General features: G+C 42.7%; 2 protein-coding genes across 2 annotated transcripts; both read right to left on the bottom strand.

Annotated features, from left to right (window-relative positions):
* Nucleotides 1-33,911: 33,911 nt before the first annotated feature.
* Nucleotides 33,912-39,556, bottom strand: LOC131184306 (phospholipase A2 group XV-like). Its single transcript, XM_058155441.1, has 3 exons — nt 39,551-39,556; nt 37,035-38,971; nt 33,912-36,900 (listed from the first exon to the last, which is right to left on the bottom strand). Exons 1-2 carry the CDS (start codon nt 39,554-39,556, stop codon nt 38,393-38,395), a joined length of 585 nt encoding a protein of 194 aa, XP_058011424.1. The 3' UTR covers nt 33,912-36,900; nt 37,035-38,392.
* On the bottom strand, nt 39,226-67,446 carry PLA2G15 (phospholipase A2 group XV). Its single transcript, XM_058155026.1, has 6 exons — nt 67,217-67,446; nt 53,987-54,143; nt 51,871-51,989; nt 50,061-50,159; nt 43,348-43,572; nt 39,226-40,310 (listed from the first exon to the last, which is right to left on the bottom strand). Exons 1-6 carry the CDS (start codon nt 67,362-67,364, stop codon nt 39,799-39,801), a joined length of 1,260 nt encoding a protein of 419 aa, XP_058011009.1. The 5' UTR covers nt 67,365-67,446; the 3' UTR covers nt 39,226-39,798.
* Between the last annotated feature and the right edge of the window lie 4,643 nt (nt 67,447-72,089).

Raw genomic sequence — 72,089 nt, 5'->3', positions numbered from 1 at the left:
TAACGAGGCAGGAGACCAGGGTAGTGACAACAGCTCTTTACTATATGGTGAACCCAGCAACCGGGCTGGGGAAAAACCTCTCCTTATATACAGTCTAACCGGCGGCTTCAACCAATCAGCAACATGCTTGTTTCCAGCCAAAATATTTAAAGATACATTACAGATGCTATTCAGCAGGTTCTGACAGATTCTGGAGAACTGGTAGTGTAAATTTTGAGTAGTTCAGAAAAGCGGTAAATACCACCTCTGGCTGGCCCCAGAGTGGGATAGGAATGGAGATTTTTCAATAGCCTTCCCTCAAGTGTGGGGAGGGAATGGGGATTTTGCAGTATCCTTCCCCCAGGAGTGGGATAGGAATGGGGATTTTGCAATATCCTTCCCCCAGGAGTGGGAAAGGAATGGGGATTTTGCAATATCCTTCCCCCAGGAGTGGGAAAGGAATGGAGATTTTGCAGTATCCTTCCCCTGCCATGCCCACCAAGCCACACCTACCAAGCCATGCCCACAGAACCGGTAGTAAAAAAGATGAAATTCCACCACTGCTCCAGCCCTCTAATCCTTCTTGCTGCTCTTCTCTGCATTCTTTACAGAGTCTCAACATCTCAAAGGTATGATACACCTCAAAATATGATCTATAATAAATACAATTTATAGTAAACGTTAAAAGTTTAGGGATGAACTCACACTAATCATGCCACAAATGATCAGCACATGTTCAAAAAATTGGCCAATAATGATGTTTTTTAACAGACAATTTGGTGGGAGAAAGATGGCGGCCACATCCATGCCATCAAAGCCCCACCCTTTTTTGCATCTGCATTTAAAAGGGGAGGGACTTCGATCTCATGTTGTGGCAGTCATAATAACTACTTTTAAGCTTTCCCCTCCCATTCCCCTCCTCCCAGGGGACACCCTATTCAAATCTGTGAGCAACCTAAAATTTCAGGGGCTCAGATCCCATTTAAAAATAGGAGATTTACCTGATCTTTAAAAAAAAACCACTTAATTTTAATGAAGTAAAATCACTGAATTAATTAACTGGGTGGGATAGAGAATTTATAGAGAGGTGAAGCAGAGATGGGTTTCAGCCAGTTCTGACCCGTTCTTGTGAACCAGTATTGGAAATTTTGAGTAGTTCGGAGAACCGGTAAATACTACCTCTGCCTGGCCCAATCTATTCACTGCCTCTCGACTCCCAGCTGATTGGCTAGAAGCAAAAAATCAGGGCTCACTTGACAAAGAAGAGAAAAAATAAACAAGACGCTGTCGCTTTAAATTGACAAGCCAAGAAGCAGTTGCTGGAAGAAGGTTTTTACTTGCAGAAGCGAAGTGACATTCAGCAGTTTGTTTCTGGGTCAGCTGAACAACAATCTGGATAAGAGGAGGGATTCTTTTATGGTTCTATGCTTTTGAAGTTTTGGGGTTTGTGCAACATGGGCTTTGTGTTTCTAACACAAAGGTTTGGGTGATTTTCATTGTGAAATATCCTGTCTTGAATGAGTTTTCTGCCTGCTTGTAGATCAGCGGTTCTCAACCTGTGGGTCGCGACCCCGTTGGGGGTCGAATGACGATTTGCCAGGGGTCGCCTAAGACCATCGGAAATATGGGAAGTATACTTGCGAGTCGAAGAATCGCGCTCCAATGGTTGACTCCACAAGCCAGCTGCAGGCTCTTCAAATCGCTAGCCGAATTCGGCTTCAGGCGCGATGAATTAAAAAAGAGAGAAATCTTTGCTCTAATGTCTCCCTCTCAAGCCAGCTGCAATCACTCCCAATCACTAGCCTAATCTGGCTTAATAGGGGAGGAGTCTCCGCTTTAATGCCTCCGTCCTCAAGGCAATCGCAAGCAGTTCAGATCGCTAGCCAATACGGCTTCAGGCGCGATAAATTCAAAAAAACAGTTTGCCACTTTTTTCCCCCTTCTGTGGCTGCTGAGGCTAATTTTACAGTTGGGGTCGCCACATCAACCCCACAGGGCCTCTGGTGGCTCAATAGACTAAAGCAGTCTGTTATTAACACAGCTGCTTGCAATTACTGCAAGTTCAAGTCCTACCAGGCCCAAGGTTGACTCAGCCTTCCATCCTTTATAAGGTAGGTAAAATGAGGACCCAGATTGTTGGGGGCAATAAAAGTTGACTTTGTATATAATATACAAATGGATGAAGACTATTGCTTAACACAATGTAAGCCGCCCTGAGTCTTCGGAGAAGGGCGGGATATAAATGCAAATTTTAAAAAAATCGTGGGGAATTGTATTAAAGGGGTCGCAGCACTGTAAAGGTTGAGAACCACTGTTGTAGATGGAGCTGAACTTCCGGCTTCCACTTTCTATTATCTTTAAGCAGCGGTAGCTGTTTTCTTCTTACAAAGTTTCCTTTATGCAGCTGGCAGGAATGTGGAATGAGTATCAGGCAAGTTCCTTGTTAGCAGTTTGATTTTTTCTTGCTTTTCTGGGAGCCTTTTCTTATGAATAATATTTTATTTGGGGAAATGAAGAAGGAGGAGTTTGATTCCTTCCCAGAGCAGGTTAGTGGGGTGGGGAGGGAATGGGGATTTTGAAGTAACTTTCCCCAGGGGTGGGGAGGGAATGGGGATTTTGCAGTATCCTTCCCCTGTCATGCCCACCAAGCTACACCCACAGAACTGGTAGTAAAAATTTTTGAAACCCACCATTGAGGTGAAGGGATAGTCACCTAGCTCTCCCTTCCCATCCAGTTACAAATCAAATATATTCCTTTTGCAGATTTTCCTTTGAGATTAAATTTAGCAATCGAATACATAAATTAGTATGCAGGTGTCTCCTGTCTTAAACACACTTCAAAGCCAAGCCCCATTGTCATCAGCCTCAGAGACAGCCGTCGTTTCTATAGTGATCTGCCAAAAATCTTTAATTTAAAAAAAAATGGTGTATGCGTTGATTGTCCCCAGAGATCAGAAATTAACATATCTAATCCTGCTTTTGATCCATATTTGCAGATGCTCTGAAATTTTAAAAGAAAATTGTTTCTCTGTTTAGCTGGAATATGCAAGTGGATGACACGTCACAAAATGTTTTTTCGTGTATATTATACATGGGTGTAAGTGTGTGTGTGTGTGTGTGTAGATAGATAGATAGATAGATAGATAGATAGATAGATAGATAGATAGATAGATAGATAGATAGATAGATAGATAGATAGATTAGAATAGATTAGAATAGAATAGAATAGAATAGAATAGAATAGAATAGAATAGAATAGAATAGAATAGAATAGAATAGAATAGAATAGAATAGAATTCTTTATTGGCCAAGTGTGATTGGACACACAAGGAATTTGTCTTTGGTGCAAATGCTCTCAGTGTACATAAAAGAAAAGATACGTTCATCAAGGTACAACACTTACAACACAATTGATGGTCAATATATCAATATAAATAATAAGGATTGCCAGCAACAAAGTTACAGTCATTCAGTCATAAGTGGAAAGAGATTGGTGATGGGAACGATGAGAAGATTAATAGTAGTGCAGTATTATATAGTATTATACTACTAATAATAGTAGTGTAGATAGATAGATAGATAGATAGATAGATAGATAGATAGATAGATAGATAGATAGATAGATAGATAGATAGATAGATAGATAGATAGATAGATAGATGTAGATGTAGACATAGACATAGATATAGATATAGATATAGATATATGTGATGGCTCAGTGGCTAAGATGCTGAGCTTGTCAATCGAAAAGTCGGCAGTTCAGCGGTTCGAATCCCTAGTGCCGCATAACGGGGTGAGCTCCCATTACTTGTCCCAACTTCTGCCAACCTAGCAGTTCGAAAGCATGTAAAAAAGGCAAGTAGAAAAAATAGGGGCCACCTTTGGTGGGAAGGTAATAGCATTCTGTGCACCTTTGGTGCTTAGTCAGGCAGGCCACATGACCATGGAGACGTCTTTGGATAGCGCTGGCTCTTCAGCTTTGAAACGGAGATGAGCACCGGCTGCTAGAGTTGGGAACGACTAGCACGTATGTGCGAGGGAAACCTTTACCTTTACCTTTTATACATGCACCAGAAATAATTGCAGGCACAAAAATCGCCAGCAGTCCTGGCTTAACCAATCTAAACTCAAATCAATTTTAAAGTCTACCAGTTATGGATGTACAGCTGTTCCTTAAAATATACCTGCAACATCCCTCTTGTATATGGTCACTGCAAGAGGGCAGACTGATACAATTCATTGTGCTTTGCTGAACAAAATAACACCTTTTTTTCTGTCTAAGAAGCTGGCCAGAAAACAATCATACCTCCTTCCCGAAGACTTTACTCCCTCCTTACACCATCCCTCACTCTTCTGTATTTTTTCCCCTTGGCTTTCTCTCTCTCTCTCTCTTTTTTTTTTTATTTTGTCACAATAGTATACGTAAACATTGCTATAAAACAACAACACATCATAAAAAGAAAAACATATATATAAGTAAAAGTATGCAACAACTATATTAATTTGATATAATGAAAGGGAACAATAGGACAGGAACGGTAGGCACTTTTGTGCTCTTATGCACGCCCCTTATAATCCTTTTAGGAATGGGGTGAGGTCAATAGTAGACAGTTTTTGGTTGAAGTTTTTGGGATTTTGAGTAGAGACCATAGAGTCAGGTAGTGAGTTCCAAGCGTTAACAACTCTGTTACAGAAGTCATATTTTCTGCAATCAAGGTTGAAGCGGTTGACATTAAGTTTGAATCTATTGTTTGTTCTTGTATTATTGTGATAGAAGCTGAAGTAGTCTTTTATAGGAAGGATATTGCAATAGATGATTCTGTGTGTTAAACACAGGTCTTGTCGGAGTCGGCGGAGTTTTATATATATATATATATATAAAATATATAATAATATATAATGGCATAATATATATATTATATATATCTTCTCTGAATAACTCCTGGTTCCTCTGACCAAGTCACTAATGCATCTTCTTTGATGGAAGGGGCCAAGATAATGACTAAGTAGACTAATGACTCCCACTCAACCAGCTCAATGGCCTAAATGTGCCATCCTGTAATGGCATTGCGAATGGTCTCGGGAGGCAGGTGGAGGAGCTGCAGTCCAGACAAACAGCAGCTGAGCTTGCGGAAGCAATGGCAGGCAAATAACTCAGGAGGGACCCTCCCTAGTTTCTTGGATTGTAAAGGAGAGGGAGAAAGAGATGTACATTCAGACTTACAAGATTGATATCAGCCTTGCAAGACACTAGCCTTGCTAGAACTCAGGAAAAATATCCTGACAGTGAGAACAATTAATCAGTGGAACAGCTCTCCTCCCAGAGTTGTGGGTGCTCCAAGTTTTTACAAGAGACTGGACAGCCATTGCTCAGAATGGTACAGATTCTTACCTTGAGCAGGTGTTGGACTAGAACAAGGGTGTCAAACTCAAGGTCCGGGATCCAGATCCGGCCCGCGGGGTGCGGAAACAGCAAAGGCCTGGCCCATGGTGCCTCTGCCCGTGAAAACGGAGCTCAGGAGGGCTGCTGGCCTCTGTTTTCACTGGCAGAGAGTTGCAGGAGGCCATTGCAGCCAAAAATGGAGCTTGGGAGCCTATTTTTGCTGGCAGAGCACTTGGGCCACCTTAGGCACCCCCAACACAAGTGACGTCAAATTGGTCATGTCCCCTGGTGATGCCAACCTGCCCCCCCCAAGGTCAAACACATCTGTTGTGGCTCCAGCTCCCGAACCTGGCCCCATGCCCGAAAGTGACTCCGAAAGTGAGGGGGAAGGGCCGGTAAGTCTTACCTCAGAAGCACCAATTCCTTTGGCCCGGCTCCAGGAGCCAGAACCAGGCCAGTTGGAGGACGTAATGAGGCTGACATCCCCTGATTCCTCCCTTCCTCAGGCTACGCCTTCAGACACAGCTGATAATAATACTAATCAAGCCTGGATCGACCCGCGCTTCAGAAGATTAGAGAGGCGGCATCATAAAAGGCTCCTGCCCCACCCCACAGGATATATAAGGAGCTTTGGGACTGCTCTCAGTTCGATGGGAAACAAATTAGCTGAACCGTTTCAAAGTGAGCTGAAGTCTTAATCTGTTTGAACTTTTTGGCAGGCAGCTGCGTTTTCTCGGCCAGGACTGATAGGAGCCGTGAATCCACTGGCTGTAGGCCAGCTCGTTACTCCAAAGTGGGGACGGAGACAGAACAACATCCCTCAATGAAATTGAGTTTGACACCCCTGGACTAGAACAGGGGTCTCCAACCTTGGTCCCTTTAAGACTTGTGGACCTCAACTCCCAGAGTTCCTCAGCCTTTGCTCTGGGACTCTGGGAGTTGAAGTCCACAAGTCTTAAAGGGACCAAGGTTGGAGACCCCTGGACCAGAAGGTCCCTTCCAAACCTATGATACCATGGTCTGTGTTCTAGGATAGTCCTAGCTCTATCTTAATTGTAAGCTTACATTAACAGAAACTTGCAAGTCTGAAATTACATCCTTCTCTCTTTGCCGTTACCTTTCAAGAAATTAGGCAGGGTCCCTTCTTAGACATTTGCCAAGCCTCCCAAGCTCCTTCGGTGGACTCAGCAGCCACTTGCCTGACATTTGTCTAATCTGCAGCTCTTCCTCCTGCCTCCCAAGGTCACCCCCACATACCATTAAGCATCCAGAGCCATCTTCTTTTATCTTTTCTGTGGAATGGTTAACATTCAATGACCAGGTTTGCTCCGAGAACAATCAAAATCCAAGAAGATAGGAGCTGTCAGATCTGGGCTGCAAGTACCCCAACTTTCCTTGGTATTTAATTAATCCTTTGAAGAGGTCAGGTCAAGAAACAAGCCCTGGGGAGCTTACAGGAATTTCTTTCCCAGTGAAAGGTAGAATAACAGAATCTTAAAAGCCTGTTTTGAGTTTCTCTCTGCCCCATCTTATACTAAACATAATCAAACTGAGGTTCTTTTGTGTGCCTTTCTCACAATTTTCTCTTTATTTTTAGGACTGGGTAATCTTTTCTCCTTTTAATGGCTCTCTCCTTCCTTTTCCAAGGTCAGCTCTACATATATGTATATATTTTGAGGTAGGGGACAGTAAGACTGGGAAATAAAGAAGCAATGGGAGATGCATGTTTTGACCCACCAGTGGCCAGCAAAGCCAGCAGTAGATTTGGACAGTGAGGAGGTTGGGGAGGAACATGGGCCAGTCCTGGAGTCTGGGGAAGGCTCGGACGAGGGGTCTGAGTCGGAGGCAGACAGGGGGCCAAGGCCATCTGGTAGTTCTTTGCTGCCTCCGGAGCCTCTGCAGTCTGACATCAGCGAGGCAGAAGAACAGCGGGAGCCTGTTCCCAGTGTGCGCATGCACACAACTGTCAGAAGACAAGAACAATTTTTTAAAAAGGGTCAACTTGGAAGTAAGGCTTGAAGACAATTGGCCCCTCCCATAAGACATAAATGAGAAGCAAATGGGACTTGAGCTTTTGCAGGAAACAATTAGTTCATCTGGTCAGTTCAAGATTTGGAAAGTTCTGTTTGACTCTGTGCTAAGTTTGGCCTTGCCCTGCAAGCATTCCCAGGGAGATAAGGTGAGCGTTTACAAACATTCCCCTGAAAGACTGTTTGAGAAGCCTTTCAGACTGTGAATGACAATAATTCACAGCCCTATGAATAAAAGAGGTTTGTCAGGAGTAAGATTGTGCTGTATACTTTCTAAGGAAACCTAGGTCAGAACAATGCATCAGCTCTACTGGAAAGTCCTCTAGAAGGAAATGATGGAAGTTCTGTCTTGCAGAAGAGAAGGTGGAGAAGGGACATGTGTTAGGGCATGAAAGATCAGGTCCGTACATGAAGACCCAGTTAAACTGATTTATTGCAAAGCACCTGCTTGGAGTTAGATAAGAGTCAATGGAATTCAAGGGAAGCTGGAATTAGTTCGCTTGTGGCTACTTAGGGATTCTAGGCTGATCCTTCTTTTAATTCCACCCCCAGCTTCTGCCACTCCTTCTCTTAAAACATTATAGCGCTCTTCAAATACTTGAAGGCCTGTCACCCTCTACAGCAGCATTTCTCAACCTTGCCAAATTGAAAGTGAATGGACTTTAACTCCCAGAATTCTCAGCAATGGCTATGCTGCTGTGGGATTCTGGGAGCTTGAAGTCTATGTACCTGGAAATCGCCATGGTTATGAAACCCTGTTCTAGAGGGTTTGAAAATTTCTTACTTGCTGCAGAGGTAAGTCTAGGACAAATGGGAGGAAACTTCAATGATGTTGATGCAGATGAAACAATTGAGCCGCAGTGGTGCAGTGGTTAGAGTGCAGTCCTGCAGGCTACTTCTGCTGATCACCGGCTGCCAGAAGTTTGGCAGTTCGAATCTCATCAGGCTCAAGGTTGGCTCAGCCTTCCATCCTTCCGAGGTTGGTAAAATGAGGACCCAGATAGTTGGGGAAAATAAAACATTTAGAGTGGGCTATAAAGCACTGTGAAGCAGTATATAAGTTTAAGTGCTATTGCTATACTTCAGAGGATAATTAGGATAATTAGAACTGCAGAAAAAATAATGGCTACTAACCTGCCTTTCATTGAGGACCTGTATACTGCACGAATCAAGAAGAGGGCTGTGAAAATATTTACAGATCCCTCACATCCTGGACATAAACTGTTTCAACTCCTACCCTCAAAACAACGCTATAGAGCACTGCACACCAACAACTAGACACAAGAACAGTTTTTTCCCGAAGGCCATCACTCTGCTAAACAAATAATTCCCTCAATAATGTCAAACTAGTTACTAAATCTACACTACTATTAATCTTTTCATTGTTTTCATCACAAATCTCTTTCCACTTATGACTGTATGACTATAACTTTTTGTTGCTATCACTAAGGGTTAAATTGCAACCTATGACCATCATTTGTGTTGTAAATGTTGTACCTTTGATGAAGTATTTTTTTTCTTTCTTTCTCTTTTTCTCTTCTTTTATGTACACTGAGAGCATATGCACCAAAACAAATTCCTTGTGTGTCCAATCACACTTGGCCAATAAATTCTATTCTATTCTATTCTATTCTATTCTATTCTATTCTATTCTATTCTATTCTATTCTATTCTATTCTATTTTCCTTCCTTCCTTCCTTCCTTCCTTCCTTCCTTCCTTCCTTCCTTCCTTCCCTCCCAATGGTTACAATGCAGCATTGCAGGATAACTCTGCCCACTGCCAAGAGTTTGATCCTGACCAGCTCAGGATTGACTCAGCCTTCCATCCTTCTGAGGTGGGTAAAATGAGGACCCAGATTGTTAGGGGCAACAGGCTGACTCTGTAAACTGCTTGGAGAGAGCTGTAAAGCACTGTGAAGCAGTACATAAGTCAAAGTGCTATTGCTAGTAGGAAAATCCGCTTGAGAGGAAGAGTTCACCAGAGGAACAGATTACCCAATGGAGAGGTTTCTTTTCCTTCCCTGGACATTGGCTTGATAGCCTTCTAGCATGGATGCTGTAGCAAATCTTGCAGCATGCACAGAATTAAACTTAATGACTGCAAAAATCCCTCCCAACGTTAGGATTCTATGAAGCTGCCAAAAAAGCCAGTTATCTGCAATAACAGATGATAGTTTCAGGATCATGAGAAGTGATAGTACCGCTTGATACTGCACTGGTAAGGCCATGCTTAGAATTCTGTGTCCAGTAATTCTGATCACCATAATACAAAGAAGATGTTGAAACTCTAGAACGGGGTAGTCATATCTACCGCCTACTTTTTTTATCTCTGTTAATAGTAAAATTTTCTAACCGCCCACCGGTTCCATAGTAATGTGCCGTGTATCGTCGTCTGTGCATGCCTCTCGCGCATTGTGGATTGGGTTGGGGGGGCACTGCCTACCAGCTCTGCTTGTCTGTTACAGCTGAGTGGTGTGGGGGGAGATGCGCGAGCTATTCTGGGACGAGGCTCTTTTGTTTGCGGTCGCACTATAGCACCATTTAGTTTCACTTACATAACGTAAACTAAACTTATGTGCGGGCAATACAAATAGTATATTTTCAGAAATTTAAATTGTCATGGGGAATTTTATGAAAACCTAATGAAAATGTTTTTAAATAATGCTATGAAATTTTTTTTTAAAGTCAATTAAATTTTAAAAAAAGGAAAGTGCTTCAGTATCAGGCAAAACCCCTACCGCCCAACATGAAAGCTGGAACGCCCATTAGTGGGCAGTAGGGACCAGGTTGACTACCATTGCTCTAGAAAAAGTGCGGAGAAGAGCAATAAAGTTGATTCGGGATCTGGAAAGGCTAAAGCACATGATGGATGGCCAAGGAAGCTAGTTGTCTAGCCTAATGAAGAGAAGGACTAGGGATCCTAGCAATGGATGGAAGCTTATCAAAGAACTTAGAACTTAGTCCAACTTAGAAGGAAGGAGAAATTTCCTGACAATGAGAACAATTAATCCGCAGAATGGCTTGCCTCCAGAAACTGGGTGCTCCATCACTGGAGATTTTCAAGAGATTGGAGCAGAAATGAGTAAAATTGACATTTGAAATTAGAGAAAGGAAGATAAACAATACTCTAAGATATGGGATTTATTTTATCAATGGCTAGATAAAAAAAATAGGTTGAAGTTTGACAGAGATATTTATAATGTAAGAATTGTTGAAACAAATAAAATATAACATAGTATCATTGGTTTGAATTAAGAAAAAGAAATGAATGATACAAATATAATTAATGTAAAATGTAGTACAATCTATATAAGGCAAGGGAAGAAACGTTTAGAGTTATACAAAAGTTCAATTGATTAAAATATTTGGATGTATATTAGATTGATAAAATGCAAAATAAGATAAATTACATGTTATCAATAAGGTGACATTGCACAAAAGCTTTGTAAACAACCAACCGATACACTGTTTGTATTTTGATTGAAGATGTTTTTTGTCTGTCTGTCTAGAAAAATTAAAAAAAAATTCAAAAAAAGAAGAGGAGGAGATTGGATAACCGTTTGTCCTGAATGGTATAGGACAGGAGTCAGCAACCTTAAACAGTCAAAGAGCCACAAAGATCCTAACCAAAAGCCCCTGTTCAATTCTGGAGCCGACCGGAAGTCCAGCTTCCCCACCATAGAGTCTCATCCTAGCGCGCCGCCCTTTTTCCTCTACCTGTCCTAACCAAAAGCTCTATCCATTGTGGAGCCGACCAGCAACAGGGAGCTGCAGCAGAGGAATGAAAGAGCCACATGCGGCTCCAGAGCCGCAGGTTGCTGAATCCTGGTATAGGACAGTGATGGCTAACCCTTCTGGCACCAAGTGGCCAAAGCGCGCATGCACACACCCCTAGTGAAATGTGTGCGTGCCTCACCCCCACGCATGCACCCACAACCCTGTGTGCGCCCCCACGCATGTGCGTGCAAGCCCCATGTGCACTGTCCCCCACGCATTTGCATGCAACCTCCCATGTGTGTCCCGTGCATGTGCAGGTGACCCCCATGTGCCTGCCTCACCCCCATGCATGCACCCACAACCCCGTGTGTGCCCCCACGTATGTGCGTGCAAGCCCCATGTGCACTGTCCCCCACACATTTGCATGCAACCTCCCATGTGTGTCCCGTGCATGTGCAGGTGACCCCCATGTGTGTGCCCTGCTCCCTACGCATGCACGAGCGTCTCCCGCATGCGCCCCACCCCCTGAGCATGCACGGCAGAGACCCAAAAACCAGCTGGCTGGCAAGAGACATGCACAGCAGAGCTGGGCTGGGGTGACACTTGCGTGCTTGCAGAGAGGGCTCATGCGTAACATAGGTTCACCATCACAGGTATAGGATCTCCTGGTTGAGCAGGGAGTTCAACTAGAACAGGGGTCTCCAACCTTGGCAACTTTAAGACTTGTGGACTTCAACTCCCAGAGGTCCTCAGCCAGCTTGGCTGGCTGAGGGACTCTGGGAGTTGAAGTCCACAAGTCTTAAAGTTGCCAAGGTTGGAGACCCCTGAACTAGAAGACCTTTAAGGACTCTCCGAACTCTGTTACTCTGTATTCTAGTCTATTCTGAAGTTGGAGTCCACTTGTCGCTCATCCTTTTGACCCAGAGGAATGTATCACCTATAGGAAGCTGGATACCCGAAAATGAAGAAAAGAGCTGGACTGCAGAAATATTTTGTGCAACTAAATATTTTGGCAAGTTAAGGTAAAGGTAAAGATTCCCCTCACACATATGTGCCAGTCGTTCCCAACTCTAGGGGATGGTGCTCATCTCCATTTCAAAGCCGAAGAGCCAGCGCTGTCCAAAGACGTCTCCGTGGTCATGTGGCCAGCATGACTCAATGCCAAAGGCGCACAGAATGCTGTTACCTTCCCACCAAAGGTGGTTTTACACAGCACTAGGGATTCGAACCGCTGAACTGCCGACCTTTTAATTGACAAGCTCAGCGTCTTAGCCACTAAGCCACTGTGTCCCTTGGCAAGGTAGAGATCAGCAAATCTCTTGGCAACCAAAATAGGGCAATTAAGAAAGAAGAAAGGGGAGAATTGCCTTTTTTGCCCTGTTGTAATGTCACCTTTGTTTCGTCATTTTGGAGTTTTTTTAAGCTCCAGAGATTAATTCGCAAGATGTTTGCTCGCGCGTAGCCTCTTTAGCGCAAGCGGCCTTTTGGAGCAAACTGTCAGAGTGCTGGAAAAGCAAAAAGAGTGAGAAAAAGAGAGAGAGAGAGAAATGTAGGGGGAGAACTGTTTGTGATAAAAATAATTGCCTTCGCAGCCCGTGCAAATGTCATCTGTTTCGCTCAACGAAGCATGACTCACACCGTCTTCGCTTACCAGCAAAATAAAATAATGATAATAAAAGATAAAAAATGGCCTTGTACATATTCTCTTTCCCCTGTTGCACTTTTAATTAACTTAAATCTTCCTTTGAGATGGGCCTGACAGGAGCGTCTGGAAAGGGAGCAGCTGAGGACATTCAAGCCTCTCTCGCAAACCCTTGCTATGGTGGCACTGTGGAAATCCAGCATGCGCTGACCGGAGCTACTGTAGTGATAAACGTAGAGGGGGAAAAAATAATCTTTCCCCTCCAAATCAGGAGAGAATCGAGTTCTCTCCTTATCAATTAAATGAAGCTTCTCCTCAAACTTCCTTCAAAAGCAACTTATCACAGAAGCCAGCTTGAAAAACAGCAGCCATCCATCAATGAAACATCAGAAATGATGCAAGTACAAAACGTTGTCAAATCTGGGGTGTGTAAAACAGGACAACCAGTAGGAGGGGCAACTAAACATGACACAAAATCTAAACCTTTCCTCCCATCTAAGGTAAAGGTAAAGGTTCCCCTCGCACATATGTGCTAGTCATTGCCGACTCTAGGGGGTGGTGCTCATCTCCGTTTCAAAGCCGAAGAGCCAGCGCTGTCCGAAGATGTCTCCGTGGTCATGTGGCCAGCATGACTCAATGCCAAAGGCACACGGAATGCTGTTCCCTTCCTACCAAAGGTGGTCCCTATTTTTCTACTTGCATTTTTTACATGCTTTCGAACTGCTAGGTTGGCAGAAGCTGGGACAAGTCACGGGAGCTCACCCCGTTACGCAGCACTAGGGATTTGAACCGCTGAACTGCCAATCTTTCGATTGACAAGCTCAGCGTCTTAGCCACTAAGCCACTGCATCCCATCCTCCCATCTAGAGGTGGATTTTTGTAGTACATATATGTCCCCTGACAGCATTTTCCTTTCCTTTCCTTTCCTCTCCTCTCCTCTCCTTTCCATTCCTTTCCTTTCTTTTTCCTCTGTTTTCCTTTCCTTTCCTCTCCTTTCCTGTTCTCCTCTTTCCTTTCTTTGTTTTCCTTTCCCTCTGTCTTTCCTTTCCTTCCCTTCCATCTTCCTTTCTCCCTTTCCCATCCCTTACCTTTTATCTTCCTTTCCTTTCATCCTCCTTTCCTTTTATCTTCCTTTCCTTTCCCCTTCCCTTCCCTTCCCTTTCCTCTCCTCTCCTGTCCTTTCCATTCCTTTCCTTTCTTTTCCCTCTGTTTTCCTCTCCTCTCCTCTCCTCTCCTCTCCTCTCCTCCTCTCCTTTCTTTGTTTTCCTTTCCCTCTGTCTTTCCTTCCCTTTCCTTTCCTTCCCTTCCATCTTCCTTTCCCCCTTTCTCTTCCCTTTTATCTTCCTTTCCTTTCCTTTCCTCTTCCCTTTCCTCCCTTCCTCTTTGCCTTTCTCACTCTTCCCCTTCTGTTCCCGTCCCTTTTCCTCTTCTTGAATTTTCCAATGTCTTTCCAAATTTTGATCACCTGATAGATGCTGTGACAGTTATAACTGTGGAGACCACTCATAAGTCACGTTTTTCAGTGCCATTGTAACTTTGAATAGAATAGAATAGAATAGAATTTTATTGGCCAAGTGTGATTGGACACACAAGGAATTTGTCTTGGTGCATATGCTCTCAGTGTACATAAAAGAAAAGATACGTTCATCAAGGTACAACATTTACAACACAATTGATGGTCAATATATCAATATAAATCATAAGGATTGCCAGCAACAAGTTATAGTCATACAGTCATAAGTGGAAAGAGATTGGTGATGGGAACTATGAAACGATTAATAGTAGTGCAGATTCAGTAAATAGTCTGACAGTGTTGAGGGAATTATTTGTTTAGCAGAGTGATGGCCTTCGGGAAAAAACTGTTCTTGTGTCTAGTTGTTCTGGTGTGCAGTGCTCTATAGCGTCGTTTTGAGGGTAGGAGTTGAAACAGTTTATGTCCAGGATGCGAGGGATCTGCAAATATTTTCACGGCCCTCTTCTTGATTCGTGCAGTATACAGGTCCTCAATGGAAGGCAAGTTGGTAGCAATTATTTTTCTGCAGTTCTAATTATCCTCTGAAGTCTGTGTTTTTCTTGTTGGGTTGCAGAACCGAACCAGACAGTTATAGAGGTGCAAATGACAGACTCAATAATTCCTCTGTAGAATTGGATCAGCAGCTCCTTGGGCAGTTTGAGCTTACTGAGTTGGCGAGAAAGAACATTCTTTGTTGTCCTTTTTAATGATGTTTTGATGTTAGCTGTCCATTTGAGATCTTGCGATATGATAGAACCCAGAAATTTGAAGGTTTCTACTGTTGATACTGTGTTGTCAAGTATTGTGAGAGGTGGAAGTATGGAAGGGTTTTTCCTAAAGTCTACCACCATTTCTACGGTTTTGAGTGTGTTCAGTTCCAGATTGTTTTGGTTGCACCACAAGGCTAGTCGTTCGACCTCTTGTCTATATGCGGATTCGTCATTGTCTCGAATGAGACCAATCACTGTTGTGTCATCTGCGAACTTCAGTAGCTTAACAAATGGATCATTGGAGATGCAGTCATTGGTATACAGAGAGAAGAGAAGTGGGGAGAGCACACAGCCTTGGGGGCCCCCTGTGCTAATTGTACAGGTATTTGATGTGATCTTGCTTAGCTTCACCTGCTGCTTCCTGTTTGTTAGGAAGCTTGTGATCCACTTACAAGTCTGTACAGTACCTGTAGCTGGTTTAGCTTAGTTAGAAGAATGTCTGGAATGATGGTATTGAATGCTGAACTAAAGTCTACAAAAAGGACCCTTGCATAGGTCTTTGGAGACTCAAGATGTTGTAGGATGTAGTGCAGAGCCATATTAACAGCATCATCTGTTGATCTATTTGCTCGGTATGCAAATTGCAAGGGGTCTAAGAGCGGATTCGTGATGGTTTTCAGGTAGGAAAGCACTAGCCTTTCAAAGGTTTTCATGACTACAGATGTTAGAGCAACTGGTCTGTAGTCATTCAGTTCCTTGATGGTGGGCTTCTTCGGCACTGGGATGATGGTAGAGCGTTTGAAGCAAGAAGGAACATAGCACATCTCTAGTGATTTATTGAAAATATGGGTGAAGATGGGGGCCAATTGGTCAGCACAGACTTTTAAGCAAGAAGGAGTTATCTTGTCTGGGCCTGGAGCTTTTCCTGGCTTTTGTCTGTGAAATAGGTCCTGCACTTCCTTTTCTGTGATCACTAGGGGTTGTGAACCCAATGAAATGGGGTCAGTTGTAGGAGGCTTGGCTGTTGTTGGTGTGTCTGAGATGGGGGTTGTGGAGATAGGTGGCTGTAGTTTCCTTTCAAACCTGCAGTAAAACTCATTCAGGTCATCTGCCAGTTGTTGATTACCTTCAGCCTGGGAAGGAGGTTTGCCATAGCCGGTGATATTTTTAAGAGTTTTCCACATGTTTGCTGGTTCATTTGCTGAAAATTGATTCTTTAGCTTTTCAGAGTAGCTTCTTTGCTGCTCTTATCTCCCTTGTTAGTGCATTTCTGGCCTGATTGTACAGCATTTTATCACCTTTTCTGTAGGCTTCCTCTTTGGAATGTCGTAGCTGCTTAAGTTTAGGTGTAAACCAAGGTTTGTTATTACTGTGTATTCGCAAGTTCCTTGTAGGTACACATAGGTCTTCACAGAAGCTGACATATGATGTTACAGTATCTGTGAGTTCATCCAGGTCTGCAGAGGTATCTTTAAAATATTCCAATCAGTGCAGTCAAAACATGCCTGTAGCTTTAATTCTGATTCCTCCGTCCAGGTTTTCACTGATTTAATTATTGGTTTTATGGCTTTAAGTCTTTGCCTGTAAGCAGGTACAAGGTGAATCATGCAATGATCAGAGTGTCCTACAGCTGCACGTGGTAAAGACCGATAGGCATCTTTTAGTGTTGTGTAGCAGTGGTCTAGAGTATTCTTGCCTCTGGTGGGACAATTGACATGCTGAAAGTATTTTGGTAGTTCTTTCCTTAAGTTTGCCTTGTTTAGATCTCCCAAAACAATGGCCAGTGAATCAGGGTGTTTGGCTTCAGCCTCCATGATTTGGTCAGCTAGAGTTCGTAATGCCTCGTTTACACAGGCTTGTGGTGGGACATAAACAGCAATTAGAAGAAATGAGGAAAATTCACGAGGCGAATAGTAAGGTTTGCAGTTGATAATTAGAGTCTCTAAATTGTTGTCACAGAATTTGTAAATTATGTTAAAATCTTGACACCAGGTTGAATTAATATATAGGCATAAGCCTCCTCCTTTCTTTTTACCAGATGTTTCTGGAATCCTGTCTGATCGTTCAATTTGAAATCCTGGAATGTTCAGGCTGCTATTTTCAATAGTCATTAAACGAATACTGAGAAATGAAGGATTACCTGTTAATCAATCTATCTACCTGTTTAACTCATAGAATTATCTATTGTAATGTCCTTCCTGTTAAAGACTACTTCAGCTTTAACTGCAATGATACAAGAGCAACTAACAGATTTAAACTTAATGTTAACCGCTTTAATCTAGATTGCAGAAAATATGACTTCTGTAACAGAATCATCAGTGCTTGGAATACTTTACCTGACTCTGTGGTCTCTTCCCATAATCCTAAAAGCTTTAACCAAAAACTTTCCACTATTAACCTCACCCCATTCCTAAGAGGACCATAAGGGGCGTGCATAAGCGCACAAACGTGCCTACCGTTCCTGTCCTATTGTTTTTCTTTTCTTCTTCCTATATATATATAGATGCTTATACCTCCTAATATTTACTCATATATATGTTTATATATTATAAAATCCTTTTATATGATGTTGTGACAAATAAATAAATAAATAAATAAATACCTATCAATTCTTAAAAGGCACAATTTGCATTTAAATAAATTTAGTTTATTTTGGTCAAAGACTGCTATGGGGGGGGATGGACAATCACCTACCTGTTTAAAAGTAGGCCATGTATAAAATATAATGTAACAGGGTAAAGCAGAAGATTACCACTAGTGTTACAATATAAACTACCCCTCTAAAGCTGCAAAATAAAATGCGATTTCTTTTAAGTACATGACATAAACTAAGATTCTAAGACAGGAGTAGGCAAAAAGTAAAATCTATCTACATGTAATAGAATAGAATAACAGAGTGGGAAGAGACCTTGGAGGTCTTCTAGTCCAACCCCCTTGGCTCAAGCCGAATAAACATTTTCGTTTACTCAGAGTTATTCAAGGGTTAGCACCATAGTACAATATTAAGGAAAGTGAGGATTCATCAACTTGCATCTTATTTTGCTGGAAGACAACAAGGATTTGGCAATCTCTGGAGAGATACACAGGTGGTATTCAGGCGGTTCTGACTGGTTCAGGCGAATCAGTAGTAATAAAATGTGAAGCCCATCACTGGAGAGATAGGGTTGCTTTGATTCTAAAACAGGGGTCTCCAACCTTGGTCCCTTGAAGACTTGTGGACTTCAACTCCCAGAGTCCCTCAGCCAGCAAAGCTGGCTGAGGAACTCTGGGAGTTGAAGCCCACAAGTCTTCAAGGGACCAAGGCTGGAGACCCTGTTCTAAGATGATAAAAAACCTTGCATTATTTGCAGGGGGGGAAAATCCATCTAAACCCAATTCAAGACAATCAGAAAGCCTTTTTTTTTTCCCATTTGGCAAATTTTATTATTTGGTAAAATTTGAGGAAGGGGAGTCATGGAAACATTTTGGTCAATCATAAATATTGTGGCGTTGTTTTACAGGCTTTGTTTTCACCTTTTTATCCTAATTATTCCTTTTTTTTATCCTAATCCTTTCTTTATTCCTCTTTGTTGTCTACCTTTTTCCTCTGAATTTCTTCATTTTTTTAGCAGTTAGACTTTGTTCCTTTCTCCAATTTTTCCCTGTACAACCTCTTGTAGGAGGTTAGCACTCACCCCTCTCCTAGAAAAATGAAATATTTTAGGAAATATTAAAAGGGCAGAATATTTTCCCTAAAACGGAGGCAGAAATTCAGCCCCCTACCCCCTCCACCTTTGTCAATGGGCCATTAAGGCCTGGGCCAGCCTATTCTACATAATAAAGATCTACCTCCCTCAGGCAGAGCCATAATAGGAATTGCCCAAAGACCCTTCATTACATCATCACCCAGCACAAGTCAACCAAGCTTGGGACTCAAGACAACCTACAGAGTTGTCCCTGCATGGCCTGATGGGAGTCTGACAACCAATCAGAATACAAGCCCAACTTCAAAAGCCCAGAGAGGGCATAAAACCGAGGGCACTCTCAGTATCTCTTCCCTTTCCTTCTTCACCCAATGTCTTCAAGGCATGTGATCCTGTCCACCATTAAAACCATCTTTCCAACACTCTCTAAGACAGAGGTCTTCAACCATGACAACTTTAAGACTTGTGGACTACAACTCCCAGAATTCCTCAGCCAGCAAAGCTGGCTGAGGGATTCTGGGAGTTGAAGTCCACAAGTCTTAAAGTCGCCAAGGTTGAAGACCTTTGCTCTAAGAGGTCGGAGCAAGAAGCAAATCAGAGCTTGATGATCTGTCCACACACCAACTAAACGAACTTATTTGCTCCTCTGTAAATGGGTTTGGTTATTTTTAAAGAAAAAAAAGAGGAAAATCAAGAGATAACGCAGTTTTTAATTTCCCGTTCTATGAGATCAGCATGTCCAATGATTGCTATTTTTTTTTTATTTTACAACCAGCCACAGCCTCTGGCAAAGTAAATCCATTGGCTGTGTATCTCCACATAAGCTGTGAAATAATAGCGTTGGCCAGATAATCTGGGAGTCGACACAAAAGAATTATCTAACATAAAAGAAGCAATCTGTCCGTTTCCATAAAAGTACCTTACTTCAGGTTTTATGGAAGCACAAAAGCCACAGTTGCTGCTAAAGAACATCTCAAAGCAGAATTCATTCAAACTGGGGAGAAGGAAAGAAAGCAAGCATGAAGAAATAACCAAATCTCTTTCCAGAAAACAACCCTGTGTATTGAGTAAAGGTAAAAGTTCTCCTCGCACATATGTGCTAGTCGTTGCCGACTCTAGGGGGTGGTTCTCATCTCCGTTTCAAAGCTAAAGGGCCAGCACTGTCCGAAGACGTCTCCGTGGTCATGTGGCCGGCATGATTAAACACCAAAGGTGCACGGAACACTGTTAACTTTCCACCAAAGGTGGTCCCTATTTTTCTACTTACATTTTTTACATGCTTTCGAACTGCTAGATTGGCAGAAGCTGAGACAAGTAACGGGAACTCACCCCGTTATGCAGCACTAGGGATTCAAACTGCTGAACTGCCGACCTTCTGATCAACAAGCTCAGTGCCATACCCACTGAGCCGTCACGTCCCTCTATGTATTGAGTACTTTCATTTAAATCAGGAGTATCCATCCTTGGCAACTTTAAGACTTGTGGACTTCAACTCCCAGGATACCCCCAGTCGCCAGAGTTGAATACCCCTGATTAATCTTTGTCCCCATTTTCTACTCCTTAGTCCCACTCTGTTAAAACCTACAGGCAAACAAATTTACCTGACTTAAGAACAATTCAGAAAAAAAGCCTTCCTAATATGCTACTTCTCGACTCCCAAGTGTCTAGATTTTTTTCCAACCCCAAAAAAGTTAGCAGTACTAATTCACTGTTCTGGTATTTTATATTCTGGTACACATTTTATGTCCTGTTGTTCTGAGTTTTATGCATTCATGCTGTTTTCTGTTTTGCCATATGAAATAATAATTTGAATAAATATTAGCTTCTGGACTGGAGTGGGATAGTTTTGAGAGGGGGGGGAGAGAAGAAAGAGAGGAGGAAGAGAGAAAGAAGGGAGGGAGGGAGGGAGGGAGGGAGAGAGAGAGAGTGAATTGTGGCATTTCCAATGTGTTTGGAGCCAATTATGGTTGTACAAATATGCAGCCATCTCCCTTGTCTTTTGAAAAAGGAAGGTTATGAAATATGTTGCTCAGTCATTATCTTTTTAGCTTTCTAACATGCTGGTTCTTTTGCCAATGTTTGATTTTACACTTTGTCAGAAGCACTGTGCCGGAAGAAGCAGAAACAGACGCTGATTGGAAGAGAAACTTCCCAGAGGACCAGCCCTCCTACGTAACGCTTGCCTTTTGTAGCAGTTTTATTTTTAAAAAATTACCCCTAAGCTGTAAAAAAAAAAAAGGCAACAGGTTTTGTTTTGTTTTTTCACAAGAAAAATGCTGGAGGGCTATGTGCGATCTGGTGTTTTCTGGGAAATGTTGCCAATTTTCCTAGAAGACAAAAATAAACTGGAATAATGTGGACATTGTAGAGTCCTAGGTGCCCTCTGACCTCAGTTGTTTGCTTGCAATTTGTTACCCAACTAGATATCATCTTCATCTTTGCTTATCCTAGTTGAGTAATGAAATATCTCCAAGAGCCCCGAGGACACCATAGTCCACATCAAGATCACGAGAAAGCTGTAGTACTGGCTTTATACTGCGCTACTGAGACTGCTTGGAATATTCCATCCACTTCTGGTTGCCATGATACAAAGATGATGTTGAGAAAATGTGCTGAGAAGAGCAAGAAAGAGGATAAGGGGCCCGGAGGCTATGATGAATGGTTGTGGGAACTAGGTATGTCTCACCTAATAAAAAGAAGGATTAGGGCAGGGGTGGGATTCAGCTGGTTCAGACCGGTTCGAGCGAACCGGATGCTAATTTTATATCTAGTTCACCAAACCGGTAGTTGCAAGGACTGGCTGGCTCCGCCTACCCCCTGCCCCTCCCAGGAGCCTCCATGCAGCCTGTTTTGGATGCCAGGGTCTACATGGAGGCTCTGGGAGGGTGAAAAACGGGCCTCCTGGAAGTTCCAGAAGTCTGGAAACGGGCCCATTTCCGGCCTCCAGAGGCCCTCCGGAGCCCAGGGGAGGCCATTTTTGCCCTCCTGGAGGCTCGAGGAAAGCCTCCAGAGTAAGCCACACCCACCATGGCCAAGCTCACCCAACAAGCAGGCAGAGAACTGGTTGCTAAAATTTTTGAATTCCGCCCCTGAATTAGGGGTGACGTGATAACATTCTTCCAGTACTTGAAGGGCTGTCACAGAGAAGACGGGATCGACTTATTCTCCAAAGCACCTGAAAACAGGACAAGAAGTAATGGCTGGACATCCTGCCTAGATCTAAAGAAAATTTTCCAGGCAGTGAGAGCTATTAAGCAATCGATAATATACAGCTGTCCTGAAGTTGTGGGTGCTCCATCACTGGAGGCTTTCAAAAAAAAAAAAAAAAGATTGGACAACCATTTGTTCAGGATGAGATGAGGACTCCTACCTTGGCAGAGGGTGGGACTAGTAGATCTCCAAGGGCCCTTCCAGATGTATGATTCTAGACTCTCTTCTATTGGTGCCCTGGGCATTGTTAAAACTAAAAGTGGCATTGGGGAAGAAACTCACCAGTTTGTCTTTGGTGTGTGGTGAAAAAGAGGTGCAGTGGTTAGAATGCAGTACTGCAGGCTACTTCAGCTGACTGCCGGCTGCCAGAAGTTTGGCAGTTCGATTCTCACCGGCTCAAGGTTGACTCAGCCTTCCATCCTTCCGAAGTGGGTAAAATGAGGACCCAGATTGTTGGAGGCAATAGGCTGATTCTGTAAACCGCTTAGAGAGGGCTGTAAATCACTGTAAAGCGGTATATAAGTCTAAGTGCTATTGCTATTGCTGTTTGCACTCAAAATAACCAAATTATCTACCATCTTTGGAAGGGCCTGTGCACAATTCCTAGCATAAATCCCTGCTAAATATTATGAACCATCTTTTCAACAGATACAAAGAATGGGCGGGGCGGGTCTCTGCCCACAAAGGCTTAACATCTAGAAACAGAAACTAGATGCATTAGATATGGGGCGATGGAACCAGAGCTGAACAAAAGAATAGGCAAAATTTTGAGCTATGATGCCATCTGGATCTGTTTCCTGAACCAGAACGAACTCCTATCATCGGTGCAAATAAAATCTTCATATATTTTTTTTATTTGAATTTATATCCCGCCCTTCTCCGAAGACTCAGGGCAGCTTACACTGTGTTAAGCAATAGTCTTCATCCATTTGTATATTATATACAAAGTCAACTTTATTGCCCCCAACAATCTGGGTCCTCATTTTACCTACCTTATAAAGGATGGAAGGCTGAGTCAACCTTGGGCCTGGTGGGACTTGAACTTGCAGTAATTGCAAGCAGCTGTGTTAATAACAGACAGACTTAGTCTGCTGAGCCACCAGCGGCCCTATGCAAAAAGCAAGAAATGGTTGCTACTAAAAGCTTATATTCAGGGGTGGGCTTCAAAAATTTTAGCAAGGGGTTCTCTGCCTGGTGGCTGGGTGGGCGTGGCCTAGTCAGCCTCCTGCACCACAGTGGGGGGGGGGAATTTTTGCCTTCCCCGGGCACTGCAGGCTTTCCTCGAGCCTCTGGGAAGGTGAAAATGGCCACCCCAGGCTCTAGAGGCCCCCTGGAGGTCAGAAATGGGCCCTTTTCTGGCCTTCCCAAACTTCCGATAGGCCCGTTTTTCACCCTACCTGAGCCTCTGTACGCGCCCTGCACTTTCCTGCATCCAGAATGGGCCGTGGGGGAGAACCTCATGGTTCTCTGGCAAAGAAGACAACCAGGAAGCTGCTGAGAAGCTCGATAGAGCCAAAAGGGGAAATCAAAATTTCCTTCAACATTTTAGTACTCTTTTTTTTTTTTTCCAAAAGTTTTATTTTTACAATCATATCAAATAGTTCATCCAATGTACAGTTATATACAATTAGTCGGGCTTGCCCAGTCACCACCCCCCTTTTTAACACTCTTCCCTCTTCTACCTTCTTCTACTTTCCAACCTTCCTCTCCTTCTCTTATCTACATCCTCTCCTCCCTCCACCCTACACCTTCCTTCTCCCTCTTCTACCCCTCTTCCTTCCTCTTCTCCTCTTTCCTACCTCCTACTCTCTCTTTTCTCCCTCCCCACCGTTCTAAAATGGTAACTGGGCAGACCCGACCCTGCATTAATTATATTTATACATCTTCAATTAACCCTGTACATTAACCATCACTCCATCTCTGCCAAACCCCCCCCAATTCCCCTCCCCCTTACCCCCCACCCCCACCCCGACTTCCCAGAACAAAATGCAGGGTATCAAAACTAACAATCATAATCTAAAATAATTCCTAAATTATAATCTCTAGTCACACCACACTTAGTCACACTCTCAATTCCCGACATTTTAGTACTCTTAAGAGGTTGTACATCTTTGCAGAAGAAGCTCAAAAACATTGAATTGGAGGGTGCAGTTTGGAGACTTTAGGTAGACGTGCTGGGGAATCTAGGCCAGATTGCTATAAATTAAGTCCCCAGTCAAATTACCTTCCAGAAGAAGAAGAAAAAGTCACAGCTGACATTTCTTCTCACCCGGGCATTTATGCCCTTTAATGTAGCGTACACCTGAGAAGCAGGTTGTTGTTGCTTTTGTCCCACTGATGACACACATTTGGCAAGCACCCTTTTTCTCACAAAGCACAGAAGGAAAGAACGTGGCAATTAGGGGAATATTCCATAAATCCATAGTCCATGCTGACTGCAGATAAGGGAGAGAGTTCTTGTTTTACATTTCTGGAGGACCCCAGTTCAGAAGGCACACTTTAAAATGAATAAGAAATAAAAAATACCTTCCTAGAACAGGATCATTTATTTAAAAAAAAAAAAAAACACCATGAGAAGGTGGCCACAATTGTGTGAAAAGGACAGAGTTCCAATCACGTTGTTATGATCACTTTTGTGTAGAGCAGGGGTGTCAAAGTCAATTTCATTGAGGGCTGCATCAGGGTTGTGTTTGACCTTGGAGGGCCGTGGTGGGCTGTTGTGGCCACGGCCCAAGTAGGGATTATTAAACACAAGTCAGTCCTCAACAAACTTATTTTATTAAAACAGCTGAGAATTAATTCATTCTTAGCTTCGTCCAAAACAAGATTCTTAATAACCAATCCCTTGGCCTTATCACCAACCTTTGTTGTCTTTGGCAACCTGCCAAAGGCTTTTCTTGGCAAAACCCCCACAAAGTTCAAGAGACGCTGACAAGAACCACAAAAAACAACGTTGTTTTCCTACAGCTCGTTGCTGCTCTTTTAAGCCTTATGGGAGGGACCAATCATCTCTTGGCCCTGCTCCTGAGTTGTCCTCTCTGCTTGAGTTGTTCTTGCCTTCTGGCAGCTTTTCGCATGCATGCACTAGGAACAGGCTCCTCATGTTCCTCTGTGTTGTGACCCAGGCCCAAGTAGGTAGTATAAACTTAGTCCATGGAAAAACAAACTTTATTCATTCAACTTAAAGTAAAACAAATGCCTCCCAACACAAATTCCTCAGTTATCTCACAAACCTTAGTCCAATTAGACAAACTGCCAAAGGCCCTTCCTGGCAAATGTCCAGAAGCCACAAAAACAAAGACGTATACGAAGCAGAAGATGAAGCAGAAGATGCAGCTACAGCGTTGTTTTCTGGCAAAGCTCAAATGCCAGTGTTGGTCTGTTTTAAGCCTTATGGGAGGGGCCAATCATCTCTTGGCCCTACTCCTGAGTTGTCCTCTCTGCTTGAGCTGCTCTTGTCTTCTGGCAGCTCTTCTCATGTGTGCATTAGGAACAGGCTCCTCCTGTTCCTCTGCCTCACTACTATCAGTCTCTGGAGGCTCTGGAGTCCGCACCTCACTTCCTGATGGCCCTGGCCTCACCTCAGCCTCATCGCTGTCCGACTCCGTTGCCAGCTCCGTAGGCTGCTGATGGACCACAACACTCTGCCTCTCTGCTGTCCGCCTCTGCAGGCTGCAGAGTCCGCGCATCGCTCCCAGATGGCCCTGGCCCCATTTCTGCCTCCGATGCAGAGCCCTCATCCAGGCCTTCCCCTGACTCCAGGACTGGCCCATTGTCCTCCCTAGCCTCCTCACTGTTCGACTCCGCTGCCACGTCTGCAGGCTGCTGGTGGACCACAACATGGGTGGGCATGGCCAGCTCGATGTCACTTTTTGTTGGGGGCACCTGCGGTGGCCAAGTACTAAGGCAGGACTACCCTGAGACCCTCCTTCACTCTCATTATAATCTTCCTTCCTTTCTTTTTCTTTTTTCTTCCCTCTTCATTCTCCTTTCTTCTTCCTTCCCCCTTCCCTTATTTTTCCCTCCTTGCTCTCTTCCCATCCCACCTTCTTTTTCTTTCCTCTTTCCCTTTCTCCTTTCCTGGCCCTTCTTACATGCTCAAATGCAAAAGGGGAAACATGTCTCCTTTTGTTTTGTTTTTAGTTTGCTTTGATGGGCCTCTCCCAGCAAAAACTCATAGCAATGAAGTTTATTAGCCTGGATTTAGGATGTGAGTGGATTTTACTAAATGTTCATGTGTAGTTAAAAAGCTGGTAAAATTTGGGGGGAGGAAATTACACACAGGAAAGGTGGAATGATAGCGTGAGCTGAGAGAGCAAGTGTGTAAATTCTCTTCTATGAAGAACAGAAAAAAATAAAAAAACAGGTCCAAATATTGTTTGCCTTTGGGTCTTATTTTTTATATTAAAATAAACATTATTTATTGTTTTATAATTCTATTTATTTATTAAAATGTATACACCATTCATCTCACTGTTACACTGCAACAGCAACTCTGGTTTGCTTTCCTTTAAAGTAGTATTTTTTTTTTCAAATTCGGCAACACTAAGACGTGTGGGCTTCAACTCTCAGAATTCCCATGCTGGCTGGGGAATTCTGGGAGTTGAAGTCCAGGTGTCTTAAAAGTTGCCAATTTTCAAAAGCACCACTTTAAAAGACGAAGTTTTGAGAGCCAAGAAAACTTCCTTACTTGAAATTTGAACGAGTGCTCGATTAAGGCCTCCAGAAGCCCTAAACACAGCCCCTGCACAATGGTGCCCCTCGGCCTTTCCATTCCTGAGTTGACTACATTGAAACCCCATAACTTTTGAAAACTAAAACCAAGGATGGAGAGTTAACGGCCTGATAGCCAGAGGGAAATAAACCTCCAGCTCAGCTGTAGGTTTCATATTTTGTTACCACCGGTTCACCTCACGTACACGCCTTTTGCGTGGCTAAATATCATGGCATAGAGCCAGGATAGGGGGTGGGCCCACTCGCAATTTCCGCTACCGGTTCGCTTGAACCGGTCCGAACCAACAGAATATCCCATCTGCTCCAGCTACGTGCAAAAATATCCTCTCCCAGAGACACCTTATCCCTATTCAAACCTTTTACTCTGATACTGCCAGTGGTAATGAAGTTGTCTGAGTCATTTTCAGAAGAAAAATAAAAGCCCGCTTCAATCTTCTTTTTCAACAAAAGGAATGTCAATGTTTTGACATTTTACCAAAAAAAAAAAAAGGAGGAAAAGTAAATTAAAAATGTGCCTGCACTGGAAAAGCTCCAAAGCCACATCATGCATCGGTGGGCGTAGGCAAAAAATAAAATGAAATTGAAATTGATTACTTACCCACTGAAGTTATAAATCCCCCCCCCTTTTTTTTTCCTGTGTAAAACACGAGATGATAGATGGGGAAGAATTAAGAATCTGAAATGTCTCTGAAAGATAACAGGGCAGTGCATCCTAACCTGGTTCTCAGAGATAGCGGATGTGCATGGAAGAAAAGGGCAAATTAGAAGTCTTTTGAACGACAAAGATCAGAGCAAGGCCAACAGACTTCATGAATACAGTTCACCTGTCTGGAACCCACACCTCATTTCAGACATTAATACAATTGAGCGTGTCCAGAAATATTTTACAAGAAGAGTTCTCCACTCCTCTGATTACAACAAAATACCTTATGCCACCAGACTTGAAGTCCTGGGTTTAGAAAATTTAGAACTCCGCCGCCTTCGACATGACCTGAGCTTAACTCAGAATCATCTGTTACAACGTCCTTCCTGTTGAAGACTACTTCAGCTTCAGTCGCAACAATACAAGAGCAAAGAATAGATTTAAGCTTAATGTGAACCGCTCCAATCTTGACTGCAGAAAATATGACTTCAGTAACAGAGTTGTTAATGCCTGGAATGCATTACCTGACTCTGTTGTCTCTTCCCAAAATCCCCAAAGCTTCAACCAAAAACTATCTACTATTGACCTCTCACCATTCCTAAGAGGACTATAAGGGGCGTGCATAAGAGCACAAGCGTGCCTACCGTTCCTGTCCTAATGTTCCCTTTGATTGTATACAATTTCATATAGTTATTACATACTTATGGTTATATATATATGCTTATATATCGTATAATTATTTCAGGCGGATTTGCTTAACGACAGTGACAAAAAAAAAAGTTGTAAAATTGAGTGCGGTTATGTGATAACTTATTTAACAACCTCATCAACTTAAGTGTTGGAAGTTTTAGTCCCAATTATGGTTATAAGTCGAGGACTATTTGTACAAAGAACATTTATGGAATATTTGTGTCTTTTAGTTAGCTGAAATCCTTTATTGAGCTTTAATTTTTAAAAAAACAAGATAAAAGATGTATATGAAGATTGGCTTCTTGCATTCCAGAATTTGGAGTAGAATTTTTCTTTCTTGTGGTTTCTCTCCTGGTGCTTTCTCTCTGAAAGGACATGTCTACAGCTGAGGCATGCATTTATTAATTTTTGGACAGAAGAAAGATGCAGGCACAACATAGATAATAAATATAAGCAGTAATCTCATCTTGACACTTTCACCGCTGAAGGTTGAAAAAGTGAGTTCAGTTTAGATAGCAAATATTCCAGGGGAAGCCCTGCTCTCTGCTGGCTAGAAAAGGAAGTTCATTTTAGCCACTGATGATTAAACCAAATTTAATTCCCTTGGTTTATTTCCAGAAGAAGAAGAAGAAGAAAAAAAGGACCCAGATCAACCATAGCTCTGTAAGATCATCCTAAATTGAACAAATCATATGCAATCATTTCCAGAGCTTTTCATAGTGCAAAATGATATCAAAAAAAAATCTAATTAAAAATTGTCCAGCGATGCCAGATTATTGAATTGGAATTAAGAAGAAAGAGACAAGAATTAATTGTATTGAGGATACATTTAGGACTTATGTGCATGAGACATTAAGCTGGATAACTCATGAGAGGGGCAGAATATTATGGGGTCATTTGTAACAGGCAAGAGGAATAACCTGAAGCAGTGATGGTTAATCTTTTTGATGCGAAGTGCCCAAACCCCCCAAGGGGCCTCTGGTGGCTCAGGCTGCTAAGACAGTCTGTTATTAACCCAGCTGCTTGCAATTACTGCAGGTTCAAGTCCCACCAGGCCCAAGGTTTATTTATTTATTTATTTATTTTATTAGATTTTTATACCGCCCTTCTCCCGAAGGACTCAGGGCGGTGTACAGCCAGAATAAAATACAGAATATATACAATTAAAAGAATTTAAAATAAAACTATTACTAAACGGCCGATAATTTAAAAGATTTAAAAATTTAAAATATTACTAAAACCCCAATTTAAAATCAACTATTTATGCCAGTCCTGCTTGAATGAATAAATATGTTTTTAAATATGTTTTTAGCTCACGACGAAACGAAGGTTGACTCAGCCTTCCATCCTTTATAAGGTAGGTAAAATGAGGACCCAGATTGTTGGGGGCAATAAGTTGACTTTGTATATAATTATACAAATGGATGAAGACTATTGCTTGACATAGTGTAAGCCGCCCTGAGTCTTCGGAGAAGGGCGGGATATAAATGCAAATAAAAAAAAATGCAATGTAAGCAAACAACCTGTGCATGCACCCTGGGCCCCCTTGGGCCCCGTTTTGGCTTCCAGGTTGGTGCAGGAGCAGTGGTGAAATCCACATTTTTTTACTACTGGTTCTGTGGGTGTAGGCGTGGTAAGCGTGGCTTGGTGGGCATGGCAGGGAAGGATACTGCAAAATCTCCATTCCCACCCCACTCGGGCCAGCCAGAGGCGGTATTTGCCAGTTCTCCAAACTGCTCAAAATTTCCGCTACCGGTTCTCCAGAACCTGTCAGAACCTGATGGATTTCACCCCTGTGCAGGAGGCTTTCCAGGCCCAAAATAGGGTGTGGGGGGCCGTGAGGCCGTGCAAGCCCCCATCCCCCGTGTCCCGTTTTAGACCTGGAAAGCCTCCTGCACCAACCTGAAAGCCCAAATGTGGTGTGGGGATGCAGCGCGAGGCCCCCCATTCCCTATTTTGGGCCTGGAAAGTTTCTTCCATCAAGCTGCAACCCACTGCGTATTTCGCCCCCCCCAATGCATGCACATGCGTATCCCCTGCATGCGCCCCAACCAATATGCATGGCAGAGACAACGAAGACCAGCTGGCTGGCAGGAGGCATGCGCGTATGCACAGTGGAGCTGGGCTGGGGCGATGGCTGGTGTGCCCGCAGAGAAGGCTGTGTGCCATAGGTTCGCCATCACAGACCTGAAGGAACAGGAGGAAGAGTCACTTCTAAGAGAATACAGGTAGTCCTCAACTTATGACCATAATTGAGCCCACCATTTCTGTTGCTAAGCGGGTTCTCCATTTTATGACCTTTCTTGTCACAGTTAAGCGAATCGCTGCAGGGACACGCTTGTTAAATGAATTCTGCCTCCCCGTGGACGCTCCTTCTCAGGCGGTCACAACAGTTGGTCGCATGACCCCTCCAGGACAATCACAACCGTCATAAATATGAGCCAGTTGACAAAAGCATCCAAATTTTGATCGCCTGGCCATGGGGATGCTGCAATGGTTGATTAAAAAAGAGGTCCTAGGTCATTTTTTTTCAGTGCCCTTGTAATTTCAGTCACTAAATGAGTGGGTATGAAGTCAAGGACTACCGGTATATTGGGGTCTGGAATAGGACAGCGTTGAGTTGGTGACCGTGGTGATGGAGGCATTAAGGGACAAGGATTAGGACTGTTGTGGTCCGCCAGCAGCCTGCAGAGCTGGCAACAGAGTCAGACAAAGATGAGGCAGAGGTGGGGCCAGGGCCATCGGGGAGTGAGGTGCGGACTCCAGAGCCTCCAGAGACTGATAGTAGTGAGGCAGAGGAACAGGAGGAGCCTGTTCCTAATGCACGCATGAGAAGAGCTGCCAGAAGACAAGAGCAGCTCAAGCAGAGAGGACAACTCAGGAGTAGGGCCAAGAGATGATTGGTCTCTCCCATGAGGCTTAAAACAGACCAGCACCGGTGTTTCAGCTTTGCCGGAAAACAACGTTGTAGCTGCGTCCTGTGCTTCCTGTACATCTTTGTTTTTGTGGCTTCTGGACATTTGCCAGGAAGGGCCTTTGGCAGTTTGCCTAATTGGACTACAATTTGTTAGATAACTGACGCTGGGAATGAAGTAATTCCCAGCTGTTCGAATAAAGTTTGTTTTTCCATGGATTAAGTTTATTACTACCTACTTGGGCCTGGGTCACAACAAGGACACCTTCCTTGGCTAATCCCAAAGAATAAAGTGATGCATGGGATGTGTGGGCATTCTGGCTGCCTCCTGTCACCCCACCGATTGCCAGGGTTGATTCAGCTGATCAGTTGATTGGGTGGCTGCCCCATTCCTCCCCCACCACCACCTGGGACCCTCCCAAAGTTGCTTGTTCGGTGGAAGAGACGACTATTCCCAGGTAGAAGTGTGCCAATCTTCAGTCAAGGTTATACAATAGGACAGGGATGGCTAACCTTTTATGTTACCGCATGCCAGGCTGTGTGCCGCAAATGGCACGCAAAACCATCCCGCAAGGAATATACGGCCCCACTGGTCTTCGCATGTGCAGGAGTGCTGATACCAGAAAGAGCAACGGTCCAGTGTGCATGCACAAGCCAGTACCCGAACTTCCAGTTTCTGGCATGGACACACACCCGACGAACAGCTGGCTATCGCGCATGCGCGTGATATAAACCCGGAAGTTCAAGTGCCGGCCTGCGTATGTGCAATGAAATGCTGTTCTTCCGGGTTTTCCCACTCCTGCACGCATGACAGCCAGCTGACTGGCGTGTGTGCACAGAGCCAGAGCCAGCGAGCCTGCACATTCCTCGCGGAATGTTCTGCATGCCACTTCCGGCATGCATTCCATAGGTTCGCCAACATGGTGATAGGACTATGACAAGGGGTGACATGATAGCAGGGTTCCAATATTTGAGGGGCTCCTACAAAGATGGGGTGGGGGTTAAACTTTTTTCCCAAGCAGCAAAAGGCAAGACAAGAAACAATGGTTGGAAACTAACAATGGAGAGAAGTAACCTAGGACTAAGGAGAAATTTCCTTCTGGTGAGAGCAATGGAACAACTTGGCTTCAGAAGCTGTAGGTGCTCCCTCACTGGAGGCTTTCAAAAAGAGACCAATCATTTGTCTGAAATGGTATCGGATCTCCTGCTCGAACAGGGGGTTGGACTAGAAGACCTCTGAGGTTCCTTCCAACTCTATTATTCTATGTTCTGTGATAGCTGCGCTCTCCTGCTAGAACCTCCCATTAAGCTCAAGGTCCATTTGTAGGAAAATAAAGTGATGTGGGACATGGTGAGCCTGTTGTGGTCCGCCAGCAGTCTGCAGAGCTGGCCACGGAGTCAGACAGCGATGAGGCTGAGGAACAGCATGGGCCAGTACTGGAGGCTGGGGAAGGCCCAGATGACAGCTCTGCGTCAGAGGCCAAGGTGGGGCCAGGGCCGTTGGGGAGTGAGGTGTGGACTCCAGAGCCACCAGAGACCGATAGTAGTGAGGCAGAGGAACAGGAGAAGCCTGTTCCTAATGCACACATGAGAAGAGCTGCCAGAAGGCAAGAGCAGCTCAAGCAAAGAGGACAACTTGAGAGTAGGGCCAAGAGATGATTGGCCCCTCCCTTAAGGCTTAAAACAGACCAGCAACAGCGTTTGGGCTTTGCCGGAAAACAACGTTGTAGCTGCATCTTCTGCTTCGTCTTCTGCTTCGTATACGTCTTTGTTTTTGTGGCTTCTAGATGTTTGCCAGGAAGGGCCTTTGGCAATTTACCTAATTGGACCAAGGTTTGCGATAGGACTGAGGAATTTGTGTTGGGAGGAATTTGCTTTAATTTAGTTGAACTAAGCTGGGAATGAAGTAATTCTCAGCTGTTCAAATAAAGCTTGTTTGTTTTTTCACTGACTTGAGTTTCCTACTACCTACTTGGGCCTGGGTCACAACAGAGCCACAAATGGGAGACCATAAGAAATTCAGAGCTGCAGGCTAGATCACGGGTCTCCAACCTTGGCCACTTTAAGCCTGGCGGACTTCAACTCCCAGAATTCCCCAGCGCTGGCTGGGGAATTCTGGAAGTTGAAGTCCTCCAGGCTTAAAGTGGCCAAGGTTGGAGTCCCATGTGCTAGATGGAGTTCAAAATTCTTCCTTAAGAAGGCGCCCGCCACAAAACTACAGCAGCCAGAAACCTGCATCAGATTCTGCTCTCTGCTCAGAATGAGCCCTTGGCAATTTCTAGGGCAACGGTAACTTCCTAATCAGGGTGCGCATGTGGGTGTAATACTTTCAGATTAATTTCTGCCATTATTGTTAGTAGGGAAGAGGACATATTTCCTGTTCCTTGGTGATGCACATTGTTGCTGTTGCACAACCAGGTGTCGAGGGTGAATCCAGAGAGATTTCAGCTGATCAAAAGCTGTAATCTCCTCTCGAAGGGGTTCCTAAGAAACGGGAGGGTATAACACAAGCTCGACACAACCCCAGAAGTGAGAACATTGCATAAAATAATTATGGACGTTGCACAGGAGTTGTGAGATCTTCAAGATTTCCCCACTTTCTATAGATGCCGCATTGATGTGTGGAACCATGGAGATTTGTCACACTAAGCCAGAGAAGATCCTTAGCTGGATTGAGGTTCTACTCAAGTCCTTGTGTCTAATCAAAGAACTTCATGTCTGCCAATTTCAGTAAACTACACACACACACCTTTATTTGGCCAACCCAGGGGAGGTCCACTTGGTTGATTATCTCATCTGAAATCTGATTTTAGTTGTCTATCACAGATGAGTCCTCTACTACAGGGGTCTCCAACCTTGGCAACTTTAAGACTTGTGGACTTCAATTCCCAGAATCCCTCAGCCAGTTTTGCTAGCTGAGGGATTCTGGGAGTTGAAGTCCACAAGTCTTAAAGTTGCCAAGGTTGGAGACCCCTGGTCTACTACACCCAGGCCCTCCACGTTTACTTTACATCCAAACACGCGAGTATCATCCTTGGAAATCAAAACACATTGGTGTTATCTATTGGACTTCAACGACTTTTATTAAGTTATTAAAATATGATCAATGTGAAAAAAAATCTACTTGTTCATACACACAAAGAAATGATTTATAAAAACAAGGAGTCTTGGCAGACAGCGTTCTGTACAAAATACTGTTAAACCGAAGAGCAACGTGGTTATTCTGCCTCTGAAACTTTCGAGTGTCTCAACACACCCAACACAAACAAGCTTAATAGCAAGAACTCTCTCAATTTGCACTTATTGCTTCTTACACGGAGTGAACTTTGAACTTTGCTGCAGCAGTAACACCTTAAGTGAGGGATCAACTCCCATTTAGCATCTGCAGAGTTATACATTCATACATCTACATACATACATGTGTGTATATGGACACATATATACATATTTGTTTTCTGAGGTTTTCGCGGGTGTTTGTAGACACTTCCAATTTTACGCGGGAGAAAACCCGAATAACCAAAGACCTACATATACATATGTACAAACAAATATACACACACACACACACACACCAGGGGTGGGATTCAGCTGGTTTGAACCGTTAGCTCCGATGATCAGCTGAGAACGAACCGGTTGGCTCCAACAATCATCTGTGCCCACCCGCTATACTGAACTATATTTCCTTTATTTGAAGCTCAGCTGATGGGCGCGGCAGAGCGATTGTTGGAGCAAACTTTAGCTGCTTTACTCACTGGGGCTGTAGAAGGTGTTAGAGCCGTTTTCAGAAATACTGTGCGTGTGTAGAGTGCATATTTGGCACGCATGCTCAGCGAATCAGTTGTTACACTAGTTGAATCCCGCCACTGATATATACATATATATCTATACACACACATACATGTTCATTCACACACACATACAGATGCTGGATTATATATATAATCTCAGTACTATATTTGGTCCTCAGAAAGTATTTGGGTTTTCAAAAAGCCAAATATCTGTGTGGATTAAAAACTGTTTATAAGCACTTGTGATTTGCAAGACACACCTTGAGCTTGGCGAGGGAACCCAACCCTCAGATGCTCTTGGTAACCAATAAAACCACGAAATACATCCTAGGGCGGGGCCTCCAACCAAAATCATCTTTAGCCAGTGAAAACATGACTCTGAGTACTTAATTCCATAAGCTATTAAAAAGCCATTGTGGCTGTTGACACCTGGTTCGGAAAACTAAGTTTTGCAAAACTAATCCGCTACTTGAGGTTTGTTTGTGGCCGTGACTCATGGATAAATTAAGACACTGGGCAAGTTGGAATCTACTTAGAGGTTACAAGCCTACATAATTCTCAATATTAAGTGGTAAGAACAATTTTTAATTGATCCTGTGGGTTGCCAGAGTAAGATTGATCACACAAATGGCTCAAAGATGAATTTTCAGAGGATGGCACTGAAAAAGCACACTGGCAAGAGTAAGATTTCTTGAAAGAACCAAAAAAAAAAAACAACCCACCAACAACCAACATTTACAGAAGCACCAACAAGATAGCTAAGGAAGTTTTACCTAATCATATTTGACAGCTAGCAGTGGATACAAATATTGATATGCAAACTGTCACTTACCTGGCAGGGTAGAAGGCGGCCTAAATCAAAGTGGCCAACTTTGGCCACTTTTAAGACCTGTGGACTTTCAACTTCCAGAATTCCACAGCCAGCATGCTGGGAAATTCTGGGAGTTGAAGTCCACAGGTCTTAAAGTGGCCAAGGCTAAACAGCTCTAGCCTATTTAGATCAAGGATCAGAGGGGAAAATTCTGACAGCACTATTAAATTGGACTGAGGCACACACAGAAGCGTCGCTTGGTCTACCGAGCAACCAATTCCTCTATGGGCATGTGTGCAATCAGTGGATTAATATTAGGATTTAAATATCAACTGAGATTAGCGGTGGGCATCTGCACATTTGGGGAGGGGGAGCCGCTTAGATGCCCGCTTCCTGCACCAGGCATCTTGTAAACAGTGCCAGAGAGTCAAACACTGAAGGAATTTCACATCATTCTGCCAAGCATGGAGTTTCATATCCCATTCTCGGCACCAACAAGCTCAGGAGAATTTGCTATTGAGGCCAAATGAAGGATCTGCCCTTAAAAGGAGCTTAGAAAAGTGCATTTTGGCCCCAGTGCTTCACCTGCCGCTTAATGGTACCTTGAGGCTTTGAATGTAGGCTAGACACGATGCAACGATTCCTATGAAACATTTCACCCTCTAATCAGGGCCACGGGAGGGTGGCTTTTCAGGCTGCAGGGCCACCGTGATCCCGAAGAACTAGCAGTTATAACTATATTAAAGAGAGAAATTTCCTGACAATGTCGAGAGGCAGAGTTCTCCTCACAGAAGAAAGTGGGGAAAAGTTTGAGAAGTTGTAAACTGGTTCGCCGTGATGGTCAGCAACCTTTCAACAAAGTACGGGCATGATTGAACAAAGAAGCCAACACCCATTTGAAAAAGCTTTTCTCGACTTGAATAATAGGATGAGTTATACTCTGATCCTTTTGCAGGCAATTGGCTTGCGAGTCCATCCTAAAACATAATGAATTGAACTTCCCAAAATTTTACAATCTAGGGGGGGAAAAAATGGAAGATGATGAAAAGGCATAAACATATATGTGTTAGTGACGGAACAGATGTTTTCTGCAGATTCCATGGGTGTTTTTTTTCCTCAGGCCCCACAGGCCAAAGTCTTAGAATCAGGAACAATAATACCATTTGTTCAAGGAGTCTTCAAGTGGTGCTCCACATTCCGGTCAGAGAAGGCCTGGTTTGAAATCACGACCTTGAAACTTACAGATTGGTTCCGATACTCCAGCTGGGAAGTTTGGCACAGATCTGAAGGCTTTGCGTTCAAAGCATTCTACGAAACCACTGATTGGAAAAGGTCCAATTTATCATTCAAATGTTCGCAACTACATTCAACGGACGGGAACTCTGGGTAGAATAGGACAACGCAAGCAGAAAACAGCACTGGGCTGCATTCCTCTAAAGCAGGGGTCTCCAACCTTGGTCCTTTTAAGACTTGCGGACTTCAACTCCCAGAGTTCCTCAGCCAGCTTTGCGGAACTCTGGGAGTTGAAGTCCGCAAGTCTTAAAAGGACCAAGGTTGGAGACCCCTGCTCTAAAGCAGGAATTCAACTTTGGCAGCTTGTAGACTTCCAACTCCCAGAATTACCCAACCAGCATGGTTGAAGTCCACAGGTTGGACTGCTTACACCCATGTTGTAAACAGACTCAGATTATTTGCTATCGATCAGATGACTCCAGGCTCTTATTGGGTAGCTACAAATACCAAATACCTTTGAAACATTAGTCTTCTCCAGCTCCAGATAATTTTAGGTGTCGTTTCTTCAAAGGACTTCTCACAAGCGCTTGCTGCAGATCTGAGTGATGCCTTTCTATTTTTTTATTTTTATTTTGAGCTTTTACGCAAGATGATACGACCAAAGGAATAGGCTTTAGAATGGACACCACCAGGAGAAACACCGGGGGGAAAAAATAGATGTCCATACTGTATCGAGTGTACATCTGGATTTGAGGAGAGATGCTATTGAAACTGACTTAAGCAACACCCCAATGGCAATATGTGCAACAGCAAAAATAGTGGGATTAGTATCTCACTTCAAAAACAACAAAACAGGTTGTTAGAGAATCACTCCGGATCTCAAAGTGAAAGGCATCAGGCTAAAATAGTTCCTATCTGAACACTGGCCCTTGGGCCATATTGACACGGTCAAGTATTGAAATCACAGCTATCGTAATTGATCTGGATCACCAGCTTAAAATATAACGTGAAAATCACTGATAGCGAGCTCCTTTGGCCTTCATCTAGTCCAGGGGTCTGCAAACTTGGCTCTTTGAAGACTTGTGGACTTCAACTCCCAGAGTCCCTCAGCCAGCAAAGCTGGATGAGGAACTCTGGGAGTTGAAGTCCACAAGTCTTCAAAGAGCCAAGTTTGCAGACCCCTGATCTAGTCAAGTAGGAATCAAATGAATACGCTCACCTCATTTTAGTTAAGCTCCTGCATTGTCTTCAAGAACAGTTGGGTGAGGCCAATCTAAGGTTAAACCACTGCCTGTCTCGTCAAACACCCTTTGCAGGGGCTTCACAATTCCCAGGTTCGTATTGGCAACAACAACCCAACATTGGTGACCTTTCGGCGAGGACATCCTAAGGTCCTTGATGTCCTAGCTCAATAAATATAGAAAGAGGGACGTTCTCTGCGTCTCAAGAGAAGCGGCACTCCACCTTCATACGGATGGGCACGGAGAGGGGGCACCTTGTGTATTTTGTCAAATCTGTTACCAGTGTTACTCTAGGAAACAAGTAACTGATTTCCAACAAGATTCGATAAGCCGGGGGAAAAAAAGAAAAGAAACAGCAGCAGCTTTAAAAATAGAGGTCCAAAACATTCTTTTGTGCTTCCCCGTTGGGAAAAAGAAAAAAAGAGAGAGCATTTAAACCTCTTGGGAGGAAAAAGTGAAACTCTTCCTGTGTCATGAGCTGAAAAGAACCTTTTTAACGTAGGATATGGTTAAGTTATTATAGAGCATCTCAATATGTTCGTTTCCTGGAAGCTCATAAAGCATCACTTTTTGTTCCTGCTGACCTACCCACTTCTGGCACTGTAAGGCACTTTCTAAGTTTACTGTCCCGTCTCCGTTCCCGTAAAAGATTTTCGGCTCTTTATCTGGGAAGCTGTCGTAGACAAACGAGTCTGGAGTATTGACCCCAGTGCCGTACAGGCAGTGCGTGCGCACGCCGGGGGGCGCCATGCTGTAAATCAAAGCTTCCGTCGCTTTTCTCATCAGCCAACCGTCTTCGAAACCGATGTCCGCGTAGAACTTCTGGAAATCCCGAATCGTGTAGTTTGCGGAAGGCGTGCTGACGAAGATCTTCCCCGGGGACCAGGTGTAATTGTAAGGAAGCAACCAGCTGGTGGAAACGGCGGATCTCTGTTGGTCCCTGATCTTGAAAGAGCTGATCACGGGAATCCGATTGTTGTCCCCTGTGACGTTAAAGCAAGGACTTGTTAGGAATTCGACTGATCGTAAACATGTTAATTCCAGTTTAAGCTACCAAAAAAAAAAAGCACGACTTGGAACTTAGCGTATTTTCTAAGAAATTACATAAGGATCCTTTCCTCAACAAAGAAGGTGGTCATAACAGCTTGAAGCATGTTAAGAAAAGTGGCTCTCCTTCAGTAACAGAGTTGGAAGGGACCTTGAGGTCATCTAGTCAGGGGTCTGCAAACTTGGCTCTTTGAAGACTTGTGGACTTCAACTCCCAGAGTCCCTCAGCCAGCAAAGCTGGATGAGGAACTCTGGGAGTTGAAGTCCACAAGTCTTCAAAGAGCCAAGTTTGCAGACCCCTGATCTAGTCAAGTAGGAATCAAATGAATACGCTCACCTCATTTTAGTTAAGCTCCTGCATTGTCTTCAAGAACAGTTGGGTGAGGCCAATCTAAGGTTAAACCACTGCCTGTCTCGTCAAACACCCTTTGCAGGGGCTTCACAATTCCCAGGTTCGTATTGGCAACAACAACCCAACATTGGTGACCTTTCGGCGAGGACATCCTAAGGTCCTTGATGTCCTAGCTCAATAAATATAGAAAGAGGGACGTTCTCTGCGTCTCAAGAGAAGCGGCACTCCACCTTCATACGGATGGGCACGGAGAGGGGGCACCTTGTGTATTTTGTCAAATCTGTTACCAGTGTTACTCTAGGAAACAAGTAACTGATTTCCAACAAGATTCGATAAGCCGGGGGAAAAAAAGAAAAGAAACAGCAGCAGCTTTAAAAATAGAGGTCCAAAACATTCTTTTGTGCTTCCCCGTTGGGAAAAAGAAAAAAAGAGAGAGCATTTAAACCTCTTGGGAGGAAAAAGTGAAACTCTTCCTGTGTCATGAGCTGAAAAGAACCTTTTTAACGTAGGATATGGTTAAGTTATTATAGAGCATCTCAATATGTTCATTTCCTGGAAGCTCATAAAGCATCACTTTTTGTTCCTGCTGACCTACCCACTTCTGGCACTGTAAGGCACTTTCTAAGTTTACTGTCCCGTCTCCGTTCCCGTAAAAGATTTTCGGCTCTTTATCTGGAAAGCTGTCATAGACAAACGAGTCTGGAGTATTGACCCCAGTGCCGTACAGGCAGTGCGTGCGCACGCCGGGGGGCACCATGCTGTAAATCAAAGCTTCCGTCGCTTTTCTCATCAGCCAACCGTCTTCGAAACCGATGTCCGCGTAGAACTTCTGGAAATCCCGAATCGTGTAGTTTGCGGAAGGCGTGCTGACGAAGATCTTCCCCGGGGACCAGGTGTAATTGTAAGGAAGCAACCAGCTGGTGGAAACGGCGGATCTCTGTTGGTCCCTGATCTTGAAAGAGCTGATCACGGGAATCCGATTGTTGTCCCCTGTGACGTTAAAGCAAGGACTTGTTAGGAATTTGACTGATCGTAAACATGTTAATTCCAGTTTAAGCTACCAAAAAAAAAAAAAGCACGACTTGGAACTTAGCGTATTTTCTAAGAAATTACATAAGGATCCTTTCCTCAACAAAGAAGGTGGAGAGGAGTCATAACAGCTTGAAGCATGTTAAGAAAAGTGGCTCTCCTTCAGTAACAGAGTTGGAAGGGACCTTGGAGGTCATCTAGTCCAACCCCCTGCTCATGCAGGAGACCGGTACTAGGGATTCGAACCACCGAACTGCCGACCTTTCTGATCGAGAAGATCAGAGAGATTATATCAGATGAATTTTGAAGATATTGTTTGATAGCGTCTGATCGAGACCATTTCCCAGCACTGACAAGGCAAGCCACTGGTACATAAAATGAGAGCAAACCCCACCCCCCTTCCAGTACTGATAATGTTGCCTAGTGTGGTAATAAAATGCCTGCAAGAAAACAACCAAGTCAGAGAGCCCGAAGGATCCCACATGATGTTACCTATGTTTCCTAATCTCTAAGATTAGGAAAAGCACCAATGGACATTTAATTATCAGTCACTTCTCACAACTACGGAATCCATCAAGAAAAACTCAAAAAGCATTTTTGTTCTCTTGAGATCTATTCATTCTTTTTAATGGGTGTTTCCGGGCAATCATTAAGTTGCTTTTTCGTACACAGCTAATTTCCATCTTTGAAGTACAGATAGTCCTCAATTTACAACAGTTCATTTAGTGATTGTTTGAAATTACAACGGAGCTGAAAAAAGTGACGTATGACCATTTTTTAATACTTATGACTACTGCAGGATCCTCTCAGTCATGTGTTCAAAATTCAGACATTTGGCAACTGATTCCTATTTATAACTGAGGGATAGAATCAAGATCACGTGAAGTGTTAATACCACTTTATAATGCCTCGGTAAGGCCACACTTGGAATACTGCATTCAGTTTTGGTCGCCACGATGTAAAAAAGATATTGAGACTCTAGAAAGAGTTCAGAGAAGAGCAACAAAGATTATTAGGGGACTGGAGGCTAAAACATATGAAGAACGGTTGCAAGAACTCGGTATGCCTAGTTTAATGAAAAGAAGGACTAGGGGAGACATGATGGCAGTGTTCCAATATCTCAGGGGTTGCCACAAAGAAGAGGGAGTCAAACTATTCTCCAAAGCACCTGAAGGCAGGACAAGAAGCAATGGGTGGAAACTAATCAAGGAGAGAAGCAACTTAGAACTAAGGAGAAATTTCCTGACAGTTACAACAATTAATAAGTTTTAACAACTTGCTTCCAGAAGTTGTGAATGCTCCAACACTGGAAGTTTTGAAGATGATGTTGGATAACCATTCATCTGAAGTGGTGTAGGGTTTCCTGCCTGGGTAGGGGGTTGGACTAGAAGGCCTCCAAGGTCCCTTCCAACTCTGTTGTTGTTGTTGTTGTTGTTATTATTTATAACTGTTGCAGTGTTCAAAGTAACATGATCCCCTTTTGCAACTTCCTGACAAGCAGAGTCAATGGGAAAGCCAGATTCACTAAACAATCATGTTACTAACTTAACAACTGCAGTGGTTCACTTAACAACTGTTGCAGGAAAGGTCATAAAACGGGAGAAAGTCCACTCAACAACTGTCTCGCTAGCAAACAGGAATTTTGGGCTCAATTGTGGTCATAAATCAAGGACTAACTGCAAACAGTCACTGCCCAAAGCAGTCAGTCACTAAACAAGAACTACCTGTATTTATTGCTTGCTGTTGTATCTTAAAACTATGTCCCTCCGTTTTTCTTGATTTTCTTCTTTTAAATTTCTACTCTTTTCCCTCCAATCACCTTCCAAAAATCAGCTATCATTTCTTCTTTTCAAAGGAAGCTTTGACTGTATTTTTTTTTAAACTGGAAACTACACCTGACGAAGAAAAACATACTGTAATAAAGAGAAGAGAGAGAATGGAAGTTTCTATTTTCAGTATGTGAAACACTATTCCAGGCATAGGACGTTCTAATTCAGGGGTCTCCAACCTTGGCAACTTTAAGACTTGTGGACTTCAACTCCCAGAGTTCCTCTGGGAAAGCTGGCTGAGGAATTCTGGGAGTTGAAGTCCACAAGTCTTAAAGTTGCCAAGGTTAGAGACCTCTGTTCTAATTTAATTCTGCTAATCATATTTATGTTCTGGTGGTACTCCACAAATCAACTTACTTGGCTAGGAAGAGTTCTGTCCCATTTCAGACCTCCTCCCCAACCGCACTGAATTTTCCCAGGCTTGGTGTTTTGCACACAATGACATACAACTAAATGTATGTTTCCATGGCTACGGTCTGTAGTATTAACCTCATGGTGAGAATAAAACACCCTTTATTCTAAATGCGGATTCTCTGGCAATATCTGCAGTATTTAAATCCATTATTTATTATTTTGATCTGGAGTATTTAATAACCATTATTATTTTGATAACTAACTCGAGATGGGTGTATATACTGAATACCCCCTCCTCCTGTTTTTCCCACAACAACTCTGTCAATTGTGTTGGGCTGAGAAAGAGAGCAAGAGAAAGAGAAAGAGAGACAGACTGACCCCAATTCACCCAGGCTTTCATGGGTAAGATGAGACTAGAACTCCCAGTCTCCTGGTACTTGACTCAAAGTCAACCAATGGGCTTTCATGCCTAAGGTGGGACTAGAACTAACCATCTCCTGGTGATTGGCCCAAAGTCATCGCAGTCTCCTGATGATTAGCCCAAAGCCACCCAATTGGCTTTCATGCCTTAGGTGGCATCTCCAGGTGATTGGCTCAAAGTCACCTAGCCAGCTTTTTAAAGGCAGGACTAGAACTCCCAGTCTCCTGATAACTGGCCCAAAGTCCCCCAGCTGTCTCCTGATTTCTAACCTGGTGCCTTCACCACCAAACTGAATACGTGAATTATAGTATTCCCCAGATTACTCTCTGAGGATCAAAGTATGCTGAACATACCCAGTTGTACCATAGTCCGCCATCCCTCTAAACCCACCTACCTGATGCCAGCACTCGGAAAGCTTTAGCTACTCCTCCCCAAGGAGCCCCCAAGGAGACAAAATCCCTGATGTATTTGTCTTTCCATTCCTGGGGCTGATGGCTGAGGAAGTACAGAGAATACATGTTCCCCATGCTGTGGGCAATTAGGACCACCGGTTCGCCATACTCTTCGTACATGATCTCGATCAGCTTCTGGAGAGCTTCAAAATAGTCTCCATTCTCGTCTGCAAGGATGAAGACACAGGAGTTATCCAGAGGAAAGAAAGAAGTCATTACCTTCGTTCGGTTGACCTGTCAATAGATCACTAACTGTCAGATTGGCTATTGCACAAGCTGAAACTGCCAGGGAAAGAATGCAAGAATTATTAATAGAGTAATTATTTGTTTCGGGGTAGATTTATACGTTAACGAACAGGCTCTGCCCAAAGAAATGTAAAGGTGAGCGGTTTAATCAATCAATCAATCAATCAATCAATCACAAACACTTTCAGGGATGTTGCTCAAGTTCCGAATTGATTATTTGCTAACTAAGTAATTCCTTTTAATTTGGAAGGTGTCTATACCTGGGACTCAAGATATCCCATTTAATTATCATTCTACGAAATGTGTTAGAAGTTTAGATCCCCTAAATCTGGGGTGTCCAACTTTAAGCTTGGCAACTTTAAGCTTTGTGGACTTCAACTCCCAGAATTCTCCAGCCAGCATGGGGAATTCTGGGAGTTGAAGTCCACAGGTCTTCAAGTTGTCATGGTGGGGCACCCCTGTCTCACATTTTTTAAAAGACACAAATATTTCTAGGGTTGATCCAGTGGTGGGTTTCAAAATTTTTTACTACCGGTTCTGTGGGTGTGGCTTGATGGACATGGCATGGCTTGGTGGGCGTGGCTTGGTGGGCGTGGCAGGGGAAGGATACTGTAAAATCTGCATTCCCACCCCACTCCATGGGGAAGGTTACTGTAAAATCCTCATTTCCTCCCAATCAGCTGGGACTTGGGAGGCAGAGAATAGATGGGGGTGGGGCCAGTCAGAATTTTTACTACCAGTTCTCCGAACTACTCAAAATTCCCGCTACCGGTTCTCCAGAACTGGTCAGAACCTGCTGAAACCCACCTCTGGGTTGATCCCATGAGCTGAGAGTAAGATAATTGCAACTGCAACTGATATAATAACTGCAACACACCCAGAATATATATATATATATTTACACAATGACTTTATGAAAGATATGCATTCTAGCGCATTTTCATGGAGGCCCTAACGTTAATCTTGATTTCAACAATATTTATAAAATATGAAGGCATACTTGCATTTCATCTTCTGATATAATCACAGAATAAGGACTAAGTGTGGGTAGGACTTGTGTGCTTTCCTTACTTTCTGACACTCCTTCAGTGAATAACAATCACGGAAGTGAAACCTGGCATTTCTGATAAAAACTAATTTTAAAAATTCTTTTTTAGAACTGCAAAGTTTATATTCTTTACACAACCGCCTTTAACTAATTTAGCATTAGAGCCCAACAGTTTGTGAGTTCAGTGTTGAATGTCTATTTTAAAAAGAACGATATTTATATACCTTGTAGATGATTTATTTAGCTTTGTGCTTAAAAACTGCCTTATCCTTGCTTGTTGGGTGATATTTTAAAGCAGGAATTATTCATCTTTTTCTTAATAGCACTGCACGTTCTTTTCGTTATTTCAACTATTGCAGTGTGCTTGTTGAAAACTGTAACAGTTTATACCAAAAAAACCTGACAGTTTTGTCAATGTACTCAGTTTTCTAAAAGTTTCTGCCTGAAGTTCATAAATCCAAGTAAAAACTCATGTAGCAAGATAAATATATTCTGGGCTTCGGTTAAAAAAAGTCTTGGTCTTTCAAACAAGGGGAAACCAACTTCTGTAACCTGGCATAAACAAACAGCAAAAAATATAAGTTGGTTCAAACACCTGCAATCTTCATATATAAGATCAGCAACAGACTGGATAAAATAGAGAAGAATATTATTTTCCACTGTTGGGTGGGTTTTTTTCCAGCTGTTTTTATGTTTTTATCAGTCTCTCTCTCTGGTATTTTATCAGCCTTGGCTTTCTTGCAGCATCCAATCGGCGAGGCGAGAAGACTGATCGACAAACAGGACTTGCATCAGAGGCTAAACAGTTCAAGAATGTTTGCATGCGGTTCTTACGGTCTCAAATTCCTAAGGTTGTTTAAGTACAGATTGGGCGAAACCTGGCTCAAAAACAATAACCGAGAAAGGAACCTTGGAAACTTAGTGGACGATCACTTAAACGTGAGTCAGCAGTGTGCAGTAGCAACAGCCAAAAAAGCCAATACAAGCCTTGGTTGTATAAACCAGGAGTCTCCAACCTTGGCAACTTTAAGAGTTGTGGACTTCAAGTCCCAGAATTCTGGGGGTTGAAGTCCACAAGTCTTAAAGTTGCCAAGGTTGGAGATCCTTGGTATAAACAGAGGCATAGAATCAAAATCATGTGAAGTATTAGTACTGCTTTATAAAGCCTTTGTAAGGCCACACAGGGAATGGTGCATCCAGTTTTGGTCACCACATTACAGAAAAGATGTTGAGACTTTGGAAAAAGTGCAAAGAAGAGCAACTAAGATGATGAAAGGCCAGGAGACTGAAACATATGAAAAACGCTTGCAGGATTTGGGTTTGGCTAGTCTAGAGAAAAGAAGGACTGGGGGGGACATGATAGCAGTCTTCCAATATCTCAGGGGCTGCCACAAAGAAGAGGGGGTCAAGCTATTCTCCAAAGAACCTGAGAGTAGGACAAGAAGCAATGGATGGAAACCAATCAAGGAGAGAAGCAACTTAGAACTGAGGAGAAATTTCCTAACAGTGAGGACAATTAGCCAGTAGAACAGCTTGCCTTCAGACCTAGTGGGTGCTCCATCACTGAAGGCTTTTAAGAAGACACTGGACAGCCACTTTTCTGAAATAGGTATTGAGCCGGAGGCTGGACTAGAAGACCTCCAAGGTCCCTTCCAGCTCATTCTGATTCTTCCAAGCAAAAGCAAAGTAGACATGACTTATCCCTAAAGAGTTTCAGGCATTTTATTTACAGATATTCAGAAAAGACGTTCTATAACTCGAGAGAATAACTCAGCTCTGTTCTGATTCTGAGGTTTTTAAGCATGAACAGGAGCATGAACCGGCCGCAAACATCTGAATGCCTGAATCACTTGGAAGGTCTTGGGTAGTCCCTTGTTGAACTAGCAGATTAAAAGGCGGATGCTCTTGAGAGCTGTAGCTCATGTCATTAGAGGCATGTCGTGGAATGAGCTATATAGGTCAGAGGTCTCCAACCTTGGCAACTTTAAGACTTGTGGACTTCAACTCCCAGAATTCCTCAGCCAGCTCTGGCTGAGGAATTCTGGGACTTGAAGTCCACAAGTCTTAAAGTTGCCAAGGTTGGAGACCTCTGATATAGGTAGTCCTTGATATACAACCATAACGAAGCCCAACGTTCCCCTCGTTAAGTCATGACAGTCGTAAGTCAAGAGACACACATGACCAACCCAATTTGACCAGTGGTGGGTTTTTACTGGTTTGCCCCGGTTCGCAAAGGTCAGTGGAACCCACTACTGAATTTGACGATATTTTTTGTGGCGGTTTGTCAAGCAAATGCAATGGTTGTAAAGGAAGTGCCATACTCGCTAAGCGAACCCCATGACCACAATGGGAATTCTTTTGCTGAAAACAAGAAGTTAAACTGTCTATGGAGAGTCTCAGTCATCCAGGTCATGGTGGTTCCAAAGGTGGGGGGGGGTTTGGACTTTCAGAAAGTCCAGTCACCTTTTTTGGGGGGAAAAAACCCTTTCGGACCAAGAAGTAAACTCTAGTTTTTGGCAAAAAACCCCAAACCATCATAATTTGCAGTCACACATCCGCAGGAGACCTGCAAGAAGCCACAAAAGTGGGCTAGATGCCAAGTGCCCAAAATGTGATCACACGACCACAGAGGGCCTGGTGGTTTGAACTTCAAATCTGGGTCCTAAATGCCTTTTTTCAGAGTCGGTCATAGTTTTGAACATTCACTAAGCAACTGTTTGTTAAACGAGGACCATCTTGTCATTCACCAAAAGCCTCTGCCTTTTGATAAATGATGTCCGTTGGAAAAGGGGTCACAGGTAGCCCTCGACTTACAACAATTCATTTAGTGACCGTTCAAAGTTACAAACAGCCCTGAAAAAAGGGACTTAGGATCATTGTTCGTACTTACAACCGTTGCAACATCCCCAGGGTCACATGATCAAAATTCAAGACTCTTATTTATGACAGTTGCAGTGTCCCTGGGTCACGCGATCCCCTTTTGTGACCTTCTGGCAAGCAAAGTCAACGGGGAAACCAGGTCCATTTGACAACCATGTTACTAACTTAACAACTGCAGTGAATGGAGGACATACAAATAAAAGTGGATAAATATGAAGATTTGATCGTGAAGAAACAAGGTGATCTAAAGAAGTTTTCTTTAAATAGTTTGGATGAGCTGCCTGAATTTGTGCTACAGGAGATTGTCCCTCAAATGGAAAAGACTCACAAGCTTAATGTTTCCCAAGAGTTCTCTTTTTGGACTGATGGAATATACGGCAGTAATTTTTGGATTTCTGGACATAAGGAATTACTAGGAAATATTGTGATTGACTTTTTAAAAGGAGCAACGAAGGAAAGACAGAGATTAATGCACCAAAAAAAATGGCAAGAGACAAAAGTATTATTTTTGAAACAAGGTTTTTTTAAAATATTAATAGACAAAAATATTAGTGTCCCCGAAAGGCAATTTGTGATTATAAGAGACTAGATATTTGGATATACTGGATTTTGATGAGGAAGGACTAAAGTTGAATAGATATTGTAATTAATTAAATAATATTGTAATTTTCTCTATTGAAATTTTATAAATTTTATAATCTGTTGTATTGAATTTTAAATAGAATATTCTTGAAAGATCTTATGTAAGAAAGACTTGGGGGGGAAATTATATGGTTATATGGTTATAGAAGCTATAAGGGAGATATTCTCTGAACTGGATTGGATTTTTATGCTTTAGCTGGTTTTAAATATTTTAGGATTAATTTGTTCTACTGATTTATATATTTTATTACTGTTTATTGTTAATTTTTTGAAGGATTTGGTTATGTAAGGAGGAAGTCAGAGCTAGAGAGGGAGAATTGGTATAATAGTTTTGGGAAAAATTTTTTAGCATATGTTTGTTTTATTTTTAACTATACCTTGTGTTTGTTCCGGGAAGCCAGGGGAGGGGAGGGGTTTGTGAAGGGAGAGGGGTTGGGGGGAAAGGGGGGGGGAAAAAAATTTTTTGTAAAACTTTTTGAATTAAAAAAAAAAAAACAACTGTAGTGATCCACTAAGCAACTGTAGCATGAAAAGTCGTAAAATGAGGCAAAGCTCACTTAACAAATGTCTCGCTTAGCAACAGAAATATTGGTTCTCAATTGTGTTCGTAAGTTGAGGACTACCTCTACTCTAGTCCTCTTTTTATGTTTTTGGCTACCGTACATTAACAAGGAAATTCTTTTTCTCCCGAACAAGTTGGAAAGCTTCCATGCAGCATATCAAATGTTCCAAATCCTTATGAAATCTCACGATCTCGTTTTTGCAAAGATAGGTTAAAGGAAGCAGCACTTTGCAAGAATGAAAGGAAGGTTCTCCCCACCACCACCACCACCACCACCCCACACACACTGGGGAAGGGAAGCTGTTGGGGCTTTTTTAATTTATTTTTTTAGCTCTTTACCGGTTGAAAATAAAACCTGAACAGGCGAGGCAACAAAATTAAAATCTCAAATGCAGCTGCCAAATGCCGAAGAAGAACACAAAAATAGCATCAAATCACGTGCCAGAGGGACATTTTAAACAATGGACTGTGATTGGTTTTAGGGAGACAAATCGGAGAAGCTTCCAAATAGGGGCGGGAGGAGAGATGAGCAACACAACAGAAAGCATCCTAGATGAGTGCTGGCAAACCTTTTCGGCACCAAGTGCCAAAACCGGAGCGTGCTCGTGCCAGGGAGCTGCGCTTCCGTTTTCCGGCACACATGCACACACCGGAACCCAGAAGAATACTGTGAAGTGGTATACAAGTCTAAGTGCTATTGCTATCTTGGTTTTTAATTGTAACTTTTAACTTTTTATTCTATTTTAATTGCTTTTTGCACTTTTAAACTTTTATTATTTATTTAGAAAATTTACATAGCTGTATTCACTGTGTTCACAGTGACTCTAAGAGGCTTGCAAAGAATAAAAAACACAGTATAGAAAAAGCAATGAAAATAATCAATAACCCCCATCCCACCCCACTCCACTGACAACACGTGGTCAAATAAGCCACGCAATGGCCTCCATCCCACTCTGGGTTCCCCACGCCCACTGGCAAAACCAGATCTCAAAGGACTGATATTCCAAGTTTATCCTGTAAGTTGCCCAGGGTCACTGTTTTAGTGAACTAGGTAACACAGAAATTCCATAAATAAAGAACATCCGTAACCTTAATTTTCTGAGTCAACTTATCTACGAATATTTCAGGTCCAGAAGAAACCTTGGGGGGTAAAAAATTATTCCAGAAGGTGGCCTTTTGCTCGATAGCACGGTAGCTTTCCTATTAAACCAAACTTTTAATAATCTTATTATCCAAAGATTTAAGAGCCCAAATCCTTATAATAATGAATGTCATACTTGGTGCCTTCCGCCAATCGTAAGGGGCACCTCTGATGCTTTCATCTCGCTGATAGCCCAGGTCTACCAGTTTCTGCACCAGTGTGTAGAAGTATGTGCCTGTAGACAAAGAGAGAATTTGTGAGTCAGCAAAAGTTCAATCAACAATCTTTCCTTTTGCACAGAGCGAGCTTAGATCAGAGACTCTTCTGCATGCCTCGCTTTTCAAGGGGGCCATGGATTGAAGGAGCCATTATGTGGAAAAACACATTCTTACCCACTTTGAAGCTTTTTCCTTTATTACTAATTTAAATTAACAAAATGTACTTTTAAAAATATTTTTAATTTTAAAAAATTGGGTTGTTTTTTTTTTAAAAAAAATGCATTATCTTTCAGTTTAATGTTTCCCTGGTTGCTGAAGGGGGAGGGGGGGGCGCGATGGCTCAGTGGATAAAGAAGCTGAGCTTGTCAGCTGCAAAGCTCATAGCTGGGGTTTGAGACCCAAGCACTAGGTGACAGGGTGAGCTCCCATTCCTTGCCACCTAGCAATTCAATTCAATTCAATTTATTACAGTCACAGACCAGAACAAATAAAAATGCTCAGTAAATATACAATGAAAAATTCTAGAATAAAATAATAACAGATAAAATCTATGACTAACATCCAGTGTGTCAATTACACATATACACACTATACTAAAATTTTCAATTCATAAACTGTGTGGCCCGTTAGTCAGTTTAATACTAAGAGGAAAAGGAACAAGCAATGCAAAGGGTTTGCCATATTTGTCGTATAAAATAGCTATGGTGGCTTAAGACACAGGTTTCCGATAAATCCCCCAGTGCTGCTGCACAGAATCTAGCCACCTGCACTGTAGTTATGGATTGTTCGTCCTTAAGCAGCCACCGGAGATAAGCGATGTTGCAACTGCAATTATTGGAATCATATTTTTTTTTCGGATCTCTGCGGGAAAGGAAGATTGAAGGAGTATGTGATGGTATAAATAGTAATTCAAAAGCATGCAAATGCGAATAGATAAATAGGTACCACTTTGGTGGGAAGGTAAGTGTGTAGACCTTTGGCATATAGCCATGCTGGTCACATGACCACGGAAAATGCCTTCGGACAACACTGGCTCCCTCAGTTAGGAAACAGAGTGAGGATCACCCTCTAGAGCAGGGGTCTCCAACCTTGGCAACTTTGTGGACTTCGACTCCCAGAATCCCTCAGCCAGCTTTGCCAGCTTTGCTGGCTGAGGAATTCTGGGAGTTGAAGTCCACAAGTCTTAAAGTTCCCAAGGTTGGAGAATCCTCCTCTAGAGTCGGACATAATTGAGTCCAAACTGTTGGACATACTAAGTGAGGCATGTTAAGTGAGTTTAGCCCCATTTTGCAACCACTGATCATTGCAGTGAGTCCCTGCAGCTGTTAGTAACATGGTTGTTAAGTGAATCTGATTTCCCCATTGACTTTGCTTGTCAGAAGGTCGCAAAAGGGGATCACATGACCCCAGGGATGCTATGACCATCAAAAATAGGCGTCAGTTGATCATGTGCCCATGGGGATGTTGCAATGGTCGTAAGTATGGAAATCGGTCATAAGTCACTTTTTTCAGTGCCCTTGTAACTTCAACCAGTCACTAAATGAACTGTTGTAAGTTGAGGACTACTTGTATATGATCAGACCTACAGATGTGCTCTTTTGCTCCTCCTCTTATTAATCAGGCACAAGAAAAGCTAACAGCGGACTAAAAATAGAGCTCCAAGAATGGGCTATACGGGCTCCGGCTACTTGATGCTGCCCAATACCATGAGGAAAACAGATTACGTACCAACACTTCTTTTACTAGGATCAAGGAACTCCAATGCAAAGGTCTTCCCAAATCCAGGGACTTTGATATCGACCCCATCGGGGGGACCAGTAGCGCCACTAGTTCGATTGTACACTAGCCTGGAGAGAAAAATCACCATTAATTCAAACAGGAACAGAATCGTATCTGATCGTGTATTGTAGCCTATTTTCATCCTCCGTGCCAATCTTTCTGTAAGTTTATTAGCTGCTAGCCGTCAGCATGGACTTTATGGACCTATTGTTCTGGATCTAAGTTATTTAAAAAAGGGGTGGGGGAGCCAGTTTGAGTTCTAGTGATCGAAATATTCCGAATATATTGAATATTGTTGAAAAGAACGTGGCCAACTCATAAGGTTCTAGCGGGGTGTTTTGTTTTGAACCGAAAATAAATTGTTTGAAATTAACCATATTCTATTTAATACTTATACATCGTAGCTATCAGGTAAATAAAAACTACATCTTAAATGGGATTTGGCGAACTCGTCTCTTCAATATTTGTTTTCAATATCAGAGTGTACCATTGTAGGGCAAAAAATAAGTCTAGGGAGTAACTGGCTTCCTTTAATAATTTATTGGTAGGTTGAATGTGCCGTAAACATTAGCCTGCTTTTTGGCCCATTCCACTTAAGAGTTGGGATGTTGTCAATCTGCTTTGAGTACAGTAGTTTAATGAAATTCTTCTAGAAGACTTAATATAGCCTAAGAAATGTATTCGCTTAACAGTGCACGTCCAAAAAATTAAAATTTAGTTGTTACAAAAGGATCCTAAAAATGACAGCTAGTTCACCTGTCCCAATCAAAGGTCCTGGGCTACAGCTCTCAGAATTCATAATCACCATGTCAACAGGCTTTAGAGGTCAGAATTCTGGGAATTATTATTCCAATGCATTAGTTAATTAAGACACATTAGTTCAGGGGTCTCCAACCTTGGTCCCTTTAAGACTTGTGGATTGAACTCCCAGAGTCCCTCAGTCAGCAAAGCTGGCTGAGGAACACTGGGAGTTGAAGTCCACAAGTCTTAAAGGGACCAAGGTTGGAGACTCCTGCATTAGTTAGTTTTAAGCAAACTAATTAGGTTAAACTTAATTGCCAGGTCATTTTTCTTAGCAAGTGAGGTTCTCTACAGCCTTTATAATCAAGGTCAACAGAAGCATGGATGACCTATCAATCCTGAAATCTCGTTTTAACGGTTTCACTTAATTTGTCTTTTTCTCATGCAATCTGTCTTTTTCTCACGCAATCGATGTAACTCATGGCTGTACTTGACCAGCAAATGAACAAAAAACCTTTGTCAACAAGGGATTTATTAACTTGCTTCTACTTTCCGGTTTGGGGCTGGGGAGGGGAGACTACATCATCTGTACTGTTTGTTCTTTTTGAAGTATTGCACATTCATGTGACAACTACATTGATCATTAATTCACAGCTAACTGCAAAGAAGACAGCGTAATCAGATGCTTAAAAAGCACAGGGCAAAATGGGCAACTGTTCAAGGTGACTTGACCACTGTTTATTCAGGTAATGTCACAAAATTTAAACCGTCAGCCTTCCTAGGTCATAGCGCCACAGCGTTTCGGAGTACCTTTCTTCCAGGAGATTCCTCCACCCACCCTGGCCCTATTTAAATGAGCCTTAAAATTTGGCTCTGTCTCCAGGCCCTGAATTGGGGGGGGGGGGTCCGTCAGTAATTGGTCTTCTCCAACCCCAGGTCCTGAATTATTGTGGGTAATAGAACCCTTGGTAGGGTTTTCTAGTCAATGAGTGCTTTTTTTCTAGACTTTGGATGATTTCACTAGGTTATAATATTGCTGTGTGGGCTCCTTGGTGCTCTCTGAGCTGGGTTGTTTTCTTGCAGGCGTTTCACTACCAAACTAGGTAACATCATCAGTGCTATAATATTGCTGTACTTGGTTACCCCACCCCCACCCCAGACTCATAATCAACCAGGGCAGCCTGTAAATTCCATAAATAATGGTTGCAGAGCATTTTTTTTCCCTCTTAATTTGTGATTAGTCTTAATTTCTAGCCAGTCTATTGAGACACACCTCCCACATCCCGGTATCTGACTGAATTATACAAACAACAGTGCGGCCCACCTGATATTATCTATCCAGCAGTCAATGATAACTGGAAGCAACAATTCTAAATTCAGCCACAATGTAAAATAACTGTCTGTCTTCTTAGAGCAGAGATAGTGCACCACGGATGGTTTGTCCAACTTGGCTTCTAGCTGGTTTCCCAAATCTCCTGGCACTGCAATTATACAAGACAGGAAGACTTACATGAAATTCTGTCAATTTAATCCAAGCCTTTTTCTCTCAGACATTGCCTAAGATCAGGGGTCGGCAACCTTAAAACACTCAAAGAGCCACAAAGGACTTAACCGGAAGCCCCCTGTTCAATTCTGGAGCTGACCGGAAGTCCTGTTCCCCCACCATAGAGTCTCCTTCTAGCACGGCGTTCTTTTTCCTCTACCTGTCCTAACCGAAAGTCCTATCAATTGTGGAGCCGCCTGGAAAACTCGCCCCTTGCCATAGAGTCTCCTCCTGGCATGCCATGCTTCCCCCCCCGCCCAACCAGAAGCTCCTCTCAAAATTGTGGTGCCGACCGGTGACAGGGAGCCGCAGCAGAGAGATGAAAGAGCCACAGATGCTTTAGATGCTTGGGAACACATCGTATTTTATTTTCCTACGTGAAACTCTTTCTGGTCTCCATGGGCACTGTAGAATTGTTGAAAGTTAACGGGAAGGCTGCTCAGAAAGCAAATCAGTGAGGTGGATTCCCAGCATCACAGGTAGCCCTCGACTTATGACAGTTCATTTAGTGACCACTCAAAGTTACAACGGCATTGAAAAAAGTGACTTATGACCGTTTTTCACACTTACGACCAACTGTTGCAGCCTCCCCGTGATCATGCGATCAAAATTCAGATGCTTGGCAACTGACTCACATTTATGACGGTTGCCACGTCCAGGAGGGTCACATGATCCCCTTTTGTGACTTCCTTACAAGTAAAATCAATACAGAAGGTTAAGTGGCGTTGCTTCTTACAAGCGAACTGTTATTCACATAACCACTGTGGCAAGAAAGGTCATTAAAATGGGACAAAAATTCACTTAATGAAAGTTTCACTTAGCAGCAAAAACTTTGGGTTCCATTGTGGGTCGTAAGTCGAAGACTACCCGAATCCCCAGAACAGCGTTTCTCAACCCTGACCCCTTTAAGAAGCCTGGACTTCAACTCCCAGAATTCCCCAGGCAGATTTAAATCCCAGTTTTAGCATTTCCCCCCCTCCCACTTCCTAATCAGGTGGCACTACTTAACAAGCAAAGAACGGTACCAGCAATAACCTCCCGTGTTTATTTCCTAAGCATGCCTGTGTATTTTATTGGGCTCAAAGGTTCCAGTCACAATCAAAGTGGATCATGTTTTATTTGAGCGAAAGGAATCACAACTGTGCAAAACAGTTCTGTTAGGATTTTAACAAATGTCCTGTTTAGGCGTTTCCTAAACAGTTTGTATCCTTCATAAAATGAAAGGTTTTTTTTCTTAGTGAGCAATGGCCTGGCAAAAATTTCCCACAAAGGCAATTAAGACAGTCCTTTCCTAAGCATCATTTTGGTAGCCCTTCGCAGGCAGATATCTCCCTCGACGAAACACAAAAAGCATATCTGCAGAATACCCCATGGTCATGTGATCAGAATTTGGGGGCTTAGTAATTGGACTCTTTATTATTCCAGTTTGGCAGTTTGGCAGATCGAATCTCACCAGGCTCAAGGCTGACTCAGCCTTCCATCCTTCCGAGGTGGGTAAAATGAGGACCCAGATTGTTGGGGGCAAGAGGCTGACTCTGTAAACTGCTTAGAGGGCTGTGAAGCACTGTGAAGCAGTATATAGATCTAAGTGCTATTGCTATAATATTTATAGTCAGGGTGGGTAAAAATCGATGATTTTTTTTATTTAAATCAGATTGTTTTTGATTTAAATCGGGTTTTTTTCATTTTAATGAAATTTTAATAAAATGCTTTTGGAGTAAAAATCTATCTAAAGAATGTTTTCTATTTAAGATACATCAGTAATTTAGTTTATTCAGCATGAAAGGGAGTTATGTAGCACGTGGCTGTATATTCTGCAGTATTGGGGCTGTCGGTGAGTCAACAGCGGGTCAGAGGAGGAGATACTGTGGGACAGACATGAGAGTTGCTCTTTAAAAATTATGATTTAAATCGAGATGATTTCAATCAAGCCTTTTTACTAGTGAAATCCACCCTGTTTGTGGTGTCCTGGAATTAAATGATCGCCATTTGTGACCATCCCACCGGGCTTCCGACAAGCAATGTCAATGGGGGGGGGCCATCACGCGACCCCAGGATACTGAAATCCTTTATGCGAGTTGCCAAGCGCCCAAATTCCGATCACATGACTGTAGGGATGCTACAAAGGTCATAAGAGTGAGGTTTGGCCGTCACTCTTTTCAATGCCACTGTAACTTCAAATGGCCACATCGTGGGTGGCTCTTAAGTCAAGTTCTACCTGTATAGCATCATATTGCAGATACTATGTAGTTGTGTTTAAAACTCTCTTTTTCGGTATGTACAAATCATAGTGGTTCTTTCTCCTGAATAGGTTTTCACCTACAATAATCTCCAGCACTTATCATTTGGCTCAAGTGAATTCAGATTTACTCAAATTAAACCTTATTAATAAAGCAGAAATAATTGTGCATGGAAACAGGAAAAAAAAGAGTTGGATATTGCAATACTATTTTCAAGGAGTACAAACATCATTGTTTTTGAAACAATATAATGTAACAAGATGTGCAACAGTATAACAAAAGAAAGGAAAAAAGAAATTGTTTTTGTAACCTTCCAGTAAAAGATAATTCTGTATTCCTATTTATAACTGTTGCAAAAAAATCAGAAGCTACTTTTGATTTCTTGCTGCACTTCTGTCTTTTTTCTTTTCACTTTATATTATTTTGTGTTAGCTTTGATAAAAAGTGTGTGTGTGTGTACACAAAACAAAGCAGAAAACGGACAGTTAGTTAACAATTGATTTCTCTCTGCCACAGAAATATTTCAATGGAAAATCATCATCTATCATATTTATGGCATACAGAAAGCCAAAGAATTCTGCCAAGGAGGATACAATATAATAGCAATAGAATAGAATAGAATAGAATAGAATAGAATAGAATAGAATAGAATAGAATAGAATAGAATAGAATAGAATAGAATAGGATTTTTTATTGGCCAAGTGTGATTAGACACACAAGGAATTTGTCTCAGTGTACATAAAAGAAAAGATACGTTCATCAAGGTACAACGTTTACAACACATAGACACATACAGCACACAGACTTATATACAGTAGTGGCCAAAACTGTGGAAACCTTTTGGGAAAAATGTATTTTTGAGGTTTGATGGCTAATAACACCACCTTATTTTTTTGGAGTTTCAAGATAATCCTGTTCCATTGCTGGAATGGCCTAGGAATAGCCCAGACCTTAACCCAACTGAAAATATATGGAGCCGACTAAAGAAACTTGTTAGTCAGAAGCAACCCAGCAATAAAACCTAGTTAATAGAAGCAATCATTCAATCTTGGTTTCACATGATAACAGCTGCAGAACTAAAAGACTTGGTTCACTCCATGGGAAAACGTTGTAAGGCTGTAATTCATGCTAAATGTTACTCAACTAACTGACATGGTGATAATTTTTATATATCTTGTTTTTTCTACGTGTTTTCACTTTTCTTCTTTATACTGTAACTGCTATTCTAATAGCAAATCCTTCATAAAAGTTATTGTGTTACATTCTTGATTAAATTATCTTTCCATTGATATATAATTTTATGGTACTAGTACTCCAAAAAAAAGTGGTATTATTAGCTAGTTTTAGAAAATACACTTTTCCTATAAGGTTTCTACAATTTTGGCCACTACTGTACTGCTTCTCCTGGTAAATAGATGGGGAAGAAATGGAGGTAGTGACAGATTTTATTTTCCTGGGCTCCAAGATCACCACAGATGGGGATTGCAGCCAAGAAATTAAAAGATGCTTGCTCCTGGGGAGGAAAGCTATGGCAAATCTAGACAGCATACTAAAAAGCAGAGACATCACCCTGCCAACAAAAGTGCGTATAGTCAAGGCTATGGTTTTCCCAGTTGCAATGTATAGCTGTGAAAGTTGGACCATAAGAAAGGCTGAGTGCCAAAGAATTGAGGCCTTTGAACTCTGGTGCTGGAGAAGACTCCTGCGAGTCCCTTGGACTGCAAGGCGATCCAACCGGTCAGTCCTAGAGGAGATCAACCCTGACTACTCTTTAGAAGGCCAGATCCTGAAGAGGAAACTCAAATACTTTGGCCACCTAATGAGAAGGAAGGACTCACTGGAGAAGAGCCTAATGCTGGGAAAGATTGAGGGCAAAAGAAGAATGGGACGGCAGAAAACGAGGTGGCTGGATGGAGTCACTGAAGCAGATGGCGTGAGCTTAAATGGACTCCGGGGGATGGCAGAGAACAGGAAGGCCTGGAGGAACCTTGTCCATGAACTTGTCCATGAAGTCGTAACGGGTTGAACATGACTTCACAACTAACAACAACAACAACTGTACTGCTTCACAGTACTTTACAGCCCCCTCTAAGCAGTTTACAAATGTCAGCCTATTGCCTCCAACAATCTGGGTCCTCATTTTACCGACCTCAGATGAATGGAAGGCTAAGTCAACCTTGGAAGAATGGAAGGTTAAGTCAACCGGTGACGATCAAACTGCTGGCGGTCAGCAATGAGTTAGCCTGCAATACTGCATTCTAACCACTGCACCACCAGGGCTCATAAAACATCTAAATGAGATTAGCAGAATAAACAGCCTTCATAGGAGAAGAATTTATGGGTACCCCTGTCATGTTGGGAGTCGGGAAGCAAGATTATTGACAGGACAGCAGCAACCATTGGGATTGCTGCAACCCTATACCTCTTTTTTAGATTCCCGCACAGCTCAATGGGATTTCAACATTGCAGCAACCCAGCAGGAGTTGCGGTTTGCATGTGTGCAAAGGGAAAGCAAAAGTGGTGACCGCAGAAAGGCAATTCGTCACTTCCTGCATGGACTTTAATGTTCCAGCTTAGAGCTTTATAAATCTCTTGGTGACCTCCTAGCCATTTAACAAACAGGCCAGATTCTCCTTATGTTTTTCAAGATTTGGGGCAACGCACATTCAAGTAAACGAATTAAATGAAGAGAGGTTAGGCTTTCTATACCAACAGAAAATGACATTAATGTGTTTTGTTCTGTTAGAGAACATTGCTTCACCATATGTTACTATGCAAATAGCAAAGCACCTACCCACAACTCACCCTATTAGAAAACTCACTGTTGCAAATCTTCCTTATTATACATATTGTCATAAAGACTGCGTTGAAGATTTCTTCTTGTATTTCCAAAAGCTACTAACAGAAGCTTCCCGAAAGTCAGAAGGTCATAAACAGCCAATTTAATGTAGTGGTTAAGGCACCAGACTAGAAAGCGGAAGACGGGTAATTCTAGTCCCACTTTAGGCATGAAAACCATCTGGGTGACTTTCATCTAATCAACAGGAGACAGTGAGTTCTAGTCCCGCCTTAGCCATAGCTAGCTGGGAGACTTTAAGCCAGTCCCTCTCTCTCAGCCCAGCCCACCTCACAGGGTTGTTGTGGTGGAGTTAATAGTGGTGGGAGGTATGTTGGATATGTTCATTGCCTCGAGTTATTTGTAAAAATTGCAACGGCAAGATATAAATAAAGTAATTCAAACCTGTGGACTATCATTAACTAACCTACAGGTCATTTTTCTTACATGCCGATTTTCCTTACCAATGTGAGTTATCTGATGAAAGCAGGAAAATAAATGATCTGCAACTGTTCATTTGACTAAAAAGCCTGCTTAGTGCTACAGATAGTCCTTGACTTATGACCATAATTGGGACCAGAATTTCTGTGGCTAAGCAAAGCAGTTGTTAAGTGAATCACATCCAATTCTGCAACCTTTTTTGTCATGTTTATAAAGGGAATTACTGCAGTTGCTAAGCGAATTATGAGGTTGTTAAATACAGGTGGTCCTTGACTTACAACCACAATTGAGCCCAAAATTTAAGTTCCTAAGTGAGACATTTCTTAAGTATATTTCGCCCCATTTGATGACCTTTCATGGCACAGTTGTTAAGTGAATCACTTCAGTTGCTAAGTTAGCCATGCGGTTGTTAAGTGAATCTGGCTTCTCTATTGTCAGCATGTGCAAAGATCACAAATGGAAATCACATGACTCCGGGACACTGCAACCGTCATAAATATGAGTTAGCAAGCATCTGAATTTTGATCACGTGGTCATGGGGATGCTGCAATGGTTGTAAGTATGGAAAGTGGTCATAAATCATTTTTTCAGTCACTAAACAAAGTATTGTAAGTCAAGGACTAACTGTACCTGTGGTTTCCCCCATTAGTTTTTCTTGTCGGCAGCTGGCTGGAATGGTCACAACTGGTGACCACATACATGGCCCTTGGACAAGGCAATTGTTGTAAATATATATACTAGTTGCCAGGTGCCCAAATTTTGATCACGTGAATGAAGGGGTTTGCTGCCAAAGTCATAAATGTGAGGACCAGTTGTAAGTCATGTTTTTCAGTGCTGCCGTAACTTTGACCGAGTGCTAAGCAAATGGTTCTAAGTCAAGGACTACGTGTACAGAACACCGAATTCCACATTTGAATGTATTAAGGATATTATTCGGGGAGCAAGCAGATGACGCTAAACTGGCAGGAATAGCCAACACCCCAGAAGACAAGCTCAGGATCCAAAAAGTTCTTGATGCACTTGAACAATGGACTCTATCCAACAAAATGAAATTTAATGTGGAGAAAAGCAAGGTTTTATACCTAGGAAGGAAAAAACCAAGGGTACAAGTACAGGTTAGACGAAACCTGGCTCAAAAACAATAACTCTAAGAGAGACTTTGGAGTCCTAGCGGACGATCACTTAAACATGAGCCAGCACTGGGAGGAAGCAGCCAAATAAGCTAATACAATCGTTGGTTGTATAAACAAAGGCATAGAATCAAAATCATGCAAAGTATTAGCACCGCTTCATAAAGCCTTAATAAAGTCACATCTGGAATAGTGCACCCAATTTTGGTCACCACACTACAAAAAACGTTGCTGAGACTTTGGAAAAAGTGCAAAGAGCAACTAAGATGCTTAAAGGCCTGGAGACTAAAACATGTAAAGAACGATTTGGGTTTGGCTAAGTCTAGAGAAAAGAAGGACTAAGGGGGGACATGATAGCAGTCTTCCAGGATTTGAGAGGCCTCTACAAAGAAGAGGTCAATTTATTTGACCTCTTATATAAGGCGGCGGGACAAGAAACAATGGATGGAAACTAGTTAAGGAGAGGAGCAATCTGGAATTAAGGAGAAACTTCCTAACAGTGAGAGCAATTAACCAGTAGAACAGCTTTGCCTTCAGATGATGTAGATCACTGGAGGTTTTTAAGAAGAGACTGGACAGTCACTTGTCTGAAATGGTATGCCTGAGGAGGGGGTTGGACTAGAAGACCTCCAAGGTCCAGTTCTATTCTGATTCTGATTTTTTCAAGCAAAAGCAAAGTAGACATGAATTATCCCTAAAGAGTTTCAGGTGTTTTATTTACTGATATTCGGGAAAAGCCCTTCTATAACTGGAGAGAATAACTACTGAAAACTATTTTCAGGAAGGTTGGAAAACTTCCAGTGTGGTTAGCTAATTAGAAACATGATACAGATAATTCGAAATTGTAGGCAATTAATATCTTGAAACTGATTAAGAATTTAAGCTCCTGGATACCTTTGCATGAGCTTAAATGGACTCCAGAGGATGGTAGAGGATAGGAAGGCCTGGAGGAACGCTGTCCATGGGTTGCAATGGGTCGGACATGACTTCGCCACTAACAACAACAAATACCTTTGCAAAGTTCAGGACAAATTTATTTTCTCTGGTTTTGTCCTTCCCTCTCTTGAAATGTATTCTCCCCTGAAATACTTGAATGAGGTTTACTTATGCAATAAGTCTGTTTTTCCAAGAATTGTGGAACGTTACAGCCCTCACTGTCCACCAAGAACAGTTCATGGAACTATGCATGTGAATCAACATACGGTTTACTCAGCAGGTTATTATTAGAACTTGGGAACAAGCATGTGACATGTAGAAAAAGGTATCAACAAGAAACAAAATGTAACTAGAAAGAAAACAGAAACCCCAAACTAGAAATACCAGTGCTTCAAAATTAGATGGTAGCTGAATAACATTCACATGGGAATAAAATTACATTAAAGCAACCTTAAATTTGCTTAACCATTAATTCATGCTCCCTTCTCGGACACTCATCCCCAGTGCAAGTAGTCCTTGATTTACAACAGTTTATTTAGTGACCACTCAAAGTTACAATGGCACTGAAAAAAGTTGGCTCACACTCACAACCTTTGTAGCATCCCCTGCATCACGTGATCAAAATTCAGATGCTTGGGAACTGACTCCTACTTAGGACCGTTGCGTTGTCCCAAGGTCATGTGATCACCTTGTTGGGCAATCTTCCGACAAGCAAAATGAAAAGGGAAGCCAGATTTACTGAACCATCGTGTTACTAATTTATCAACTGCGGTGATTCACATAACAACCGTGGCATGAAAGGTCATAAAACGGGGCAAAGCTCACTTAACAAATGTCTCTTCACAGAAATGTTGGGCTCAGTTGCGGTCGTAAGTCGAGGACTACCTGTATTATTTTTTCTCCCCTTTAAAGTCTAAGCAATTAGAAAAGGGACACCAAGAGTTGTTCATCAGAGTAAAAAAAAACAACACAACTTTGTTCCATAAAAAGGGATGAACAAAGGAAAATCAATGGGAAAGCCAACTCCTGGTTTTTTTCCCTTGAGAAGCCCCCACCTGAATGCCCAGCCAGATTCGCACTATGCCACAGTTCCCTCTCCACCATCGCACCCACCCATGCCCCCTCGCCTTCACCCATGTTGTAACACAAACACGGGTGACTCCTGAACCACTTGTCATGGACTTCCAACTTCCAGCTGGCTTCTCCACTGATTTCGTTGGAAGCTGGCAGGACATCACACAAGGGGCGCGGTCATGTCAGGTTCTCACTTAATGACAATGTCAGGTTCTCAGGATTGTTGTCGTTAAGCCATGCTGTTACATGATGACTGCTTTGCTCAGTCACAAATTTGGGTCTCAGTTGCCAGGGCAACCAGGTTAAAAAGATAAAAGGAGTCCCCTACAGATTTTACTCCTCTAGTCGGTGCAAACTTGTGGGGGGGGGCAGTGCTCATCTCCATTTCAAGGCCATTGAGCCAGCGCTGTCCAAAGACATTTCCGTTGTCATTTGACCAGCATCACATCAATATAGTATTGTTATCTTCCCACCAAGGTGGTTAAGGAACGCATGTAGAGCTTCTAAGACAGGGGTCCCCAAAATTGGCTGCTTTAAGACTTGTGGACTTCAACTGATGCTGGCTGGAGAATTCTGGGAGTTGAAGTCCACAAGTCTTAAAGCAGCCAAGTTTGAAGACCTCTGTTCTAAGACGTTTCTCATCCCCTTAAAGAGCCCTCTTTGCTACAGGGGTACATGAACAGAAAGGGAGAAAACAGTGTACTCAGAATGAGGAACTAGACAATCTATAGCACCACTGTGGACCTCCCACTCTAATGAGGATGCTGTCTGGCATTTTTCTTCCCCCAAATCCAGCCTCCTTTTCATATGAAATCCACATCTTCTTCCAATGAATCCACTTCATCCTGTTTCTCTTTTTGGGTAGTTCTATTAATGGTAGTTCTATTAATGGTAGTCCAGAATGCGGCTGCGCGGGTGATAGAGGGAGCCCCTCATGGCTCCCATGTGACACCACTCCTGCGCAGACTGCACTGGCTGCCTGTGGCCTTTCGGGTGCACTTCAAGGTTTTGGTAACCATCTTCAAAGTGCTCCATGGCTTAGGGCCGGGCTACTTATGGGACCGTCTTACTGCCACCGATTGCCTCCCACCGACTCGTGCGCTCTCACAGGGAGGGACTCCTTAGGGTGCCATCCACCAGGCAGTGCCGACTGGCGACACCCAGGGGAAGGGCCTTCTCTGTGGGGGCTCCCACCCTCTGGAATGAACTTCCCCCAGGACTCCGCCAACTTCCTGACCTTCGAATCTTCTGCCGCGAGCTTAAAACACATCTATTTATCTGTGCAGGACTGGACTAGAATTTTAATTTTAAATTTAATTTTAATGGGGTTTTTACCATTTTAATTGTAATTTTAAATGTTGGCTTATTTAAATAAGTTTTTAAATTTAGTGTTTTATCTTGTATTATATTTGTATTTTTATCGGGCTGTAAACCGCCCTGAGTCCTTCGGGAGATAGGGCGGTATAAAAATTTGATTAAATAAAATAAAATAAATAATAAAATAAATAGTTCTCTTATTTTTTTTTCCTCTCAACGTTCGGTTGGTTGGAGAAATAAAACATAATGTTCTTAATGAAGCATTTAATTTAAATAAAAATAAAATGACTTTAAAAAAACAAAGGTTTGTTTTTCAGGGCTTACTCAAGCTTTGGACAAAACTCCAGGCCATGAAGTCTTATGTTCCAGACTTGTACCCAGAACATATTTGCATATACCAATCCCTTGTCTGGGCACTCAAATACCAAAAATACTAAAAAAATTTAGAGAGAAGAAACTAAATACTGTCCCACAAATCAGTGTAAAACTTATGTATTTGGAGTCTTACAGAAGCCAGTTACTTTATAAAAAAAATAATCTTATAACAGAATGCTTAGTTACTGAATTATAGTCCTATCTTGAACATCTGCCTATCACATGATGCATATAATCTTATTTTCAGCATTTTCAGTCTCAGATTAAATGCCAAAGCATTTTTTTTCCCACGAAGACAAAGCAATAAGGAATAAAGAGCTGAAAAGGCATCCATATATTCTTTTCCTTTTCATGAATTCAGCAGCTCACAATTTAAATATATAGTTCCTTTTATACCTAGTTTAAGGGAGAAAACAACCCTTTCTGTAAAACATTATATTTGGGGGGGGGAGAAACACCCTTAATTTTTCCTGTTCATCTATGTACAATAAAGCCTACAAGTGAAATAAAAAAGGTGATTTCTATTTAGGGTCATAGTCTGAAAATCACAAATTTCTACAAGTGATAGGAATTTCCCCATATGGTGCAGATGCTTTTATAAATCCATTATTTCTCTTGGAAATATTGGAGCCTGGATGTAGACTGTAAGAGAAGTTAAAGAGTTTAGTGGAATTAAAAGCAGCCTTTAAAAAGTTTAATGGAGTTAAAAGCAGCCTTTAATATATATTGATATATTATATTGATATATTGATCATCGTGTTGTAAATGTTGTACCTTGATGAACGTATCTTTTCTTTTATGTACACTGAGAGCATATGCACCAAGACAAATTCCTTGTGTGTCCAATCACACTTGGCCAATAAAATTCTATTCTATTCTATTCTAAACATGACACCAGAAGTTACACTGACACCCAGATACCATAGAAAGACTCATGTTTCTCATTGATTTAGAGTCTTGCATCAATATAATGATTAGCAGACTTACAGACGTAGTTTCAAAGATAAACAGATCTTCATTGCATTTTATTTTCTGCTTTTGCCGTTAAGCACAAAAGCAAAACCAGCATTTTAAAAGACCAGGGTCAAAATTCAGAATAGAGCTGGAAGGGACCTTGGAGGTTTTCTAGTCCAGCCCTGAACCTGTTTTTAATGCTAGGATTAGTCCTGACTGCAGGTGTTGTTTGCCAATCAAGAAAGCATCTCATTTTCCTCTCTAAAGAATCCATTTCTGGATCTGGAAAGGTAGAAGGTACTTCCCAAGAAGAAGAAAAATCACTTGTAAAACCTGCAAGGTGTTTGGGACAGGTAAGTAACCCTGGCTGGTTCCCCCTTCCCACCATCACCCCATCGCTCACAGCCCAGTTGTATACAGACAACCTGGGTCAGGGGTCTCTAACCTGGGCTACTTTAAGACTTGTGGACTTCAACTCCCAGAGTTCCTCAGCCAGCAAAACTCTTAAAGCTTAAAGTTGCTAAGGTTGGAGACCCCTGACCTGGGTTGCTTCTTGGCTTCTGTTCCCTCCACCCAAAAAACTGTTCAAGCCATAAACCACCAAGGGACACCCATTCTGGAAGAAGTTTACACTGAACCAAATTTAAAAACCCATGCACATATTAACTGCTTTTCCACTGGCTTTCCTTTTGAAAAGGATGGGGAAACCCCCCCCCTCCAAGTTCAACTCCCATCAACTTAGATCAGGGGTCTCCAACCTTGGCAACTTTAAGCCTGGAGGACTTCAACTCCCAGAATTCCCCAGCTGGGGAATTCTGGGAGTAGAAGTCCTCCAGGCTTAAAGTTGCCAAGGTTGGAGACCCCTGACTTAGATAACAACCACCGCTCCCAGAAGCCCATCTATCCTTCCAATTACTCCACAACCCCAAATCAGGCAAAATCGGCCCCAACGAGTAAAAGTAGGCAAGGAGAAGAAAACAAGAGAGACAAACCCAGATACCTTCACGCCCAGCCTACGTCTTAGGCAAGCCACGGTGGCTGTCGCGGCCGCAAAGAGCTCCGAAACTTGCAGAGTTTGCAAGTCCCGCGACTTCCCCCCAACCCCATTCGCCGCGTGCAGCTATTTTTGCCCCGCGACACAACGGCGGTCCAAATTTTTTTCCCCCATACACGCGCGTGGGTTTGCCCTGACCCTCTTTTTTTTTGGAGGGGGGGGAGTGTTTTCTTTCTCACGTCGGGAGCCCCACCTCCCCCTTTGCAAAGCAACCCAATTAGGTAACCGCAGTCACAGAGTTGGGAGGGACCTTGGGAGGTCATCTAGTCCAACCCCCCACCCCGCTCAGGCAGGGAGACCTGTACTAATTAGGGAGCCCCCCCTTCCTCTTTGCAAAGCAACCCAATTAGGTAACCTTAGTCAGAGTTGGGAGGGTTCTTGGGAGGTCATCTAGTCCAACCCCCGCTCTGCTCAGGCAGGGAGACCTGTAGTAACTAGGGAACCGAACCGCCGAGCGATCTTTCGGATCGACCGGCGTCTTCAGTCACCTAATGAGGGGCCGACACGCGTTATTCGCCATCCCCACGACCTGCAAACCCGCCTCCGCTGACCCGCGGGCTTGCAAAAAAAAAAAAAAAAGGACCCCCCCCCAATTGAGATGAGAAGGTCTCCTGGAGCCACTTCGGGGACTCCCCGCCACCTCCCGCCCCTTACCCAGCACGATGGGGGGTCCGGGGGGGCCAGCCCTGCCCCGGGGCGGTCCCGGAGCCACGGCAGGCGGCTGGGAGCAAAGCAGGAGCAGCGTTAGGAAGGCCAGCGGGGCGGCCGGGAAGAGCCGCCAAGCGGGCGGCGGTCGCTTCATCGCTTTCGGACTTGCCCCGCCGGCGAGCGCAGCGCTAACGGAAGAGAAACGGCGGAGCTCCGCCCGCACCGCCCTCCGAAGCCGAAATAAGGCGGAGCGCGCCGAAAGAAAAAAAAAAAGGAGAGAGAGAGAGGCTCCAGCCAATCCGCTGCCACCCGGCTTCCTCGGAACCAATGAGAAGCAAAAAGGGGCGTTCCGGAGGGGGGGGAGAAAACCCGCCTCTCGTCGCGCGCCTCTTTTTTGGAAGCCGTTCAAGATTGGCGAGTTGAGAGCAGGTACATCGATGGAAAGCCTCCCCCGCCCCTCTGGGTCCCTTTGCCTTCTGTGTTACCGCCGAGGCACAATCGATCGCCGATCGAGTCGATGCGCGTTTGACGTCTGCAGGGAGTTGGGATTTCCTATTTTTGTTTTGTTCTTCTAGGCGTCCTTAGTGGAATTTTTTTTTTTAGTCCGGCGTTAGTTTAATTCAGTATTGGCTAGGGAATTCTGGGAGTTGAAAGTCCACCCTTCTTAAAAGTAACCAAGATTGAAAAATGCACAAAGGTCCTTTTTTTTTTTTTTAAACCGTTTTGCATGCCTTGTTTTCAGGCTGTCACGTGCTGGTTTGTTAACCTGTTGTGTCCTGATTTGGTGCTTTTTTTCCCTCCCTCTCTCTATAAAGCCCGAAGAATTCAAAGATGCTCAGGATTGTGACCTTCCTTGCGAGCGAAAGGATAGAGCTCTGAACTTTTTCAGATGCTTTCTCCCAGAGTTTAAAAAGCATGAAAAGCTTCAATCGCAACAATACACGAGCACACAATAGATTTAAGCTTAATGTGAACCGCTCCAATCTTCATTGCAGAAAATATGACTTCAGAAACAAGAGTTGTTAATGCCTGGAATGCACTACCAGACTCTGGTCTCTTCCCAAAATCCCCAAAGCTTTAACCAAAAACACTACTACTGACCTCACCCCATTCCTGAGGTCTGTAAGGATAACTCTACACCATAAAAGCACCAACGTTCCCTTTCATTATATCAAATTAATATAATTGTTTATATGATGTATTGTTGTTTTATGTTGATGTTTGTGTATACTGTTGTGACAAAATAAATAAAAAAAATATGTGCCTATTGTTCCTGTCCTAATGTTCCCTTTGATTGTATCCAATTCGTATAGTTATTTCATGCTTATGCTTATATATATGCTTATATCATATAGTTTAAATCACTAGAGATGTGCTATGTTCCTTCTTGCTTCAAACGCTCTACCATCATCCCAGTGCCGAAGAAGCCCACCATCAAGGAACTAAATGACTACAGACCAGTTGCTCTAACATCTGTAGTCATGAAAACCTTTGAAAGGCTAGTGCTTTCCTACCTGAAAACCATCACGAATCCGCTTTTAGACCCCTTGCAATTTGCATACCGAGCAAATAGATCAACAGATGATGCTGTTAATATGGCTCTGCACTACATCCTACAACATCTTGAGTCTCCAAAGACCTATGCAAGGGTCCTTTTTGTAGACTTTAGTTCAGCATTCAATACCATCATTCCAGACATTCTTCTAACTAAGCTAAACCAGCTACAGGTACCGGAACAGACTTGTAAGTGGATCACAAGCTTCCTAACAAACAGGAAGCAGCAGGTGAAGCTAAGCAAGATCACATCAAATACCTGTACAATTAGCACAGGGGGCCCCCAAGGCTGTGTGCTCTCCCCACTTCTCTTCTCTCTGTATACCAATGACTGCATCTCCAATGATCCATTTGTTAAGCTACTGAAGTTTGCAGATGACACAACAGTGATTGGTCTCATTCGAGACAATGACGAATCCGCATATAGACGAGAGGTCGAACGACTAGCCTTGTGGTGCAACCAAAACAATCTGGAACTGAACACACTCAAAACCGTAGAAATGGTGGTAGATTTTAGGAAAAACCCTTCCATACTTCCACCTCTCACAATACTTGACAACACAGTATCAACAGTAGAAACCTTCAAATTTCTGGGTTCTATCATATCGCAAGATCTCAAATGGACAGCTAACATCAAAACATCATTAAAAAAGGACAACAAAGAATGTTCTTTCTGCGCCAACTCAGTAAGCTCAAACTGCCCAAGGAGCTGCTGATCCAGTTCTACAGAGGAATTATTGAGTCTGTCATTTGCACCTCTATAACTGTCTGGTTCGGTTCTGCAACCCAACAAGAAAACACAGACTTCAGAGGATAATTAGAACTGCAGAAAAAATAATTGCTACCAACTTGCCTTCCATTGAGGACCTGTATACTGCACGAATCAAGAAGAGAGCCGTGAAAATATTTGCAGATCCCTCGCATCCTGGACATAAACTGTTTCAACTCCTACCCTCAAAACGACGCTATAGAGCACTGCACACCAGAACAACTAGACACAAAAACAGTTTTTTCCCGAAGGCCATCACTCTGCTAAACAAATAATTCCCTCAACACTGTCAGACTATTTACTGAATCTGCACTACTATTAATCGTTTCATAGTTCCCATCACCAATCTCTTTCCACTTATGACTGTATGACTATAACTTGTTGCTGGCAATCCTTATGATTTATATTGATATATTGATCATCAATTGTGTTGTAAATGTTGTACCTTGATGAACGTATCTTTTCTTTTATGTACACTGAGAGCATATGCACCAAGACAAATTCCTTGTGTGTCCAATCACACTTGGCCAATAAAATTCTATTCTATTCTATTCTATTTATTTCTTGTTTATGCTTATATAAACTAATGTTCCCTTTGATTGGATCCAATTCGTATAGTTATTTCATGCTTATGCTTATATATATGCTTATATATCATATAGTTTATTTCTTGTTTATGCTTATATATACTGTTGTGACAAATAAATAAACAATGGAATGGAATGGAATGGAATGGAATGGAATAGAATAGAATAGAATAGAATAGTTTGTTGTGACTTTGAATGTACAATAATCAGCATACATTAAAATGGAATTTTGTTGCATATAGCTCTCAAAGGGTCACCACCTCCAATATACATTACATAACCATGAGAAAATAAATAAATACAGAATTATGTATATTATATGAGATAGAGAAACACCACAGTCCAGTTCAGATTTATACATGTACATGGCAAGAAAAACGAGTTGATCCGATGGATGGCCTAGGGAACGAAGTTGTTAGAGAATTGAGTAGTCCTTCTAGAAATACTCAAAACCTCCTCCCAGAGGGGAGCAACAGAAACAGACTGTAAAGCGGGTGTGTGGGGTCTCTAACAGCGGAGGGAAAAGTTTTTGTAGCACTTTTCAACACCTTTTGTTGTCTGATGTAATCATTTTCTACAAAATCGTAGCTGCAAATGAGCTTAGTGGTCAGCCAGCCCAAACCTCCTGCTTAATTCAGGCTCAGCTAGAGTTTTACTGCAGGGAAGAGTCAGAGAAATCAGCTACCCAAAATTAAATCTGCACCGCATGACTTGCTTTAAAGTTAGCCAAATCCTTTCAGGATTATCTAAGAGATAAAGAAGAATCAGCTATTGTAGGACTTTTCCCCCAATGATCTGCAAAGCAAAACAGCTCAGCTAAAATTCAGAATGGCTGTACCAATAATTAGAACCACTTGAAAACGGGGAGCTAATATTTAAGATCTCCAGATTCCTTCATCAAACTGGTCTCAAATTGGATCGTTTCTTTTTTGTGAAGTGTGAGGAGATTGGTACTCACCCCAGCTTTCTATGCTATAATCCATCTTTTAATCTGGACTAGTACTCAATTGAAAGTATCTGAATCCAGCGTGCATTTTTTTAATAAGTAAATAAATAAAGTTCTATACAGGTAGTCCTCAATTTATGGCTACATGTGGGACCAAAATTTCCATTGCTAAGCAAGAGGGTTGCTAAGTGAGTTGCACCTGATTTTACAGGCATTTTTCATAGTTGTTAAGTGAATCACATAATAGTTAAACCAATTCCGCTTCCCCTATAACAAGCACGCTGGGCTGAAAATCGACAAGCTCATGTTTGAGACCCAGTTTCTGCCGTGGGACAGTGTGAGCTCCTGGCACATGCTCCACTTCTTGCCAACTCAGCAGTTTGAAAGCAGGCAACTGCGAATAGATAAATAGGTACCATTTCGATGGGCAATTTAATGGGGACCTTAAAAGAGTTCTCCAACTGAGTCCTATGAGCAACAGTGCTATGACTTTTCAATCCTTTCAACCCAGAAGCACTTCAGATATAGTAGTAGTACTTCCCCTATTGACTTTGCTTTTGGAACAGGGCTGGGACAGTCACAAATGGCGATCACAAGACCCAGAGGATGCTGGTACAGTCGTATACACATACTGGTTGCCTAGAGCCAGGATTTTGATCACGTAGGTAAAGGCAAAGGTTCCCCTCGCACATATGTGATAGTCGTTCCCAACTCTAGGGGGCAGTGCTCACCTCTATTTCAAAGCCGAAGACTCAGCGCTGTCCGAAGACGTCTCCGTGGTCATGTGGCCGGCATGACTCAATGCCAAAGGCGCAGGGAACACTGTTACCTTCCCACCAAAGGTGGTCCCTATTTTTCTACTTGCACTTTTCACGTGCTTTCGAACTGCTAGGTTGGCAGAAGTTCATCACATAGGATGCCATAATAGTTATAAGTGTGAAAATTGATCATATGTCACTTTTTTCAGTGGCAGTGTAATTTTTAACAGTCATTAAATAAATGATTTTAAGCCACCTGTATATG

Source organism: Ahaetulla prasina, chromosome 12, assembly GCF_028640845.1.
Source record: "Ahaetulla prasina isolate Xishuangbanna chromosome 12, ASM2864084v1, whole genome shotgun sequence".
Classification (NCBI taxonomy): Eukaryota; Metazoa; Chordata; class Lepidosauria; order Squamata; family Colubridae; genus Ahaetulla; species Ahaetulla prasina.
Note: the sequence above shows the minus strand (reverse complement) of the source record. Positions and strands in the feature narration are given on the sequence as shown.

Bases quoted from the DNA above. Each gene is read 5' to 3' on its own strand.
- PLA2G15 (XM_058155026.1), bottom strand. From the start codon at position 67,364: ATGAAGCGACCGCCGCCCGCTTGGCGGCTCTTCCCGGCCGCCCCGCTG. The intron at 54,144-67,216 runs GTAAGGGGCGGG...GTATAATTGCAG, and splicing joins CGGACCCCCCATCGTGCTGG to TGCCAGGAGATTTGGGAAAC. The intron at 50,160-51,870 runs GTACGTAATCTG...CTTTGTCTACAG, and splicing joins TCCTAGTAAAAGAAGTGTTG to GCACATACTTCTACACACTG.